Here is a 72,089-nt window from a genome sequence, read left to right as displayed (position 1 = left end):
GCTCAAATGGTATGTCTAGTTCTAGATCCTTGAGGAATCACAACACTGTCTTCCACCATGGTTGAGCTAATTTACACTTCCACCAACAGTGTAAAAATGTTCCTATTTCTCCACATCCTCTCTCACATCTGTTATCTCCTAATTTTTAATGATCGCCATTGTAACTGGTGTGAGATGGTATCTCACTGTGGTTTAAGTTTTTATGGTGCTAGGTCTTATGTTTAAATATTTAATTTATCTGGAGTTAATCTTTGTATAAGGTGTAAGGAAAGGATCCAGTTTCAGCTGCTGCAATAAACATATGTGTGCATGTGTCTTTATAGTAGAATGATTTATAATCCTTTGCTAAAAATAAAAATTTGCAACAATGTTAGGAACAATGTAACAGGTTTCTGGGTCTACACAATGTAATATCAAAAATGTACAAGATAAAAAAGAAAATTATATCAATAAAACAAAACATGAATAAGTATGCATCTAATTGTAGAATATTGAAATAAATCTTAAAAACTTGAGAGAATTAAAAGTGAAAGCAACTCCACAATTACAGAAGTAGGTGTTAATACCCTTCACTCAGCAATTATAGAAACACAACAAAAGCAAAAATACATTGTATTAATATTATTTCATCTCACACTGTTATAAAAAAATACACGAGAATGGGTAATTTATGTATTAAAAAAGAGGTTTAATTGACTCACAGTTCCACAGGCTATATAGGAAGCATGGCTAGGGAGGCCTCAGAAAACTTATGGTCATGGATGACAGGGAAGCAAACACATCTTCACATGTCAGAGCAATAGACAGAGTGAAGGGGTTAATGCGACACACTTTTAATCAACCAGATCTCATGAAACTCTATCACAAGACACACTACAAGGATGGTGCCAGAAAGCATTAGAAACCAGCCCCATGATCCAATCATCTCCCACCAGGCCACTTCTCCAATACCAGAGATCACAATTCAACATGAGATTTGAGTGGGGACAGAGCCAAACCATATCAGACATAGAAGATTTAAAAACCACTTTCAACTAACTTTAAGTTTATTTTTATTTTTATTTTAGATTCAGTTGTGCACATGCAGGTTTTTTACATAGGTTAGGTATATAGCATGATGGTAAGGTTTCAGCTTCCATAGATCCTGTCACCCAAATAGTGAACACAGCACCCAATGAGGTTTTTCAAGCCTTACTTTCTGCCCTCTATTAATTCTTCTGAAGTTCTCAATGATTGTTGTATTTATCTTTATGTTCTTGTGCATCCACAATTTGGCTCCCACTTAAAAGTGAAAATATCCCCTTTATCATTTTTATTGCATCTATTTGTTTATTCTCTCTTTTCTTTTTTATTAATCTGGCTAGTGGTCTGTCTATTTTGTTGATCTTTTTGAAAAACAAGCTCCTGGATTTACTGATTTTTTGAAGGGTTTTTTGTGTCTCTATCTCCTTCAGTTCTGCTCTGATCCTACTTATTTCTTGTCTTCTGCTAGGTTTTGAGTTTTTTTGATCTTGCTCCTCTAGCTCTTTCAATTTTGACAATAGGGTGTCAATTTTGGATCTCTTCTTGCTTCTCATGTAGGCACTTATTGCTATATATTTTTCTCTAGAGACTGCTTTAAATGTTTCCCAGAGATTCTGGTATTTTGTATCTTCATTCCTATTGGTTTCAAAGAACATCTTTATTTCTGCCTTCATTTCATTGTTTATCCAGTCAACATTCAAGAGCCAGTTGTTCAGTTTCCATGAAGCTGTGTGGTTCTGAGTTAATTTCTGTATTCTGAGTTCTAACTTGATTGCACTGTGGTCTGAGAGACTGTTTGTTATGATTTCCGTTCTTTCACATTTGCTGAGGAGTGATTTACTTCCAATTATGTGGTCAATTTTAGAGTAGGTGTGATGTGGTGCTGAGAAGAATGTATATTCTGTGGATTTGGGTTGGAGAGTTCTGTAAATGTCTATTAGGTTTGCTTGTTCCAGGTCTGAGTTGAAGTCCTGGATACCTTTGTTAATTTTCTGTCTGGTTGATCTGTCTAATATTGACAGTGGAGTGTTAAAGTCTCCCACTATTATTGTGTGGGAGTCTAAGTCTCTTTGTAAGTCATTAAGAACTTGCTTTATGTATCTCTGTGCTCCTGTATTGGGTGCGTATATATTTATGATCATTAGCTCTTCTGGTTGCATTGATCCTTTTACCATTTTGTAATGTCCTTCTTTGTCTCTTTTGATCTTTGTTGCTTTAAGTCTATTTTATCAGAGACAAAAATTGCAACCCCTGCTTTTTTTATGCTCTCCATTTGCTTGGTAAATTTTCCTCCATCCCTTTATTTTGAACCTTTGTGTATCCTTGCATGTGAGACATGTTTCCTAGATACAGCACACCAATGGGTTTTGGCTTTTTATCCAATTTGCTAGTCTGTGTTTTTTGATTGGGGCATTTAGTCCATTTACATTTAGGGTTAATATTGTTATGTGTGAATTTGATACTGCCATTTTGATGCTAGCTGGCTGTTTTACCCGTTAGTTGATGCAGATTCTTCATTTTGTTTATGCTCTTTACCATTTGGTATGTTTTTGAAGTGGCTGGTACTGGTTGTTTCTTTCTATGTGTAGTGTCTCTTTCAGGAGCTCTTGTAAAGCAGGCCTGGTGGTGACAAAATCTTTGAGTACTTGCTTGTTCGCAAAGGATTTTATTTTTCCTTCAATTTTACACTGCTGGTGGGAGTTTAAATTCATTCAACCATTGTGGAAGACAGTGTGGCGATTCCTTAAGGACCTAGAAATAGAAATTCCATTTGATCCAGCAGTCCCATTACTGGGTATATATCCAGAGGATTATAAATCATTCTACTATAAGGACACATGCACACAAATGTTCATTGCAGCACTGTTTACAATAGCAAAGACCTGGAACCCACCCAAATGCCCATCAATGATAGACTTGACAGGGAAAATGTGGAATGGAATACACTATGGAATACTATGCAGTCATAAAAAATGATGAGTTCGTGTCCTTTGTAGGGACATGGACAAACCTGGAGACCATCATTCTCAGCAAAGTGACACGAGAACAGAAAATGAAATACCGCATGTTCTCACTCATAGGTGGGTGTTGAACAATGAGAACACATGGACACAGGGAGGGGAGCACTACACACTGGGGTCTGTTGGGGGGAATAGTGGAGGGACAGCGGGGGATGGGGAGTTGGGGAGAGATAGCATGGGAGAAATGCCAGATATAGGTGAAGGGGAGGAAGGCAGCAAATCACACTGCACGTGTGTACCTATGCAACAATATTGCATGTTCTTCACATGTACCCCAAAACCTAAAATACAATTTTAAAAAAGTGAAAATATGCATTATTTGGTTTTCAGTTCCTGCATTAGTTTACTTAGGATAATGGCCTCCAGCTGCATTTTTGTTGCTGCAAAGAACATGATTTCATTCATTTCCATAGCTACATAATACTCCATACGTAAGTACCACATTCTTTATCCAATCCATCATTAATGGGAACTGAGATTGATTCCATGTCTTCTTTATGGTGAATTGTGCTGCAATGAATGTACACATACATGTGTCCTTTTGGTAGAATGATATATTTTCTTATGAGGGTATACCCAGGAATGGGATATCTAAGTCAAATGGTAGTAATGTTTTACATTCTTTAAGAAATCTCCAAACTGCTTTCCAAAGTGGTTGAACTAATTTACATTCCCACTGACAGTGTGTAAGTGTTGCCTTTTCTTCACAACCTCAGCAACCACTCTTATTTTTTAGACTTTTCATAATGGCCATTCTGACTGGTGTGACATGGTATCTCATTGTAGTTTTTATTTGCATTTCACTGATATATTTAAAGTGCTAAAAGAAAAAAAGAACTGTTAACCAATAATTCTATATCCAGCAAGTGCCCTTCAAAATAGATGGGGACACTAAGACATTTCCATAAAAATCAAAGCAGAGGGAGTATATCACCATTTGACCTGACCTACAAGAAATGTTCCAGTCACTCTGCAAGGTGAAATGAAAGGGCACTGGACAGTAACTCAAAGCTGTGTGTAGCAATAAAGACTTCAATAAAGGTAAATAAATAAGCAATTATCAAAGCTAATGTTATTTTAACCAAAGTTTGTAACTATACTTTTCTTTTCTACCTGATTTAAGAGGCTAATGAATTTTAAACAAACAAAATTATTACTCAAAAACACTAGCATTATTGTAACTTTTTTTTTTTTTTTTGAGACGGAGTCTTACTCTGTAGGCCAGGCTGCAGTGCAGTGGCACCATCTTGGCTCACTGCACCCTCTGCCTCCTGAGTCCTGGTTCAAGCAATTCTCCTATCTCAGCCTCCCCAGTAGCTGGGATTACAGACATGCACCACCATCCCAGCTATTTTTTGTATTTTTTGTAGATACGGGGTTTCACCATGTTGGCCAGGCTGGTCTTGAATTCCTGACCTTGTGATCCTCCCAACTTGGCCTCCCAAAATGCTGAGATTACAGGCATGAACCACTGCACCCAGCCATAACATTGATTATTAACTTCATATTTTGTTTTTAAAGTAATTTAAGCAACTAATGAACTTAAAAGAGTTATTAGTGTTTGGGCCACATAATGTACAAAGATGCAATCTGGAGACTCAGACAACCAAAGAGGGTAGATACAGAGCTAGGAAAGAGTAGTTTTTGAGGGCATGGTAGCTCATGCCTGTAATCCCAGCACTTTAGGAGGCCAAGGTGAGGTGGGCAGATCACGAGGTCAGGAGATCGAGACCATCTTGGCTAACATGGTGAAAGCCCTTGTCTAGTAAACAAACAAAAAATATAAAAAGAGCAGTTTTTGAAGCAGTTTTATTGAAGTTAAGCTGTTATAAATTTAAATTCAAGTATTGTAACTTTAGAATGAATGATATGTGTAATCCCTATGATTACCACAGAAAGAAGTAATATGTAATAAACACAAAAGCAAATGAGAAAATAAATGTTTGAGTCCAAATAAAACAATTAAACAGAAATAAAAAGAGTAATGCAAAAGTTAGGGGGAAAAAGAAGCTGTAAGGAATGAAGAAACTAATTAACAATATGACTGAAATAAGCTTCTCTGTATCAGTGATTACCTAAAATATAAATAGATTAAACTCTCCAATTAAGGAGACTGGTGGAGAGGATTTTTTAAAAATGATTATACTATATGATGTCTACAGAAAACTCACTTTGGATTCAAAGGCACAAATACATTCAAGGTAACCAATGGAAAAAGATAGTTAATGGAAACAGAAACAGAAGAAAGTATAGGCAGCTATATTAACATCAGATAAAACAGAGTTTATTTTTATTTTCATTTTTTCATATTAAAAATGGAAAAAGCAAAGCTGAAAGAGTTTATTTTTAATATTTCTATATGAAGTAGGTACAAATAAAACTCCAGGCTGAGATGACCCCACTGGTAAACTCTACCAAATATTTAAGGAGAAAATAATACTAATAACAAACTCTTTCAGAAAACAGAGGAGGTAGGAATACTTCCTAACTTATTCTTTTATGCAACATTACTGTGATGCCAAAATCAAAGTCATCTAAGAAAACAAAATTATAAACCAATATACTTCTTTGAACATAGAACAATCCTTAACAAACTTGAGCTGATTCAATCTAGTATGTATTAAAACAAGCAAACCTTAATACATCATAACAAATAAGAGTTATTCCAGTAATGCAAGGTTAGTTTGTCATTCAAAATGAATCCATTTGATTCACTGTATTAACAAAATAAAGGATAAAACCCATATGATCATCTCAATAGATGCAGAAAAAGCCTTTGGCAAAACTTAACATTCATTTATAATAAATGGCTAAGAAAACTGAGAATAGAAGCAAACTTTTTCAATCTAGAAATGGACTGCTACTAAAACATGGCTAGTAACATATGTAAATCTAAACTGTTGTAAATTTTCCTCTAAGCTTGAGAAAAAGGCAAGAGTGTCTACATTATAACCTCTACATTAAACATTGCTCTTAATGATCCTAGCCATTTGCATTAAGGAAAGAAACATCTGATATGCTGATCAGAAAGGATGTGGTAACATTGAATTTATCAAGGCTGTAGAAGAGGAGTCTAAGATTTAAGAAGTCAGCTGACTTTTTATATAGTAGCAGTAAACATTTGGAAATTAAATTACTAAAATTTCATTTATAATAGAGCCACAAACAAAGTACTTAGGAATAAATTTAACTAACTGAATAAAAGACATGCAAGACCACAATATTGAAAACATTGCTGACTAAAACTACAGACTCAAATAATGCAGAGTTATGCAGTATTATAGATTAGAATACTAAATATGTTTAGATATTTAATTTGTCCACAAATTTATTTTAAGAAACAATGCAATTTCAATCAAAATATTAGTTTTTATGTAAAATTCTGTTTTTTTAATATGCCGATAACTGACAACTAATTCTAAAATTTACATAGAAATGTAAATAACCTGGAATAGCAAGCAATTTTACAACATAATAGAATCCCTCTGCTACCTGAAGTAAAGTCTTCCTAAGAAGCTTCAATAATCAATGGAATGTGGTATAGGTAGACTAATAGACATACAGATCAACAAAATAGAAGAGAGTCTAGGAAGACTTGCAGACACATATGATTAAATGATGGCTGGCAAAAGGGTGCACAAATTTCTGTGGCAAGAAGAAAATCTTTAAGAAATTGTTAAATAACTAGATATCCATAAAGAAAAAAAAGTGAACCTCTAACCTTAGTACATAGCAAACACAATACATAATTCGAAATGATTTTTAAAAATCTAAATTTAAAAGCTAACAAATATAAAAATTCTACAAGAAACTCTTCAAGGCCTTTGACACAACGTAGAAACAAAAAAGATTAAACATAAAATAAAAAGATCAGTTGGTCTTTATCAAAATTTCAAACTGTTTCTATAGGTACTAGTACAAAAACAATAAGGCAAGTCATAGAATGAGAGAAACTATTTGCAAATACATATATCTGATATAGGATTTATATCCAAAATGTGTGAGCAAATTTTACAGTTCTGAATTAAGACAACTGGCCAAATGAAAAATAGACAATACATCCGAAAAGATATCTTACAAAGAATATGTGAATATCCAGTAAGTATCTTTTTAAATAATATTGAACATCATTAGACAATCCAAATGAGGTAGAATGGCTAAAATTAAAAAGATTGATAAAACTAGTGCTAGAAAGAATGTGGAGCAATTAGAATTCTTTTATAATGCTGGTCGGTTGTAAAGCTGTCAGTTCTCTATGAAAGTTAAACAATATAAATACTACTTGATCTATCCATTACCCTTTTAGGTATTGTTCTGAGAGAAATGAAGACATGTGTCCACATAAAATCTTATACATAAATGTACATAGTGTCTTTATTTACTATACCCCCAATTTGAAAACAACCCAAATCTCTATAAATACATGAATGTATAAACATAATTTGATATATCCATATAATGGAAATCTATTCAGCAGCACAAAGGAATAAAGTACTGATATACCCAATAACATGGATGAATCTTAAAATAAGTATGCTTAAGTATGCTGGGTGAAAGAAGCCAGTGTCTACAAAAGAACACAATCTGTTTAATTCCATTTATGTAATATGAAAATTAATTCATATCAATAAGAAGATCAGCTGTGTTGAGCAGGGATGAATGTGGGGAATGAATTTAGAGGGGCAAATAGAATATTTTGACGGTGATGTAAATAATCTTGTATTAGAATTATCACAGATAATAACCTGAAGTAGCAGGATTCTATTATGTTTCAAAATTGCTTGCTCTTCCAGGTCATTTACATATGCTCTCATGAGCATATACATATAAACTTGTTGAATTATATACTTTAAATAGATACAGTCTACTATTCCCCAATAAACTTGAGAGAAAATATGTCAGTAAAAATATTAACAGCCAAAGCAAGTATAGTTCAAGACAATGAAGACAAATCTACAGATAGATAATAACTGAATGATTGCAATGGCCTCAGTCCCCAGAAGAATAGTGTTTATTCAGAGAAAAATTGCTCATCTCACTGGTGAAAGATGCATAACAGGATAAACTGAATTGATGCACGCTTGTGCTTCAGTCCTCAGCATCCTCTACAGCGTTCACCAGTATGGATCCTTTCGCATTCATACAGCAGCCATTTGAGAATGCACCATTTTCTCTAGGGAACTTCTTTCCCCTCTCAGTAAACGTACTTCACTGAGAAAAGTAAGTCTCGTGGGGTATGAACTTCTCTTAAAATCCCTAAAATGGCATTAATGGCCCTCCATGATTTGCTATGGCTTACTCCTCCAGCATTATTTCTTTTGAGCATCACACTCCAGCCTCCTACTGTTGTTCTCTCAGCGCTGTGTTTCTGTGCTTTGACTACACTTTTCCCTTGCCATCCTTTCACGTTCTCTTTGGTGAATATGTGCACATATTTCAAGGCTCAGTCCCAGAGCTTTTTCTATGACTCTTTGTATTTCTAAGCTGAAATTACTTCCTACGATGTGATTCCATTGTAGTATACATACATATGAATTTTGTCATTCGATCTGTACACTTTTGTTTATTCCTGATGCTTCATGAGAGCACAGTATTTATTATTATCTGCTTATGCTGTAACTTGCACAATGCATATTTTAAGGACTAAATATATATTTAAAATAAATGACTTCAGTATTTTAAAGTTTGCAAATAAAATTTATGTTTATAATTCAATTTAATTTCTCATATTTCCATTTAGACTTTTCTCAGTCAACTTGCAACCCTGGGTTTTAGACCCATACCAGGTTCAAGGAGTCCTAGGTACAGAATGGGTGGTATCAGTCTGTGGGTCATAGAGTGTGGCAAAGAGAGTCTAAGAGAGTGGTCAGAAGCAGACATGCTGTTGTGAGTCAGGTGTAACCTCCAATGGCTGAATAAACCAGTGGAAGCCAAATTTTGGTATAACAGAGCTGGTAAAACAGGGAAACTGTAACAGTAGCAATAAATCAGAAACACAACTCAGAGCTAAAACTGATCACTCTCCAAAACTGGAGGGCTTTCCCCTTTGTACCTTCGACAGAGTAAATTGCCTTTGACAACGGCTGGGGTTGAAACTGTAATGTACTCTGTAAAAACTTGGGTGGAAATCCTGTGAGATAGTTGTTACACATGAAGGACTTGTAAAATTGAATTATCCAAACTTTCGTGAATAAAAAGTGACAGAACTGGAACTTGAATTAAGATTTATAATATCAAATTTTTTATTTTCCCTCTAATAGTTTATAATGTCTTGGTTCAAGGACAGAGCCTAATGCATTCCATACATTTGTAAGAAAGAAGAGGAAATGGGCAAGGAATAGATGGAGATCCAGGGTAGCATTATTTTATATGACTTAAGAGACAAGAATATTATTAATATTGTGGAATTAATCTCAAGTGCTCTAAAGAAGACTAAGGATACATATTTGGATTATAACTTCAGCAGAGGGATAAATGATGAACTGTGTTTCTTATATGAAGCTGAAAGCGTGGTACTTCCCCAGATGCAAGTATTGATAATTAAAGTCAAAAATGCATTTTTGTCCGTAATTGGTATACATAACTAATGGAGCCTTGAAGACACACACTCTTCTCTCTCAAGATTCCACTAACATCCATAACATCTAGGATGGGAATCTATTTGCCCCTTGATTCCTGATATTACCCTTTGCCCTTGAATCCTAGTTTTACTTCTATACCCTCTTCCTTCTCAGCATCACTGCTCCCAGTGGTTTCACAGGTTATGACTGTGGTACTTTGGTTAAAGCACATTGTCCTCATGTGGTCTTCACATGCAGAATTTGTATTTCTTAAATAAATTTTGCTTGTGAAAATTGCAAGCTACTTATATATTTCATTTCTCTTTAACTGCTGAGAGATTATAAATTGAGTTATTAGGACTCTTTTCGGATTAGATTCTTAAAATCTTTCTAGGTCTAAAATACCTATGCCATGCTCTGGACATAAAAAGGGTATTGTATATCTCCAAAAGGTGGCATATTCTTTCCTTTATCTGGTCATTCTTTTCTGTTTATTGTGGTGGGGCCTGCCAATGTTACTGATTTTATATTTATTTTAGATGACTGTGTAAGAGTCTTTTAGATGTCATGAAACAAACACATGCGATCTTTTGCCCATTCTCATGGAGAGTTAGAGTACCGTCTTTGACTCTGTCTTAGATAAAAATGCAAGATACAACCCAGTGTCAGGAGTTCTGTTGGTGTCTGGGCAACTCTCGTAACTGATGCTTTTAATCACTACATTGATCCAACCACTTTCTGACTAAAAGCAGGTTTTTTTTTTTTTTTAAGGTTGAGCCATATAAAATTATTGATATTATCTTCCCAAACTGGGATTTCCCTGTATTTTAAACTCCATTACTAGAACTCCTCATGTATTTAAGATCAACAACAAATACTTAATTAGACTTCAAAAGCTTTATCCAGACTGAAGCAGTCCAGAATGTCCCTCATCTTTTCTTGAACACAAACAATAAGTCAAGCTGCTTCCAGTGAACCACATCTAAGTCAGTCTGGCTTTCTCCCTTATTGTTACTGCTTGGCAAGCCAAAGGCCCCAAGGAAAGGTCGAGGCCATGTCTCCCCAATGCATGTTGGAGCCCAAAGTCCAGCCTCTCCACTCTCTTCCAGACTAGGTTATTTATTTATTTATTTTCTTCAGTGTAGCCAGATGGACTTTTTATATCCTGTACACAGGACAAAGTTTGGATTCAGTTTTTCAAAATGAATCCAAGTTTAACCTCTGAGTGTTACAGAATGTTTCCAAGGGAAAATTCTTCCAACCACTCTTGTGCTTAATATGTCTAAATAATTGTATTTTTTAAAAAATCATTATTTCATCCAAAGTTTCTCTTATTATATCTATCTGGTGCACATTAATTTATTACACAAAGGGACAGAATTGTACAGTTTATGCTTAGATTAAATTAAAGAAAAAGTCAATTAGAAGAATATATTTTACATGAGAAACACAAGAAGGCAATTGGGGAAAACAAAACAAGAAAATAAAACAAAATTCTTGGTACTTTCTCTTTTTCTTCTAAGCAAGAAGTGTATAGAGGTCATCCTTTTTCTTCTTCCAGTCTCGCAGACGGGGCACTTGTATGATAGGTTCCATCTGTAAAACAGTTCACTGAAATTGTCTCAGAGGTGTGGTAAGCAACAAGTCGTGTGCGGTTTCAAATGCTAACTGCAATTTAATCCTGTCTTGTTTTACTGCTTGCACATCCAAAGGTTGGAATGGATACTCATTTTATAGGTGAGAAACAGAAAGCTGAAGTGGCTATCGAGGGTATTAGGATAAGGGGTTGGAGGAACTGGATCTGAAATAGAGGCTTTCCAGCACCCTGTGCAATGCTTTCTCCATGTAATTTCATCAACATTGACCCTTGATGAAACCTCATGGCCTGACTCTATTTAGGGCATATAGGAGGGAAAAATTCACTTTTCCTTGCCTGTACCTTCCTTGCCAGATTTGAGCAAATCTCAGGCACATTATATCTAAGAGGAACACCTCATGTTGTTGGTTTAGCATCTTGGTTGTGTATATTACATTCTGAAAGCCCTTTAAAAATGGCGAGATGAAGGAAAGCATTCACGTGGGTTATTTTGGTTATTTGTCATGTCGATTATGTAAACCTAGTAAGTTAATTGCTCCAAGAAGATTTGGATATTAGTCTTTGTTTCTAATGATGGATTGAAGGACGATGATTTCTTAAAAAATTAATTTAATAAGTCAGAAACTAGGAGTAGAAGTATCAGAGGTCAGAGACCTTCCTGCCAAAACATTAAGCCTACTAGGATCTATGCTGTCCAGAATGACAGAACCCTTTCATTTTTGGATTGACACATATTCATTAAAAACAAATTACTGTTCGCATCTGGTCTGACTCATTTTATGGGAACAAGCAGTTCCTCTGGAAGTACAAATAGGGAGGAAAGGAATCGAAAATGAAGGGAGGCATGGGACTGGCCCTATGTAGTTTTTCTAGGTCTGAGAAATACAAATATAATTTTGATGTACAATTAACATACTCTGAGTTAAAAATCAGCAAGCCCACATATGTGTAAAGACATTTATTAGCCTGAACTATCTCACAGATCAATTGAATATTCAGTCTTTAAGCTTTTCCTCAATAAATCTATCGAAATTAGCTTCTGTTCCAGGATCAAGTGCTAAATTTTGAAGAGAGTGTTCTATGTCCATTCTGACTTACTTTTGCCAAAACAGTGATGGGATTCATAAATAACTGTATTAAATTGTAAATCTCTATAGTAGGGCACTTGAAAAAAGTGTCATTGAAGTCTTTCCATCCTCAAAAAGGTTGTTGTGTGTTACAATTTATAATCAGGAACCAGAGAAGGTCATGGAGAAAGAAAAAATATATATGTATATTATATATATATATATATCACCATCACACAAAATACTGTAAATAACATTTTACCTATTATTTTTTTGGCAATGAAGAGATTATCTTAATTATTATAAGTGCAGTAATTATAATTCTCATTCACTTCTCAAGTTCTTAAATTATTTCCTATTTCCATCTTAATCTCTTTGGTCTTTATAGACTGATAAAATATACTTGTCTTGGCAGAATTCATATAATTTGTTTTCTCTGTGTTTTAAGTGCTAATCTAGAAATTAAATTTTCCAAAATATACCTATATATAATTAATTAAACTGATGCATAATTATATTTAACTTTATGCATAAAATTACCTTGATTGTTTATATAGGCAATTTTAATATGGGATATAAAAGTGAGATTTCCATTGAATATATGCTTTTATTTTTCTTCATCCATATATTTCAAGGAAAAAAGTTCATGAATGATAAGAAAAATAGGTCTGCCAATTTTGACAATATACATTTCATAGATGATCTAGGACAGGAACTAATTACTTGCATTATTTATCTTTTGAAACATGATAGTAATTTTTCTAAGAGAGACCATCCAGGAACAATCACTGACATATCTAAGAAAGGGAGTTTGTGTGTGGTATTAAGAGAAAAAAGTGGACGATATGGACAAATTGTCTTCCAAATGCAGTTTTACCGAAATATACCATTTTATTTTAATTTTTTACCCTGTTCTGAACTTGAAAAATAGACTTCCACTTGGTTTGAATTAATATTAATTCTTGGAGGGTGTGATAGTAAGTTGAAAATATCTAATAATTTTTCACTTTGAGGATCAGACATCTTATCACAAGAGATCAGAGCCAAGTTATAATCTGAAAAGAAAATATTCTTATTTAATTTTGGCTCCAGACTATCTTCACATTATACAGCCAATAGTTCTTTCCAAGAGACTTTCTAGGATATAACAGGCCTAATGTTTTATAACATGGCTACATGTCTATATGTACAGTTTACAATTCACGAAACATTATTGTTGCTTTTAAGTCAGATTTTTTGAAATGGACTCAAGGAAAAAAATGTGCTTACAGATGTTTGGCTGGCTTCTTAGGGTTTTCTAGGGGTAATATTTTAATTGAGTAGCACTAACTAAGGTCTAGTCATCTGCTTAAATCATTTAGAAACTCAATATGATTGGTACATTCTGAGATAATCTATCTCAGCACCAGGCTTATGTGAACCCACCTCATAAGAGTTCTATGAGTTATATTTAGTTTCTGTACTCCAGGCACTCTGAACTTTTGCCAAGCATAGCCTCACCTTACAATTTTTATATTAGATCTTTCCTGTGTCTGAAATGTTCTGTCTTAAGATCTGTGCTTCATTTAGTATCAGCTGAAAGACTACTGCCTCAGAGAAGCCTTCCCTACAACTCTATCCAGGCAAACCTCTTGCTTGCTTTATCCACTATTTTTAAATCAATTTACTTTTTCATGAAGCATTTGCTGTTACCTGAAATTATATTTTATATAATATCATGTCCAATAATTTATTTTCCTACAAATATGTGAGCAATTTGAAAATCAGTCAGTGCGATTTACCATATTCACAAATTCAGAAACAAAAAACAAATAAGCATTTCAATAGTTACAGAAAAAATATCTGGCAAAATCCAATATCCATTCCTGATCAAGCTCTCAGCAAACTATGAATAGAAGGAAATTTCCTCAACTTGATACAGGGCATCTATACAAAATCTAGAACTACTATCATATTTAATAGTGAGTAAATGAATATTTTTTCTCCTAAGAACAAGACAAGGCTATCTTTTCTCACCATCTTTATACAAAATAGTCTGGACATGCTCGTCTATGTAGAAAATCTGACACAATCTGTAAAAAAAAAATCTACTAGAACTTCTAAGAATGTTTAGCCAGATTGTAGGACTGGGTGTGTGTGTGTGTGTGTGTGTGTGTGTATACCCATTACATAAAACATTATAAAATAAATGTATTTTAATGTGTTAAATGTATATTAAATATATTATATTATATATTTTTATGTAAGAACTAAACCACAAATTAAACTAAATGAAACTGTAATTTCAAAAGCATCACACATATAAAATACTTAGGAAAAAATCTGTCAAAAGAAGTGCAAGATATTTACATTGAAAACTACACAATACTGATGAGCAGTATTAGGGAAAAATTATGTGAATGGAAAAACATATCTCATTTACAAGTCAAAAACTTGATATTGTTAAAATGTCAATTTTTCACAAATTAATCTATAGATTCAACACAAATGTAATCCATTTCAAATAGGCTTTCTTATAGAAATGAATGGGGGGAGTTTATAGACAGTACAATGCACTTGCTAATATTATTTAGGGTTCAAAATTTTAGTATATCATATATCATCAAGACATGTACCACCAAAACAAATAAAAAATCTTTAATCTTGAATTTGAAAATTGTCTTTTGAAATATCAGTATAAACCCAAGATATGTTTTCTCATAAAAATATCCATTTTCTAGTTCTGAATACCGAAAGTTTCTAGAAGCCATGGATAACCTACTCCCAATAAGCATTTTAAACACCTAGATTTGGAGATCTTAAATCATTCCCTACTAAATATAATAGTATTTATTGGAGAAATTGTGGATTCTAGATTTAAAGGAGGAAATGTATAAGACAAACATAGAATATTTCACCATACTAAAAGGTAAGAACACTGAAACCACCTTGAAAATAGCCAACTGTCCAAGGATGAGGCAACTAGAACATTAGTAAAGATAACTGTAACACACCGAACATATTGCATGTGTGTATATTCATGAGTTCCTAATGATACAAAAGAGAGAAAAAAGAAAAAATTTCTACTGGTAAATTCAAACCACAGAGTCATTATTTTTAATGTGAAATCAACTATGATTGGAAGTTAATCAAGAGGAGTCAAAAATAATTTTGCATTTATTGTACATTTTTATATCATCTATTAGAGTAACTAGTGGACAAAATGATATTCCTGTTTTGTAGAATTTTGTGAGTTACTTAGTAGAAAAGAAATAATAAAATTAGAATATAACCATTTTGCAAACCTTAACAAATTCACAAAATGGATAATTATCGATGATGACTGCTAATATTACAGAGAGAAGACTCATTGTATGTGCATCACGTATCTACTGATGCATATGCAAACACCAATGAACTTGCCTTGCAAAAATCAAACAAGCAAACAAAACCAAAAACTGAAGTTGACTCTTAACAAGTCTTTTACTTCAAGCTTGAGCCGATTATAAGACAGAAACCCAGAGAGTAATTTGGACAAGAGTTTAACATAAAAATTATTAACTCTACCACAGGATTAGTATAATGAAGGATTTAATACTGTGGGGTAAAGTAAATTCTAAAAAACACAGGAGTGACAGGAACAGCTACTGCCCTCAGGGCTGTGACAGGACACCCAAGAAATACATGAATCAGAAAGATAACTTCCAACTGTCATGAGAGCCAGACCTCGTTGAAGAAGGCATGGTCAAGGTACACTGCATGGTAAATTTGCAGAGGTGCTATATTGAGGGATTTGTTGAGAATCTGCCCTCTGGGGTATAGAGGAAACTGTCTAAGAGAAGACTCCACACCAGAGGAACTAACTGGGAAATCACATTCTTGGGTAGCTGAAGAAAGTGCCAAAGGAGAGGTATCTTGCCCTGAAACTTACTGCAAAACTGCCCAAAAGTGTGTCAGGGAAGCAGTTCATAAGATGGTGCCCTGTGCTGCTGGCCACCTTGCATTACAGAAGACTGCCGAAAGAGTACACCATTACTGGGAAGCAAATGCCTTCCTCCTCCAGGATCCCTACTGTATCACCTACTGATAGAGCCTTGCACTGAGTCAACTTGTGAGGGAATAATGTTCAGGATCACAAGTGAGGTCATAAAAGGTGTATTTAGAACTAAGAGACAGAAGATTGACAACTGATAAACTTAAAGCTCTAACTCCCAATACAAGAGAAATACAAGGTGCAGAGAGACATGATCACCCCATGGGGATACAATCGGAGAATTTTAAACAAAAAGAATTGGGTAAAAACCAACATATGCAAATAAGAAAAATCTATTTCATAAATGTGGACTCTTACTGGATATTTAATGTTAATAACAGTTATTTTTTTTCAGATGTGATAATGTTAATAGATGGTGGTTTTTTTAAAGTTCTTATCTTTTGGAGATAAAATCTGAAATATTTATATATAAAGTAATATAATGTCTTGTATTTTCCCCACAAAATTCAGTGTAGAGAAAAGAGAATAGAGATGAATTAAGATTGTTATGAGTTAATAACTTGATATTATGTGACAGGTAAAGAGGTTTATTGCAGTATCTCTTTACTTTTGCCTTAATTTAAATTTTTCATAATAAAAAGTTAAAAATAAATAGCTGAGGAGTGGATAGAAAATGAAAAATATTATTCTTGTCAGCTCTCATATTTTAGGAAAACTTGTAAATTTCTTACAAGTCTACTTGAGGGGAAAATATAAACATACCTAATTATCAATGAAAAACAATTATGCCTGCAAATAAAAGATTAAAAATTGCAAGAGAATACCATGTACAGCTCTAGGTCAGTTCCTCTATAAATATATCTGAAATTGACACATTTTTTAGAAAAATGTAAATTATTAAGATTGTCTTGAGAATTAGAAATTGAATAAACCACTGGAATGGTAAATGTGAAAACAAAATTATCAAATAATTGCCCTCAAAATAAACATCACAACCAGATGGCCTTAAAGGAAAAGGCTTTCAAATCACCAAGGAATAGAATATCTTATACTGTAAAATTTTAGAATTACCATATCAGATTTTTCAATAAAGTCCACAATTTGATACTACCTTCTACACGAAAGCTATTTAAAACAATCTGCAATATTTAAATATAAAAAAATAAAATCAATAATAGTGTTAAGGAAATAAAATAAAGATGCGATCAGCAATTTGAACATTTTGAGAACTTTCTGGAAGACTAAAAGAAGATGACATTGGAATGACAGAGGTTCAAAACAGAGTTGAGGGGCTGCCAGGCTATCGTAGGTTAAGGATGGGTTTTTGAATAATTGAGTCCCTAATAACTACAAATTTAGTAAGAAGAGCTGGTGGTAAAGTAGAGATTAAGACACAAAGGCAGGAAATTAATTTAAGGTGTGTAAGAGCATTGAGTTGGTCCTAGGGGCTGCAACTCATACTGTCTGTGGCAACCATCTTAGAGCCACAGCTGCAACCTAAGTTGCCATAGATGCAAATCAGTAGTGTTCATGGATGGGAGAAAAGCAATTGATGATACCATTGTTCTTAGAATATTTTCAAAAATCACTTTGTAAAACTAAATTAACAGACTGGAAATGCTGTAATTGTGCATTATAATAAAGGCTTGAAGGAGGGGGCTTTCAATTTTCTGCAACAGAATGAACAAGGGTAACCACCATTTCTTTGGTGAGGAAGAACAGTCATGTACTATCTGAATTCTACTTTACAGTAATTAAAAGTTGAGGAATCTATTTGTATTTGTTATTATACAAGCAAAATATATGAATTTCTCATTCACGTATTCTTTTTTATTTTTATTTTTAATTATACTTTAAGTTCTGGGGTACATGTGCAGAATGTACATGTTTGTTATGTAGTTATACATGTGCCATGGGGGCTTGCTGCATCCATCACCTCATCATCTACAATAGGTATTTTTCCTAATGCTATCCTTCCCCAAGCATCTCACCCCCTGACAGGCCCAAGTGTGTGATGTTCCTCTCCCTTTGTCCATGAGTTTTCATTGTTCAACTCCCACTTGTGAGTGAGAAAATGCAGTGTTTGATTTTCTGTTCTTGTGTTAGTTTGCTGAGAATGATGGTTTCCAGTTTCATCCATGTCCCTGCAAAGGACATGAACTCATCCTTTTTATGGCTGCATAGTATTCCATGGTGCATATGCGCTACATTTTCTTTATTTGGTCTATCATTGATGAGTTCCAAGTTTTTGCTATTGCAAACAGTGCCACAATTAACATACATGTGCATGTGTCTTTATAATATAATGATTTGGGTATATATGCACTAATGGGATTGCTGGGTCATCAGAGTGAACAGGCAAGTTACAGAATGGGAGAAAACTTTTGCTATCTACTCATCTGACAAAGAGATAATATACAGAATCTACAAAGAACTTAAACAAATTTACAGGAAAAAAAACTGCATCAAAAAGTGGGTGAAGGATATGAACAGATGCTTCTCTAAAGGAAACACTTATGCAGCTAACAAACATATTGAAAAAAAGCTCATGTAATCATTTTTTAACCCTCTGCCATATTTCTAAATTCTGGCTTACCTAAATTCTCTAGGCACCATCACTGCACATTTGCTCCAATCCATTTAAATTGATCCAACACACCCAGGTAGGCAGGTCCTAGAAACATATGTGAATACACTCTTGAGTTGTAGACTGAATCTATTACCTTGTTTTAAACTATTTTGAATATCTGATCTGAACTTCCTAGTGTTCACTCTGCTTTTCAATACTTTGAAAACTTTATCTCCACCCCTTCTGTCTCAGTTTCCTACTACCAACCACCTTCTGCCTCTTTGAATCTGGGTCACGTTTTGTACTCACTTTCCTCACTTACACGTAGGACTTTCTTTCCGGAAACAAACTTTAAATTTCTTTCCCATTCATGAAACATGGCTGTGAATTAAAGATGCTTCCATTGCCATGCTGTATCCTGTGAAAGAGTCACCACAGCACAGGAGGAAATTGGGAGGAAATACCATAGATATTGCACAGTTGTAATGGTGGTATGTCATGTGAAAAATTCCCAGCATTATCCTCTCTAGAATATTCATGTGTATGTGCTGCACTTATGAAAGTGTCTTACCATTTAAAAAAGACAAATCTCTGAAGGTCAGCTATTGCAGGGTTTTCTTGCTGTTTCAGCCCCATCCAAATAAGTGGATAATCCTATGAGGTTCTCTCTGAACTCAGCACTCAGTTATCAGTATTATGCAAACCAAAGAATCGGTGAAAGTTGATGCCTATTATATAATTGCTTTAACTTTTACTTTTAAAAAAGAATTTAAAAGTTTTACAAAGGAATTTGTATTTTGCATTTCTTTAAGCTGATGTCTGCTTATTTAAAAGCCAAATCTGGCATAATCTTCACCATGTGGACAGCACCTCTTCTTTGATGGTTTTAAGAGTGTGGCATCTGTGAACTAGAGGATTTCTAGTGCCTTTCTAGAAGCTAATAGAAAAGATTATAAAAGAACATAATACTTACTTTAAAAGAGTGACTTTATATCCCACTTTTCCCCATAAAATAAAGATTAAATCTATTACCCAGAATTAATTACTTATAGTGTCTCCTTTTACTCTCAATAGTACCCTATTTGAAGGAAAAATGATACGGTGCCACTACCTGAAATCTATCTCCCACAGATGACGAAAATCTATTTCACCTTCAAACTACATTCAAACAAAGGAGGAATAAACTACAGAAAGCAACGGTGAGATGCCAGTTTCTGAGAACTTGTTAGATTTAGCTTTCAGTCTACTTATTTAGCAAACAATAAGTGAAAAAAATACAATGTGAAAAAAAGTTTTAATATGACAATAAAGTAATTAAATTAAATGTAACCACTTGCTATTAACTAACCTTTATTAAATAATAATAAATCAAAATAGAATACCCAATAAAACATACGTAATGCTTTTAAGAAATTAAGCACAAATGTATCTGTGAAACGTAGTTTAGCAAATAGAAATATTAGCATATTAGAATTAGAGGCACTTAAGGCCAGGAGTTTGAGACTAGTTTTGGCAAAATAATGACATCCCCGGCTCTTCAAATATTTTTTTTTTAATTTTTTATTGGATTATAGGTTTTGGGGTACATGAGCAGAGCATGCAAGACAGTTGCGTAGGTACACACATGGCAGTGTGCTTTGCTTTTCTTCTCCCCTTCACCCACATTTGGCATTTCTCCCCAGGCTATCCCTCCCCACCTCCCCCTCCCACTGGCCCTCCCCTTTTCCCCCCAATAGACCCCACTGTTTAGTACTCCCCTTTCTGTGTCCATGTGTTCTCATTTTTCATCACCCACCTATGAGTGAGAATATGCGGTGTTTCATTTTCTGTTCTTGTGTCAGTTTGCTGAGGATGACGTTCTCCAGATTCATCCATGTCCCTACAAACGACACGAACTCATCATTTCTGATTGCTGCATAATATTCCATGGTGTATATGTGCCACATTTTTCCAATCCAGTCTATTATCAATGGGCATTTGGGTTGATTCCAGGTCTTTGCTATTGTAAACAGTGCTGCAATGAACATTCGTGTACATGTGTCCTTATAGTAGAACGATTTATAGTCTTTTGGATATATACCCAGTAATGGGATTGCTGGGTCAAATGGAATTTCTATTTCTAAGGCCTTGAGGAATCGCCACACTGTCTTCCACAATGGTTGAAATAATTTACACTCCCACCAACAGTGTAAAAGTGTTTCTATTTCTCCACATCCTCTCCAGCATCTGTTGTCTCCAGATTTTTTAATGATCGCCATTCTAACTGGCGTGAGATGGTATCTCAATGTGGTTTTGATTTGCATCTCTCTGATGACCAGTGACGATGAGCATTTTTTCATATGATTGTTGGCCTCATATATGTCTTCTTTCGTAAAGTATCTGTTCATATCCTTTGCCCACTTTTGAATGGGCTTGTTTGTTTTTTTCCTGTAAATCTGCTTGAGTTCTTTGTAAATTCTGGATATCAGCCCTTTGTCAGATGGGTAGACTGCGAAAATTTTTTCCCATTCTGTTGGTTGCCGATCCACTCTAGTGACTGTTTCTTTTGCCGTGCAGAAGCTGTGGAGTTTCATTAGGTCCCATTTGTCTGTTTTGGCTTTTGCTGCCAATGCTTTTGGTGTTTTGTTCATGAAGTCCTTGCCTACTCCTATGTCCTGGATAGTTTTGCCTAGATTTCCTTCTAGGGTTTTTATGGTGCCAGGTCTTATGTAATATTTTTTAAATTACCTGGGCGTAGTGGTGTGCGCCTGTAGTCCCAGCTACTCTGGAGGCTGACTGAGGCGAGATCAGTTGAGCTCAGGATTTCAAGGCTGCAGTAAGCTAGGATATAACCACTCCACTCCAGCCTGGGTGACAGGAAGATCCTGTCTCTAAATAACAATGATGATAATAAGTAACTTATTCATTTATACTTAAAAATTTCCATTTTATTGTTCATTGTGGAAAACAAATCACAGAAAAAAAGGAATAGAGTCTATCAAATAAATATAAAGGAAAAGGACATTAGTATAAGAGAGCAACTGTTAATCAGTTACAACGTGGTATTTCCTCATTTCTCTCATCCACTACACCAAGCACCAGTAAGCTAAAAGTAAGAAATTAATTTTATTTCAGTTACTGTTAAAATTTTTCTACCCTCAATTATTAACTGACATTCACATTGGTTTCTGTCCACTTTGGGATTTCCAATTGCCTCATTCTGCATGAAAATATATTCATTTCATAAGGTTGATATATACCTATTGCCGGTTCATTTTGCAAGTCAATTGCCTTGATGGCTAAAAACAGAAAAATTTGTACTTTATAGGCAAATGTGCCACTGTGAAGGACATTTGGGAAAGCTAGTGGTATCAGATGGCATCTATTGGAAATTTGCACTACATTCTTAAAGCTGAAAAGAACACATACATAAAAAGCAATACTCTGTTACTGAATATGAACTGGATCTGTAAAAGAGAAAAGGACAGAGACTTTAAAAGTAGAGACCTGACTCTGTGTTTCCATCCTGCCATGTAAAAGTGGTATGACTTGGGTAAGACATTCACCACCTAGGGGCAAGTAAGGGACAAAAGTGAGAATAACTTGAAAGTACATAAGTGCAAAATCTATCTATATATATGTATAATATGTGCTATATACAGTATCATATGTAATATATGTGTGTATGTATGCATATATATGATGTGCTTTACAGTCTGTATATATATACACACACACACATATATAATGATGTAGTAAATGTATTGTCTATATTTATATGATGATATACCCTATAGTCAGTATATATAGACAATAGCTATATACATTATATATATGACTATAGAGCACCTCATTATTACAGAAACATTAAAAAGGTAATACAGAATATGATAAGTGTAATAGTATGGAAACACATCTAAAAATAAACAAGAAAAAAGTTGACATGTCATGATAAAAAAAAGAAGAAAAAAGAAAAGAACTGAAATTCCTTCAGAAAATGCTGAAGTTCTCTTTGGAATTGCAGGGCAGGGGAATGCATAATAATTTCAATTAAATGTGCAGGTATAGAAACCCTTAATTCATTCTTCTTTCCCAGTAAATAAGAATAATATGTAGTATAGTAGCAGCAGAATAATTCAGTGCTTTAAAATATTTTGAATTGCCTCAAAAATAAGGTGCTGCCTCATCATTCTAATACTGAAGATTCCAGCAGATTCCACATGGCTAAGGAATATGGTAACTATAAATTGAGAGGAAGAACTTTTGGAAATGACAAAAAGAATTAAAATGACACCATAAGCATTGAACTTAGAAAGAAGGAACTAAAATACTAGGTTACCTAGCCATTGGAATTAGACCCTTATTTAAATAGGACTTGACAGCTTAGATCACTTAATGTTCACTGGTAAAGTTGGCAGGGTGCCTACTATACAAGGTAAAGATGGAAAATTGAATCCTGTGTCGTAATCAGATAAGGTGTAAATCCTTAAGATTTTAGTCAAGTAGAAAATATTTTCAGATACTAACAAAGTCACTTTTAATGTAGTTTATGAAACTTCAAAGTAACTTATTTTTAAATTGGCCTGAAGAAATTAACACTAAAAGTGTAAAATGCTGTAGTTGTCCTCTGTTAATAAAACAGCTCACAACTCAATAGAGTGCAATAAGGGAACTCAATAAATTTCTAGAAAATGTCAAGGTCTCCATTATTCTATTTATCACTTTGAAACTTAGGAGTCATTAGCCCCATAAAAAGGTCAACAAACTGAATGGGCTTTCACCATAACTGACTGCACAACATCAAGCTTCTTTACAGGAGGGATTTTATGAAATCTGTAAAATTAATTCTTGTTCTGGAGTTTATTTGGGTGCCTTAAAAGACTATTTGTGTCTTTGAGTCCTGCTTTTCAACACAGATGAGTTTAATATTTCAGGAGAAGACACTAGGGGAAGCATTGAGCCTGCAATTCAGAAACAGACAACAGCATGTCCTCAGGTCTTACAAAGACCACCTTTGTGGGCTGCATTCTTTTCCCATCAGGCCATGCTGCCCTGATTTGTGTTGTGTTTTTAGTTTCTGAAGAATGCTGATCCTTTCTAAATGGTCTACTGAAAAATGAGTGTTGAAGCACACACGAAAAGTAAAAAGTGCCATTTAGCACACACATAATTATTTCATGGCATACTACAAATTAGCAAAGGCAGATTTCAGCATTTTAATCTTGTATATGTTTTCTGGAAGCTGCTTCATGTCCCCCTTTTCTGGGTGGGAAGCTGCAGAGAAGAAAGGGAGTAGGGTATCAATGATATTTTTATGTGGAATGGCTTCTTAAAGGTGGTGAAATAGAACCTACATTAAAAGTGAACAAACATTGAATTCAATATCTTCAGCAGTCAGATCTTTTTAAAAAGAAATGGCTCAACCTCAGGAAATGGTATAAACATTCATAGCTATTAAATTCACTTTGCACTAAAATTTAATCCAGCAGCATATACCATTTAAGTCAATACCATGTGGACATGTATACACATATACATTTTTAATACTATGTGGTTTTAATCTTACAAATATTCTATATGCTATGCGCTAAGCAGAAGAAATGGTGAGTTTATGTCATCCAATTTTCACCTGGATTCCAACATTAAGTAATCTTTGTGACAGCATATTAGCTAGAAAGGTAGTATGAACTAGTATCTCTGGCCCTAATAATTGATCATTCATAATTTTTAAAAAAGAGAAAACATAAAGAAGTACATCCTATACCAGAAAAATCCTAAGTGCCTGTAGTGAGAGCAACTTTTTGGTATTCTTTAGATAGCTGTTCAGAACGCTAAGGAAAGATTTCCCCTTTGTCTCACTACCATACACCACCATGGTGCAAATAAATTTTAGGATAAAGTAATTTGTTTCTCTACGCAGATATGGGATAATAGAAGAGAAAGCATTCAGTCATTTCCTTACTTTTGACAGGTTAAGAACAATTGCATTATTTAGGGAAATTGTAAAAAAATGATACTTTTCTGATTGCCTGTTTATCTGTCTCTGCAACAACTCTTTGAGAATGAAAACATTATTCTTTTACTGACCACAGAACAGTGTCTCTTGTCTAAAACCTTCTGAATGAATGCTGTTTGAATTAATCAAGGCATTAACAAATTTCCCAATAGCCTTTTAGCTTTTATCACCATGAAGTGTAGAGATGACAATATGGTAGAAAGGGGAGAATGCCTACAGCTTTTCTGCTATGCACCTCAACTCACTCCTGCCCTGTCCCCAGTCCTGTCCCCAGTCCTGTCCCCAGTCCCAGCTCTCTCAGTGTTGTTTTGCTTTTACAATCAGTGCTGGTAGGTTTTGCTATTTACAATCAGTGCATTGGAAAATGATGTTGAATGATATCCAAAAATATGTTTAGTGTATGATTCTTTAGCATATGTCCACCATTTGCCAAGCATTGTATCTGGGAATATTAATAGATATTCAGAAGATAGTATTTTATGGTCTTTGGCGAATTCTTTCTGTTTATAATAGCACCATTAAAATATGGCAAATTCTTTCTGTTTATAATAGCACCATTAAAATATTTGAAGAATTTAAAAAAACTTTCTACCATGTATTGGATATCAATTCTCACAATAACTTTATGAATCAAGTGTTACTGTTATATCCCACTTTCAGATGAGGAAACTAAGGCAACAAAGAATTAATTAACTCACCCAAATGAATACAGCTAGTTCTTCCAGAATGAAGATTTGGACTGAAGTAGTCTGGCTTTAGAGAAGAGCTCTTAACCAATAAGTTATGTACTACAGTTTTTCCGGGTGGCATGAAAAGCTTAGCCATGTTCTGTGGTTTGTGTGAGAAGCATATTTTTAGACTGTAATATTGCTCATTCTGTGACCTGGCCATGAATTTCAAGCAAAACAGTCACACATTTGCCAAACCACCCAAAGAAATATATCAATTTGATAAAAGTTAGAATTATCAGTTGACCATTATTTATTTACAGCCTTCAACAAGTTGTAGCATTCACACAAACATGGTAATTAATTTTAACCCCCCTTTGTGAACCTAAAATAAAAAATGTGGTAACTAATATATGGGTACACAGAATTCTGCTCTACCTAAAAGCATGCTTAGCATTTTTCTTTTTTCTTTTTTTTTTATATATAAGAAATCTTTATTTCAATTTACTTTGTTTTCACAATGAAATAAATGTTATTCAAGGTGTTCCACAGACAAATTGATTGCCAGATTAATTTGGTATCTGTCAGGTTATTTCACTGTACTGTTATTTTTCTTAAGTAACTTAAAAGAGTATTTGAAAATTCATAAAGAATCTAAAGACTTATGACCTTTTGTCTGAAAATTTTGTTTTATAAATTGAATTTCCTCTTACATCTTTTATGAATAAATCCTGTATCTTAGATTTTAATGATGCTTATTTCTATTTGGCCTTAGTCTTTTTGCCCTTGCAAGGAGATTTTAAAATTATGAATATGAAGATCTCTACAGCAGTCTTTCTCTAGAAGTGAAATGATATCTGGCTAAATGGATTCAGTGGTTTAAGAGATGCCTATCAATCATGTACTTTCTTTTGTGTCCTAACTTGGGCTTTGTTCTCAATCAAAATGCTTTATTGTTCTACAGTATATTGCTTTCCTTTTTTATTTTTAGAAGTATTGTGAAGTCTTTTTCTTTTTACTGTAGATATTTAATAGTTCATCCTTTGTTTATCAAATATGTATGAAGAGTCTACTATGTGCTGGTACTGCTTAAGAGTTTGGAATATGAAAGTAAATTATATGTTGCATGATTTTTTAATTTTTTACATGGCATAAAGTATAAATTTATATAAAATAAAGCATGCAGTATATATATACAATACATATATATGTATGTGTGTATATGTGTGTGTGCACACGCATGTATATAGGCTATGAAGTTACATACATACATATATGCATGTATATGCATATATATACACATACATACACATAGCCTATATACATACACATTCATAGAAAATATGTGTGTATACATATATATGTATGTGTATTTGTATAAATGTGTGTGTATGTACATAGGATAGGAAGTTAACAACAAAATAAAAGCTTATAATCCAATCCAAGGAACAGAATACTATCAAAATCATCAAATTTACCTGCCCATTCCCTATTCCATTGTCCCCTGCTTTCCTTCAAAAGATAACCACTATTTAAACTTTTTTTTTTTAATTTTCTTTTTTCTCTGGGTACTTCTTATCTTCCTTCTCTTTCTTTATGAGTTTTAATGTAGGCATATATACCTACTTGCAGTCTTCTGTAATATTTTATTCTGTAAAAGATGCAGTTTTATTTTTCCATCTCCTGTTGAGGGAACTTTGAGATATCTTCAGATTTTACAATTGTGAACAATATTGCAATGAACATTCTTGGGTGGGTTTCTTAATGCATCTTCCAGAATGTCTTGCATATGTTTCACAATAAAATTGCTATAGATAATGGAAAGATCCCCTATTTTAAGAGGGTGACAAATTGCCTCCAATTTGATACCAAAATGTACTGTGATCAACATGGCATAAAAGTATCCACTCGACTTTTAAAACTATCTGATGCCTTAAATTTTGCACAACTTTAGTGTGTACTAAATAATATTATAATATGGATATTTTACAATTTCAGTGGCTTCTGATAATGTTTAATACTGTTTATATATGCATGGGTATTATTTCCTTTTCTATGAAGTGCTAGTTCATTTCATTTGCTCCCTTCTTTTTTATTTACTAATTTAACATAACATTAATGCTTTGAATATATGAAGAAATAATTTTGATGTATGGTGTGAGTTAGGAAGCCCATTTTGCTTATTTTTTAATAGATATACAGTTGGCCTGGAACTGTTTGTTTTCTGGTGGATCCACTCCCAAGTGTTCTTCAAAGTCATCTTTCTTATGCGTCAAATGTGAAACTGTTCCTATATCTCTATTTCATTCCATTTGTACTTCTCTATTCCTGTGCCAATATGTCATGGACTTAATTAGCTCTATAACTTGTTTCTATTTTTTTTTTTCGGGAGTGCTCATATTATCATTAGTCATCAAACAATCTCATTTGAATTACATTAAATTTATTCATCAGTTTGGAGAAAATGACATCTTTATGGTACAAAATCTTGTTAGACATTGAAGACATTACTAATGTCTCAAAGTTTTATATTTTTACATTTTTGAAGGTTTTGCTGTTTTTATTTCTAGGTGTTATGTAATAATTTCTTCTTAAATCAGTTTTGCTAAGTGATATTTTATAAAAATATAACCTCCAATAAATCAAACTTTTATATACATGTTTTAAATATTTTTAAAACTTTGCTAATTTTAATTGTTTGTTGTATTAATAATTTTGAGATGTGTGTTAAAATTTCCCACTGCCGTGTATATTTGCAAAATTTTCTCTAGAATTTATATACATTTTTGCTCCATATATTTTGAGGCTTTATTTAGTACATTCCAGTTATCGTTCTGTAAATTGAAACTTTCAGTGTTTAATAATTGTATTTACTATTTGAGGTTACTTAACAAAGGGGCAGTTAATATATTTATTATGGGCATATTATTTAGCCAATGATACCTGAATATATTGCTTGTTCAGAATTAATGTATGTCTTGGCATAGTTTTTTTATCTTTCACTTAATTGCATTAAATCTTTATATTTAATTTTCCCCAAATGTGGTCATTTGCTCTATCTCATACTAGAAATACTTATCAAATAATAAAAATAAAAACTTTTCCAATCTACAGAACAAACTTTTAAAAACATATTTTAAATTTATTATTTATTTATTTAAGATTTCTAAGTCCAAGCCTCAAGTGATGATATTACTCTGTCCATGCCATAAAGGTGTCATTGGCTGCTGCTTGAATCTGAATATTCCCTCTCATCTCTCAATCCCAGTTTTACCAACCTCCCTCAACAGGTATCAATGTTAGTGAAGTTTGTCCATGTCTCTCGATTATTTGGTTTCATAGTTATGTATTCCAGAAAAAATAATAAATTATTTGTGTCTATGGCGTTTTAATAGCTCATGTAATATTATAGAAATTCTTTTTCACATTTTGAATCAAATTTTTATATTTAGCCACGTTGCTCTTATGCATATAGTTCATTTCTTTTGACTGCTATGCATTTAGTGCATATTGCAGATTCATAATTAATTAAATATAATTCATCTCAGTAATGTTTAGCCCATCTCTAATTCTTTGCTTTCACAAACAGTACTCAGTTTTGAAGAATCTCATGCATGTCTCCTTGAAGACTAGCATGAGCAATTCTCTGGGCTACATTTTCAGAGTAGAATGCTGGACAACAAACATTTAATTTTACTATGTGCTTCCATATTATTTTTCAAATGGCTGCACCAATAATGTTTCAAAATGTGTGTGTATATATATGTGAGACTGTGGGAAAACACAGAGATAGAAAAGAAAGCTTGCTGGCAAAAATATGGGAATATATTTATGTAAAATATGACTGGAACTTTTTTGGAATTACATTGAATTTACAGATAATTTTAAGGAGAATGAATGTCTTTCCATTCATGGAAAACTTTTCCATGATGGAAACTTTTCTGTGATAAAAAACTTTTCCATGATGAAACTCTTCCTATATTCAGATCTTTTATTACATTTTTTAAAATCCAATGACAAGTATCTTTATTAGGGGAAGACAGTGGGAGATTTGAGAGAGAGAAAAGAAGAAAGGAAGCAAGTCACAAGTTCACATAAAAATGAAAGCAGAGATTGGAGTAATGCAGCCACCAGCTATGAAATGCTCACAGCTACCAGAAGCTGCAAGACTTAAGAAAGAGAATTTTTTCCTAGATCCTCTTGGAAGAAGTGTTACCCTGGTTAACATGACTGCTTGATGTTAGACTTACAGCGAGACCAGTGAGGAAATTAATGTCTGTTGTTCTAAGACTGTTAATTTGTGATACTTTCTTAAAACATTACTAGTTAACTAATTTATTTTGTAACTTTCATTTATTCTTCAAAACAGAGCAATTTTTTTTTTATTTGAAAGAAAGAAAGAGAAAGAGAATGGGGGAGAGAGAACAGGAGTCTTGCTCTATTGCCCAGGCTGGAATGCAATCTAAAAATAGGTATTAAAAACCTCCTTGGCCGGGCGCGGTGGCTCACGCCTTTAATCCCAGCACTTTGGGAGGCTGAGGCAGGTGGATCATGAGGTCAAGAGATCCAGACCATCCTGGTCAACATGGTGAAACCCCGTCTCTACTAAAAATACAAAAAATTAGCTGGGCATGGTGGCACATGCCTGTAATCCCAGCTACTGAGGAGGCTGAGGCAGGAGAATTGCCTGAACTCAGGAGGCGGAGGTTGCAGTGAGCCGAGATCGCGCCATTGCACTACAACCTGGGTAATGAGCGAAACGTCTCAAAACAAACAAACAAAAAAACCTCTTTTATGCCGATAATTGTGTTTAACAGCAGAGACAGGAAGGAAGAAGGGAAGAAAATAACAAACAAACAGCCAACCAAAATTTCATTTAAGTCTGTAAAATGCTATGCAAATACTGAAGAGTGATTTACTTCCAATTAAAGTGGTCACTTTCAAAATAGGTGTAATGTGATACTGAGAAAAATGTATGTTCTGTGGACCTGGGTTGAAGAATTCTATAAATATTCACTGAGTTTACTTGTTCCAGGTCTGAGTTCAAATCATAAATGTCCCTCTTAATTTTCTATCTCGTTGATCTGTCTAATATTAACAATGTGGTGTCAAAGTCTCCCGCTATTATTGTGCAATAGTCCAAGTCTCTTTATAAGTCATTAAGAACTTGTCTTATATATCCGGGTGCTCCTATAATGGGTGCATATATATTTATGATCATTGACTCCTGTTGTTGCATTGATTCTTTTACCATTATGTAATGTCCTTCTTTGTTTCTTTTAGTCTTTGTTACTATTAAAGTCTATTTTGTCAGAGATGAAAGTTACAACTCCTGTTTTTTTTTTTTTTTTTCTTGCTCTCTATTTGATTGGTGAGTCTTCCTCCAACACGCTGTTTTGAGTTTTTGTGTTTCCTTGCTTATGAAATGGATCTGGATACAGCATACGGATGGGTTTTGACTTTTTATTCAATTTGCCTGTCTGTGTCTTTGGTTGGGGCATTTCATCCATTTAAATTTAGGATTAATATTGATAGTTGTGAGTTTAATATTGTCATTTAATGCTATCTGGCTGTTTTGCCCATTAGTTGATATAGATTTTTTCATTATGGAGATACTCTTTACCTTTTGGTAAGTTTTTGGGATGACTGATACTAGTTGTTTCTTTCTGTGTGTAGTGCTTCTTTCATAAGCTCTTGTAAAGCAGACCTGGTGGTGATGAAATCTCTGAGTGCTTGCTTGTTCATGAAAAATGAAGCTTAGTTTATGAAGCTTAGTTTGGCTGGATATGAGATTCTGGGTTGAAAATTCTTTTCTTTTCTTTTTTTTTTACATTTTAATACAGTTTTAAAACCCTCTCCATGGCATTGGTGGCATTCTTTGATAATTGCTGAACACGAAATACTTAGTAGACTTATTTTTGGCTCTTGCAATATTTATCTTTTCTTCTGTTGCTTTTCTAGTTGATTATTGCTAATGTAAAAGAAACTTTTTTGGTAAATGTTGGATGTGTTTTTGTCTACTTTATTAATATATAGTTAATTTTAACAGTTTGTTGGTTTTTCTGGGTTGCCAATTTAAATGACCATATCATTTACCAAAAAAAAGATGACATATATAATAGATATAAATAAGGCAATTAGTTGTTTAGACAATTTATAACAGTGAATTGATAATCATCAGCAGCAAGGAAGAATTCTGAAAAAAAAAAGAGCAAAATGCAATGATAAACATAACATCGTAAACATCAGAGTTGAGCTGGAGCTTGGCGTTTCATAATGCCAAAGTTATTCTAACCCCAGGCATTTGTCTTTGTATATTCTTTCTTATTCATGTCATGGCAAAAATAAATCTCTCTCTTCCTCCAGTGAATTTTTGCACTGGTTGTTTACTGATCCAGTTTATGAACAGGCCTTGATAACAAATACATTACTGAACAGTGATGATGAAAAGACTCTTGGGTGAAAATATCCTAACACATGTGCAAAAATTAAACAATAAAATATTGTCATTTTCTAGCAAAGTCGCAAACACTCATAAAGCCTAATTTCATTTAAACAATTCCCACAAAACATATTCAAGTTGTCATTGCCTTCTTAGAACTTGCTTTATGAGCATTGATTGATACATATTTAACATAAAGTCGGACATGGACAAAATGTTCTTAGAAACATCTCTCCCAAAATGAAGTTTTTCTCTTATCTTCAAAAATAAGAGAAGTTATGTAGGTGACATATGCTTGAATTTTCCCATTGAAAAATAAGTTAGTCTAAGAAAATTCTTTATCAAGAAAACATATTTTTAACAAAGGGAAAACTATAATTTTTAATGATTATCGGTTCATGAAAAATAGGCAAATAGCTTCTTTCTTTGCATATGATACTTTTTTAAGGTTATTGGATATATTTGCAGATGTGTTCCATAGGTAAACTGCATGTCGTGGGGCTTTGCTGTAGAGACTTTTGTCACTCAGGTGATAAGCACAGTACCCGATAGTAGTTTTTCAATCCTTACCCTTCTCCCACCTTCTACCCTCAAGTAGGCTCCAGTGTCTGTTGTTCCCTTCTTTGTGTCCATATATACTTAATATTAGCTCCCATTAATGAGTGAGAACATGTGACATTTGATTTTTTTTAATTTGGAATTGTTTTTTATTATTATACCTTAAGTTCTGGGGTACACAGCAGAACATGGGTTTGTTACATAGGTATACATGTGCCATGGTTTGCTGCATCCATCACCTCATCATCTACATCATGTATTTCTCCTAATACTATCCCTCCCCCTTCTCCCCATTCCCTGCTATCCCTTCTCTAGCCCCCCAACTCCTGACGTGCCTCAGTGTGTGATGTTCTCCTCGTCCATGTGTTCTCATTGTTCGACACCCACTTATAAGTGAGAACATGCGGTGTTTGGTTTTCTGTTTTTGTGTCAGTTTGCAAAGAATGATGGTTTCCACCTTTACCTATGTCCCTGCAAAGGACATGAACTCGTCCTTTTTTATAGCTGCATATTATTCCATGGTGTATACGTGCCACATTTTCTTTATCCAGTCTATCACTAATGAGCATTTGGTTTGGTTGTAAGTCTTTGCTTTTGTGAACAATGCCGCAATAAACACACGCGTGCATGTTTCTTTATAATAAAATGATTTATAACTTTTTGGATATATACCCAGTAATGGGATTGCTGGGTTAAATGGTATTTCTAGTTCTGGATTCTTGAGGAATTGCTTCACTGTCTTCTACAATGGGTGAACTAATTTACACTTCCATCAACAATGTAAAAGCATTCCTATTTCTCCGCATTCTCTCCAGCATCTGCTATCTCCAGATTTTTTAATGATCACCATTCTAACTGACATGCATGAGATGGTATCTCAATGTGGTTTTGATTAGCATTTTTCTAATAAGCAGTAATGATAAGCATTTTTTTGTATGTTTGTTGCTTACATAAATCTCTTCTTTTGAGAAGTGTTGGTTCATATCCTTCACCCACTTTTTGCTGGGATTGTTCTTTTTTTCTTGTAAATTAGTGCAAGTTCTTTGTAGATTCTGGATATGAGTCCTGTGTCAGATGGGTAGCTTTCAGAAATTTTTTCCCATTGTGTTGGATGCTGGTTCACTCTAATGATAGTTTCTTTTGCTTTGCAGAAACTTTTTAGTTTATAAGATCCTATTTGTAAATTTTGGCTTTTGTTGCCATTGCTTTTGGTGTTTTAGTCATGATATTCTTGCCCAAGCCTATGTCCTGAATGATATTTGCCTAGGTTTTCTACTAGTTTCTTTTATGGTATTAGGTCTTATGTGTAAATTTTTAATCTATCTTGAGTTAATTTTGGTATAGAGTATAAAGAAAATACCCAGTTTCAGCTTTCTGCATATGGCTAGCCAGTTTTCCCAACACCACTTATTAAATAGGGAATCCTCTCCCCATTTGCTTGTTTTCCTCTGGTTTGTCAAAGATCAGATGTTTGTAGATGTATGGCATTACTTCTGAGGCCTCTGTTCTATTCCATTGATCTATATCTCTATTTTGGTACCAGTACCAAAGGCTGTTTTGAATACTGTAGCCTTGTAGTATTGTTTGAAGTCAGGTAGCATGATGCCTCCAGCTTCATCCTTTTTGCTTAAGATTGTCTTGGCTGTGTGGATTCTTTTTGGTTCCATATGAAGTTTAAAGTGTTTCTTTCCAATTCTGTGAAGAAAGTCAATGGTAGTTTGATGGGGATAGCATTGAATCCATAAATTACTTTCAGCAGTATGGCCATTTTCACAATATTGATTCTTCCTAACCATGATCATGGAATGCTTTTCCATCTGTTTGTGTCCTCTTTCATTTCCTTGAGCAGCGGTTTGTAGTTCTCCTTGAAAAGGTCCTTCACATCCCTTGTTAGTTGTATTCCTAGGTATTTTATTCTCTTTGTAGCCATTGTGAATAGGAGTTCGCTCGTGATTTGGCTCTGTGTTTGTTATTGGTATATAGGAATGCTTATGATTTTTGCATATTGATTTTGTATCCTGAGACTTTGCTGAAGTTGCTTATCATCTTAAGTAGATTTTGGGCTGAGACAATGGGCTCTTCTAAATATACAATCTTGTCATCTGTAAATAGAGACAATTTGACTTCCTCATTTACTAATTGAATACGCTTTATTTCTTTTTCTTGCCTGATTACCTTGGCCAGGACTTCCAATACTATGTTGAATAGGAGTGGTGAGAGAGGGCATCTGTGTCTTGTGCCAGTTTTCAAAGGGAATGCTTCCAGTTTTTCCCCATTTAATATGGTATTGGCTGTGGGTTTTTCATAGATAGCTTTTATTTTTTTGAGATACATTCCACTGATACATAATTTATTGAGAGTTTTTAGCATAAAGGGCTGTTCAGTTTTTTCAAAGGCCTTCTCTGCATCTATTGAGATAATCATATTTTTTTCATCTTTGGTTCTGTTTGTATGTTGGATTACATTATAATTTGCTTATGTTGAACCAGCCTTGAATCCTGGGGATGAAACTGACTTGATCGTAATGGATAAGTTTTCAATATGCTGTTGGATTCAGTTTGCCAGTATTTTATTGAAGATTTTTGCATCAATGTTCATCATGGATATTGGCCTAAAATTTTCTTATTTGGGTTTTGGTATCAGGATGATATTGGTCTCATAAAATGAGTTAGGAAGGATTCCCTCTTTTTATATTTTTTGGGATAATTTCAGAAGTAATGTTACCAGCTCCTCTTTGTGTCTCTTTTTCAGCTGTGAACCCATTTGGTCCTGGACTTTTTGTGGTTGGTATGCTATTCATTGCTGCCTCAATTATAGACTTTGTTATTGGTCTATTCAGGGATTTAACTTCTTCCTGGTTTCATTGTGGGAGGGTGTAAGTGTCCAGAAATTTATCAATTTCTTCTAGATTTACTGGTTTATTTGCATGGAGGTGTTTTTAGTAATCTCTGTGGTAGTTTGTATTTCTGTTGGATCAGTGGTGATATCTCCTGTATCATTTTTTATTGCATTTATTTGGTTCTCTCTTTTCCTCTTTATTAGTCTGGCTAGAGGTCTATTTTGTTGATCTTTTCAAAAAACAAGCTCCTGAATTCACCGATTTTTTGAAAGTTTTTTTCTGTGTCTCATTTTTTTCAGTTCTGCTCTGATCCTAGTTATTTCTCTTCTTCTGCTAGCTTTTGAATTTATTTTATCTTGCTCCTATAGTTCTTTTAATCATGACATCAGGGTATCAGTTTTAGATCTTTTGTCATTTATCTTGCAGGCATTTAGTTCTATAAATTTTCCTCTAGACAGTGCTTTAAATGTGTCCAAGAGATTCTGGTACATTGTGTCTTCCTTCTCATTGGTTTCGAAGAACATCTTTATTTCTGCCTTGATTTCATTCTTTATCCAGTAGTCATTCAGGAGCAGGTTGTTCAGTTTCCATGTAGTTGTGTGGTTTTGAGTGAGTCTCTTAATCCTGAGCTCTAGCTTGATTGCACTGTGGTCTGAGTGACTGTTTGTAATGATTCCAATTCTTCTGCATTTGCTGAGGAGTGCTTTACTATTAATTATGTGGTCAATTTTAGAATAAGTGTGAAGTGGTGCCGAGAAGAATGTATATTCTGTGGATTTGGGGTAGAGATTTCTGATGATGTCTATTACATATGCTTGGTCCAGATCTGAGTTCAAGTCCCAGATATCATTGTTGATTTTTTTTCTCATTGATCTGTCTAATATTGACAGTGGGGTGTGACATTCTCCCACTATTATTGTATGGGAGTCTAAATCTCTTTGTAGGTCATTAATAACTTGCATTATGTATGTGGGTTCTCCTGTATTGGGTGCATATATATTTAGGATAGCTAGTTCTTCTTGTTGCATTAATCTCTTTACCATTATGTAATGCCCTTCTGTGTATGATACTATTAATGGTAAGACTGTGTTGCCTAAATAAAATTGCATATGAAAAGGATGATCATATTTGAAAAACATACAAGACACCCAGAAATATGCCCTAAGTTTAAAAAAAAAATGGAAGAATTATTTCACTATGCTGAACTAATTTTCTCTATTTTATCGTATTTTATTTTTGAGACAGAGTCTCACTCTCTCCCCCAGGCTAGAGTGCAATGACACAGTCTTGGATCATGCAACCTCTTCCTCCCAGCTTGTAGTGATTCTCCTGCCTCAGCCTCCTGAGTAGCTGGGATTACAGGTGCTGGCTACCACATCTGGCTAATTTTTGTATTTTTAGTAGAGATAGGGTTTCACCATGTTGGTCAGGCTGGTCTTGTGCTCCTGATATCAGGTGATCCACCCACCTCAGACTCCCAAAGTGCTGAGATTATAGGCGTAAGCCATCATGCCCAGCTATGAACTAATTTCCAATTTAAAAATTTCAGCTAAATACTAGATATAATCTTTCAATCATAATAACGTGTTGATGCCATAGTTAAATATATTTTCTTGAATAAATTTTAAGTCATTAGACTTTGCTTACAGTAGAGAAAAGATACATAAATAGTTTCTAGCAATCATATTAAACATAATTAACTGATCCTATCAACACTCAAGCCTTAATTTATTCAATAAATATTAACATGAGCACCTATACCTGGTCACTGCCCTGAGCAAAAGAGACACAATTTAAGAAAAGATCAATAAAGTTTCAAATGATGATGACATTCTAATGGTAGAGATCTATAATAAAATAATAATTAACTTTGTAAGTGGCTAAATATTTATTCAGTAAAATATGATGGACAATATGAGAAAAAAATACAGTGTGCAATGGAAGTACATTGAAGGGACTCCTACTCCAATCTAGAAGAGAGGTTTAAGGGGGAGTCATGATAAATCTTATAAGGACATTGACCTAGAAACTAAGACATGCTCAATTTCAAGTTAGGTCAGTGACTGGGTAGAAGGGAGAGGAGAAGGCAAACAATGTTCAAAGCATACATAGACACTGCCTGTTGGAAGTCAAGCAGTGAGACAGAGCCCTCAGGCTCCTGGTCCCAGAAAGGGTAAAATATGATACCACTCCTAAAATTAGGAATTAAAAGAAGGAATTAGAAAAAAGTTGGTTAGGCAGTCACATTTGATGTATGTGGAAGACATTGATGTACAGAATCCCCCTGAAAAGTTGAAGCTAGAACATGGGAGACACAGCTGAGCAGAAAATAGGACTTTCTGAGTTATGCTTTCGACTTTGATAGTTGAAGATGAATAGAAAGTTGAGATATCTCAGAGACTAGGATAAAAATGAGACTAGGGAAAGCTGGAAAGTATTGAAAAGTGTTTAAAATGTAGAAATTTATTAAGAACTCTAGATCCTATCAAGTGGTAACATTTATTAAGAAATAGTAGGTTTTATTAAAATAAACTGTCATTATAAAAAGAAGAAAGTAATTTATGAGCATGGTAGCCAAATATATTTCAACTCTTAAAACCTCTATACCTATTGAAAAGACCATCCAAAGGGTTATATAAGTGACCTATGATTTGACTTTTGTTTCAATATCTTTTAAAAAGTCATTGAAAGTCTTCCAGTTGTGTGTTTTTATTTCCAAGCAAAAACAATTTAACATGCAGAGTCATTTCTTTCAAATTTCTGGTAAATATATATTTGATACGGGGTTGCACTCTGTCACTCAGGCTGCTGGAGTGCAGTGGTTGCCTTCATGGCTCACTGTAGCCTCAACCTCCTGAGCTCAAGCAATCCTTTCATCTCAGCCTCCAAAGTAGCTGGGACTACAGGCTCATGCCACCATACATGGCTAATTTTTTTATTGTAAAGGTGGGGGTCTTGCTAAATTGCCCAGGCTGGTCTTGAACTCCTGGCCTCAAGTTTGCCTAAAACAGCTGTTCTTAGTCCGTTTTCACAGTGTTTTAAATAACTACCTGAGACTGGGTAATTTATGAAGAAAAAAGGTTTAATTGACTCACAATTCTGCATGGCTTGGGAGGCCTCAGAAACCATCATGGTAGAAGGTGAAGGGGAAGCAAGGGCCTTAGAGCAAAAGGGAAGAACCCCCTATAAAACCATCAGATTTCATGAGAACTCACTCACCATCACAAGAACAGCATAGGGAAACCACCCACATGATCTAATCACCTCCCACCAGGTCCCTCCTTTGATATGTGGAGATCACAACTCAAGATGTAGTTTGGCTGGGGGCACAGAGTCAAACCATATGAGTTTTTAAATACAAAAGACCACATTAAAATAGAAGGTTTAGCTTATTCTTTTATAGTTATTAAAATAAGTTATTAAATAATTATAATCAATTTGTAGAAGCTTAGTTAATAAGTGCAAAAATAATTGTAAAATCCCATGGTTTAAAGAAATAAATAATTCAGGCAGATAGTTCTGGGAACAAACTTTAGTTGGCAAACTGACCCCATGAGATATACTTTAACACAAATCTACATGCCTGAAAACAATGTATTTGTTTATAATAAACATTCCTAGCAGTAATCTGACCAATAATCATGAGGGACAAGCTACTTTTGAACATACTAAAGCTTTCTTTACTGCTTGAGAATGGAATCTACCTAATTTGTAAGCAATCTGTAAACCTGTGTATTTTAATCTTTCCTTAAAGCAGGTGGAAACGAAAGTATGCACATATATTGTTGACCAACTTTGAAGAAATTAATATATATAATGGAAAATTAAGGGAGGCCAAGACATAAAGTAACTATGTGCCTGGTAAGACAACTATTATTTATATTATTATTAAATATCTTGAAGAAAGGGTATATTATTTTGTGTAATTTTAATTATGTCATATATTTTTCTCTGTCAATTATGTTTTATTCTACCTTCTAGGAATTTATATGGAGTTAAATAATAGTTAATTTACTGATTCCCCTCCTCAAGAACTTTCTTCATTAATTTAAATGCTTAATATTTTGTCAACATAGAAAAATAGTTGCTCAACAGATGTAAATTTACTCACTCTTTTTCCCTGTTTAATTATGCAAATAATTAAAAGGTATTAAAGACTTAACAGACAAAGCAAGCCTGAAAGTTTAAGTCATGAAATTTTGATTTCTTGTTTTAATAAAAAAGATATACTGCTAAAAGATAAGCTGAATGAAAGAAAGAACACTATGCCTCCAAGAGAGCACTGTGAGCTTTGATGTGAGCCTGAGGACAAAATGTATCTGGTACTTTTCAATCCCAGAGAGCTACTTTCCACCTGTTATTAAGGCTCTCAGAGACAGACCATATTTATATTCCTGATTAATGCCTTTATGATTTCCCCTTAGCTGTCTGTGCAGCAAAACTTTGGGAACTCCTCTGATACTTGTCAGAAAAAAAGGTCAGTGGAAGTCCATCTTGGCATGCTCTGAAAGTAACAGAAAGATTAACTTCATAGGGAACGTTGCCAACTAAGTCAGAAGCTTTAAGGGAAACTTCATCCTGATACTGACTCTAGCAATCCTTTTCCATCGTTTCTATCTCACAAAGTGTGGAGTCTGCACTGCTGGTCTAAATAAAGAGCAGATAAGGGGGAAACTAATAAGACATCCATCCCACAAACTGGGGGATACATTCCGTGTGTATAGTCTTATATAACTTATTAACATGTGCGCTGTCTTCTGTCTACTCAGAAAGGAATTATCAAAGAGATAGTATATATTCCATGCTTAGGGAATATAAATACATTATTAACTTGAAGTTTAAATCATGGTTTTTTTTTTTTTTTTTGAGACGGAGTTTTGCTCTTGTTACCCAGGCTGGAGTGCAATGGCCTGATCTCGGCTCAGTGCAACCTCTGCCTCCTGGGTTCAGGCAAATCTTCTGCCTCAGCCTCCTGTGTAGCTGGGATTACAGGCACGCACCACCATGCCCAGCTAATTTTTTGTATTTTTAGTAGAGATGGGGTTTCACCATGTCAAGCAGGATGGTATCGATCTCTTGACCTCGTGATCCACCCGCCTCGACCTCCCAAAGTGCTGGGATTACAGGCTTGAGCCACCGCACCCTGCCTAAATCATGTTCTTTAATATAGCAGAATTCAGTGGATTCCTTGATTGCTGTCATGCTGTATGTAAAATAGCAAATTTAATGTCATTATGTCAAAACACTGTTAAAGTATTTCCCTGATAGTTATAAGGAAACCTAGAAATACAACATCAAAAAGTGAGAATAAGTGCTTTGTCACTATAATTTGACCATAGTAACTCACATTTTGGGGGATCATGACACCATGCTTCTTCCCTATGTTATATCACCCACTGCTATAACTTCCAAATTTAAGTACTAACAGCTTTTTTCCACTGCTGAAAAATGTAGGAATTAACCTGCTATATTATAAAAATTTTGACCATTTCACATAAAAATAAACTAAAACAAAACCGGAAAAGGTCTGATTGACACCTGTAGGGAGATCTAACATGAAAATAAGTTGTTCCTCACTTTTCGAACCATTTTATTTATTCTGTGTTTCTGCAATAAGTCGATATTGTGTTCAATTAGAAATAGGACTAAGACCTTACTAAACACTCTCAGGGAGCATGATATTGAACCAACATTTCATCTATGCAAATGCAATGTTTCTTCAGCTATGTGATATTTCTTCAACTTTATTTACAGGTGTTTCAGTGTATGACAAAGAGGGATAAAAATTGTCTCCATGTGACAGAAAATGTTTCCCTGAACCTATAAGAGCTGACCTTTAATTTCCAAGTTTGTCTTTGCTTATTTGCAGAAGAAACACTTATGTTGAGGAATGGAAATTGGTTCTTTCACTTAGGACTTGATACCTACAAAGTTCAAAAGGCTTAGAGACTTTTGATCAACAAATAAGATCACTCAGATTCATAAACTGTTCTAACAGTAGTAGAATATAAATTGAAAAAGACACACATCTATAGAATTAAGTATTTTATACATTTTATTAACTATTATCTTTCATATACAAAAACTCAGAGGCACAAACAAAAATATAAAAATTTAGGATAATTATAAATTGGCTATTAATGGATTTCAGATCAAACAGACATATTCAAATTTTAATATATATTAAAAACTTAATGTTTTACTTATAGAAATGGTAGTTGACAAATAACTATTTCTTTCCTTCCCCTCTCTTTATTTTCTAAATTTGGCTATTTTAACAAATTCATAGTTATTTCTAATTTTACATTTAGAAGAATTAAATATTTTTATATTCTGTGCTCATTGAGTAACAGTATTTGTTCTGAGTTACTCTGGTTGTTACAGATTTTGTTCCCAGTGATGTATTAGTAAACCTTAGTCCTTTATAATAAAATGGATTAATTAATGCTTCTAATTTAAATTTTTTAAAGTAGGTTTATCTGAATGATCAGTTCCCTCTATGCTTTGAACACTGTGCTTTGTATTTTTAAAGCCCTTCCTCAGAAATCCATGGGAATTATATATGCTAAATCATTACTTATAGCAATTTACAGAATTTCAAAAATATAAAAATTTAAAATAGAAAACTGAAGATATAATTCCAGCCCTGTTACTTAATAGTTAAATGCCATCAAAAAATTCTGCTTACTTCTTTAAAGTAAGCCCCGGTTTTCTCATTTATAAAGGGGGTGTAGAAGATAAAGAGGTAATGAGTCTGTCTTCCCAGTATTAACTGTCCTGGTTACTAAGTATATCCAACATGCTCTTGGAGATGAGGTGGACTCAGCTATCAGTTTGAAGGATGATATTAGTAATTCCAGTTAGACTTACTGCTTCTGATAACCTCATCCTACACTAATCTGCTGTGACTCTCTTCTCACATAGAGAGTGGTTCAGGTTCTTCAAGCCAGGCCAAACAGACAAAAGGGGAATTTTTCTGGAAGCTCTGACCCAAACAACAAAAGATAACAACGAAAGATAAGAACCAGCTTGTTTCTCTTCCAATTTTTCTTTCTTCATCAGCATTGTTGATTGTTGTAGCATGCTGCAGATGCAAAACCTGGAAGTACTGCAGTCATTTTGTCACCATGAGGTACCAGCTTTAGGGTAACATTGATATAACAGGCAGAGAAGAGAGACAAAAAGAAACTGAGTCTTTGAAGTCATAACTGAGTCAAAATCAAACCAATTCCAAAGACTGTCTTAACTCTAGACTTTCTGGTAACATAGATCAATAAATCCCCAATATTTTAAAACTGCACTTAAAGTGTTTTTTTTGTTTGCTTTTTTCTGTTATTGTTTTTTTGACTATTATTTTTCTACTTTAATCAGCAGAGTAATAACAGCCAAAAAGATACAGTTTAAACCAACAATGCATTTTATTCATTTTCCAAATTTTATACAGCAAACATGTTTTATTTTCTCTAATAAAAAGAGAAACATCATTTTGTAAAAAATCATATGCTTCTCATTGTATATGCCCTTCCAAATGTTCACTTCCCTCTCCTCCACCTGGTTCTATACCTTCAAAGATGTACTTTTGTGGATTATATAAAAATATGTCCCATACCCACTGGCTTCTCTTGATATCTGGAAGGCCAGCAGGAGATTAAAAGAGGGAGGAGAGTGAGGCTATGTTTGCCTTTGGCATCCTGCCTAAGCACTGGCATTGAGCTGGATGTGTCTGTCTATGGACCACCACTGCATCTCCCAAGGCTGCTCAGCTTCTATGACTGTCTTCTTCAGGGTCCCAAAAGCTTCACCCTTGCTTTTCCTCTTTGACCTAAGAGTGGTAAGAGAGCCTACATGACATTGCACTGGGTTACTGTGCTGCTTATGTTTTATAAACTTTACATATTTCTGAATAAATCCTTTGCAGATATTCTTCAAATTATCCTAGTGTGAGTGTACTACCTACTTCAGGTTGGAACTCTAACTGAGAGAATGTATGACTCAAATCAGACAAAATCGTTTTAACTGAAATATTCTGTGGCCTGTTCTACATAAGTGATCAGTGTTATCTAGAGTAGAGGTTATTTGTCCATCATGTAATTGATAAACCTTTCAAAGCACATGCACCAGGTTGGGAAATGTCAATTGAGTGGCTTCAGAGAGAGTTTTCACTAGCTTTTATTAAAAAGATTGTTCAAAAAATTTAGTAAACTCTTATTAAGAAATTTGGTAACATGCTTTGTATAATAATGAAGTTCTCTTTCATTAAAGGCATAAGCTGTTATGATGCACAACAAACTATTATCAGATTAGGCTTATTTTATGTCTCTTTATTAAGTTATTAAATTTTAAGATTTTACTCAGCTGTTCTCATGTCTAGTATTTACCAAAATTGGTCATTTAGTTAGTAAGTGTTCAATAACAATGGAACATTTTCCTGTGCTACATATAATTTGAAAAACTATGTCATTGTGGAATAGTCCTTGGGCATAAGCAGCTCTATACCAAGGCACTCAAAGATGCAAAGGAGTTATCTCATGCTATGAAGATTTAGATAATGACTGTAAATTATAGCAGGTATGTACAATCCTAATGCATTATGAGCAGAAGACCTAAACTGCATTCTGCCTTCTAAATAGGGCAATTACATTCAGTCCCCTAAGCTTCTTGGTAAGTAAGCTTATTTTGAATGTGCATAATATGGTGTGGCAGTCCAGAAATTATGTAAATGCCTAATTCTACTATGGTTTATCGAGATGTAGGTAGACAAAGAAGATTGGTTTTAAATTTTTATTGTTGTAAGTTTAAAATGACTACTTACCACCACTGATCTAAATACACAGTGACTCCCTGACTACATCGCAGTAAAGGGTTTCTTTTGAGTATCTTTTGAATAATCACAAGATACAGTTAGATATTTCTGTTTCTGATTTAATAGATTTGATACCTTGCACACACAACTGTTATGCCATTAGAAGGGAGATTATCACTTGTCCAAAAATGTACAAACTTCAGATAGTTAATAAGTCACTAGAAATGTAGTTTTTATTTATATCTAGTAAGCATCAAAGTTGTAACTCTGATTCTTATCCAAAATATTTCTTTTTTTTAAATTGTAACTAAAGCACAATAATAAAAACAGTGAGTATGTGATGACAAATGTGAGAAAAGGGAGAGGAAAGAGGAAAGGATAGGGAAAATACCTAATTGCTTATAATCTGCACTATTGGAGGAAATTTATAAATGAAAAACTATGAGAAAAACATAGTCTACTTTTCATAATACCTGAAAAACCTTCACTCCTATCCCTGCAACAATTTATTTCATTTTTTTCTCTATATACCCTCTACCTCATTAGATTTGTCAAGGATTCCAAAACTGAGACAGTATGATATAATAGTGGTAATATCTGTCAGGGGTCAAAAACAGTGGCAAGAGATCTGGCTCCTCCTTTGTGTGCACAGTTAAAAATAAGTTATATTTTTTGTGTAATTGAATTTTCCTTAAATATTAGTTATGAATGAACTCAGATGTCTTAAGGTACTTAGTAAAGGGTTAACCCTAATATGAAAGCTCAAAAAATATTAGTTTCGTTAATTCTATAAAGGTACTTTAAAGATCACTGAGTGGAATGACCTAATTTTTACAAAGCAAATGGGGATAGGGTGTTAAGAAATTGTGTTTGTTCTTTTTTCTCAAATTCTGCATATGATGTATTTCAATCGATTTTTTTTTAAAAAGTAAGGTTTTAATCATACAAAAGAGTTAGTCTTTTAATAACTAATGTGATTTATGTTTATCAAGTCTATAATTAAATTAGATTAGCATCTTTACATTCTCCAAGAAAAAACTATTCACTCAATGGTGTTATATTATGCATGCTTCTAAAAAGAATTTTAATAAGAGAAATGTAAAAGATGTATGATATAATAATTTAGACATATTTATAAATATTCTCACTTTTATTTGGTAGAAACAAGTTATAAATCTAAGTGTCAGTTTTAAGAACTTACTGTATGTACTTTTCCGTATTTGTATCAAGATGATATCTTGGTCCATGAAAATATCAGTGATTGACATTCTTTATAGTTTAAATTAAAATTGCTCACATTACAAAAAGATTAAAATCAGATGTTTGTCAAATTCAATTTTATGAGCTTTTATAAATATCATTGTCTTTTTAAACACATCTGGAGGTCACACATTTAGTAATTATATATTTTGCTATATATCACACATTTTGCTTAATAGTAGCTTCTTCCTAAGAAACTTGCAAAATGGGTTATAAAAGCTTCATCACAGTAACTAAAAATATATGCAGAGGCTAGGCACAGTGGCTCAGTCTGTAATCCCAGCACTCTGGGAGACTGAGGCAGGTAGATCACAAGGTTAAGAGGTCAAGACCATCCTGGCCAACATGGTGAAACATGGTATCTACTAAAAATACATAAATTAGCTGGGCATGGTGGTCTGTGCCTGTAGTACCAGCTACTTGTAAGGCTGAGGCAGGAGAATTGCTTGAATCCAGGAGATGGAGATTGCAGTGAGCCAAGATTGCATTACTGAGCTCCAGCATTATACATATTATACATATAAATATATATATTTATACGTATATATATATGCAGAAATGTTAAAATGTATTAATAATCACAAATATAATACGTTGGAATCTTAATTCTTGATTTAAGCTTTGGGTTTCTGGTTGTAATCCTAACTGACAGAATGTGTGATTTAAATTGTATAAAATAGTCTTAACTGAAGTTTTTTTGTGGCCTGCCCTGAATTTCCTATCTGAATTTATTTTTAATTTTCAACTATTTTAGTGGAGTCCTTAAAACCTTACAAAGCAAGAATCTAAAAATGTCACTATTTTTTATTTAATTCATGACATTTTCTAAGCTTGGAATTATTTCCCCTTTATTAATCGTTGGGATGAAGGCAGAGGAAATGTTTTTCTCTACCTTGTCTTACTTGCTCACTATAAGGTGCCTTACATTCAAGGTGAAATCAGTGGATACTTTATTTAAATGTTTGGTTCTGAATAAATAATTAAATATTATTGATAGAAACAAAAGACAACCAAGGGTCCACAGCAAAACCCTGTCTTTAAGCCTAAAATGGCCTGAAGCCTGAAAAACTGGACAGCTGGTCCTGGATGAAGCCTGCCCTTTGCCAGCTGGTTCTCTCTGAATAATGCCCACCTGCACATTGGGATGATGGGATGGAGCCTCAGGAGGTTCCTGCCATTTGCATGAGGGAGGAGCCTGGCCTCTTCATTTCCTGGGTGGTGACCTGGGGTTTAATCTGTGAGGTGGAAGACCTACTAACACAACTCTCTTTAGCTTTGCTGAGAGTTCCTCTTTCCTTTTTTCTGTTTTACTCAATAAATCCTACCTAGATACCCTTCAGTGCATCCATGTGCCTAAATTTTCCTGGTCATGAGACAAGAACCTAGTTTTGTCTACAACATTTTTGGTACCCAATATAAGGCCTTAGAGAGGGTGAGTGAAATGTGAACCCAAAACCTCTCACTTTAATTTCTGATGGCATTTTTCTTCTTTCTTGGGAGGACAGTAATGGCAGTAAAGATAGAATCTTCTTTAAAAAATATGGGAGGTGGTCAAAACCTACCCAAATGGCCACAGGTATGTGTGCAGGACACTGGGCAAGCATCAGCTCGCTGTCCCTCTTGCTTCCTGGTAAGAGAACATGGTTGTGTCTGCTGCTTGTGTGTATGGTTTCCAACAGCCATGCAGGACAGCCAGTGCACAGGCCAAGGCAGCCCTGGGGGCCCAGGCCCTGTGCAGCTGGCTGGCCAGACTCCCATCAGGTCTGAGCCAGGGGGAGAGGAACCCATTTGTATAAGAATAAGAACTTCCTTCCCAGGCATCTTTCCAATACTGCATTGTAGCCTTTTTCTTTTTTTTCTTTTCTCTACCTTGTCAGCAGTTAACTCTTATGCAAGAGATTTTTTTTTTTTTTACTTTTAGAAGACATATTATAAGACAGGAAAGATAAGTTTCACTGATTTTATTCTCTGTAAAGTTTTAATTAAGAAAAAAGATTTGTGAGGTTGCTCTCAAGCTGTAGCCAATCTGGTGTGCTTTGTATGACCTTGTGTATGGTCAGCAGCAAATTTTGCTGCAAGCTTCTATCTTGTGTTTTGCCCGTAGGAGCATGTCCTGCAGCCATGTGCCAATGTTTTATTCAAGGCTTCACCCCTTTACAATAGCACCTGGGTTCAATCCTGACTTAGAGAATGAGTACTTTTGAGTTGACATCTGTGTGACTTTTGCCATTTGCTGAGTCTCTTCCCCTCCATGAACAATTTCTATCCTTTTTCTTAAATCTTCCTTTCTCTGGGTTACCTTTAAAGATACCAAATTTTGTAAGAACTGCTTACCCCCTTAGAAAATACCTCATAAACTGGTAGTTAAATCATAAACTTAATTGAGGTTTGTTGGTTTCACTAGTGAGGTTCCTTTTAGTAAGGTTTGAAAGCTGGAAATCTTGGCCACTGGGCATAGCTAAAGTCAGGTAATAACAAATTTATAAGAATTTTCTTAAAGAGTGTTCAGCTTGACTAAAAGCGGATATCCAAGTTATAGGTATATTTAAAAAGACTTTATGCTTTTCTCTTCTGCAATCTTGTTTTCCTGGAAAAAGTTTTTTTTTTCTCAGTCAACGAATTCTTTTTCTCCATTTTGTTTTGCCATTCTTAATGCATACATGAGAGGTCAATAATCAAATTAGGAAATTAGCAAATGAAAAGTCGTATGACTGCTGGGTTTTCTTCTGCTTGTCTGTGTAGTTATATATGTGTCGTGTGTGATGTCTATAAAAAAGAGCTCTAGAATTGACTTGGTTATGCGGGCTCTCTTTTGGTTCCATATGAAGTTCATGGTGGTTTTTTCCAGTTCTGTGAAGAAAGTCATTGGTAGCTTGATGTGGATAGCGTTGATTCTGTAAATTACTTTGGGCAGTATAGCCATTACTGGGTATATATGCAAAGGAATATAAATCGTTCTACTATAAGGACACATGCACACAAATGTTTATTGCAGCACTGTTTACAATAGTAAAGACCTGTAACCAACCCAAATGCCCATCGATGATAGACTGGACTGGGAAAATGTGGCACATATACACCATGGAATATTATGCAGCAATCAAAAATGATGAGTTCATGTCCTTTGTAGGGACATGGATGAATCTGGAGAACATCATTCTCAGCAAACTGACACAAGAAAAGAAAATGAAATACCACATATTCTCACTCATAGGTGGGTGATGAAAAATGAGAACACATGGACACAGGGAAGGGAGTACTACACACTGGGATCTATTGGGGGGAATAGCGGAGGGACAGTGGTGGGGAGAACTGGGGAGGGATAGATGGAGAGAAATGCCAAATGTGGGTGAAGGGGAGGAAGGCAGCAAAACACACTGCCATGTGTGTACCTATGCAACTATCTTGCATGTTCTGCACATGTATCCCCAAACCTAAAATGCAATTAAAAAAAATAGCTCTAGGCTGGCTGTGGTGACTCATGCCTGTCATCCCAGCACTTTGGAAGGACAAGGCAGGCAGGTAACTTGAGGTCAGGAGTTCAAGACCGCCTTGGGCAACATGATGAAACCCTGTCTCTACTAAAAAATACAAAAATTAGCTGGGCATGGTGACAAGCACCTGTAATCCCAGCTTCTCAGGAGGCTGAGGGAGGAGAATTGCTTGAACTTGGGAAGTGGAGGTTGCAGTGAGTTGAAATCATGCTACTACACTTTAGCCTAGGAAACAGAGTGAGACTCCATCTAAAAATAATAATAATAATAATTGGCCTAAAGAAAAACAACCACTTGGATCAAATGTTTTGAAAGGAATAATGAATGCTGTGATACCTTTTAGTTCATGTGACTTTAACCTTTGAGAAATAAAAGCAGCCTTTAAGATTATTGGCAAAATGCAGATATCATCAAAATGTAAAGTTTTACCTAGGGTTAACTGATTGTCTTGAATTTAATAACATGAAGCTAAAGGTCTAAATAAAGAGTGGAAGTTTTGTAAAAATCAGTCTTGTAAAAATTCCATGTGTGAACATATTAACTAAAATCAAAAGGGTATTACATGGTTTTCTCTCAATTGAACATTGAAATAAAAGTTCAACGTTTTTTCAAGGTATTCTTAAGGCACTATTCTGCTCTTTAGCAAAATTTCTAAAAGGTTATAAAAGGGTTTAGCTTTTTAAAATTTCTCTGTCATCATTTTGGAAAAATAAATAACTTAGGGTAATCTGGAATTCTATTTCATAACATCAAGTGCTATAAACCTCTAACATTTGACAGGATTCCCAATATCAAACTTCAGTTTCAAAATTGTCTTTCTTGATGCCTCACTTTTGGATAGTACAAAAGGCTCCTAGAGTATCCAAAAGAGAGGTAAACAAGATTATTTGACATGTTTGGTTACGTGAGATTGCCAACATAGTGTTCAATCTTCTTTAGGTTATATTTTGGTAAACAATACTAATATATGTTCCAAAATTGTATGGTATTTCTAAAATTCTAATGTCTGAAATGTATGCTATCAATCATAATTAAAGTTGTTGTGTTACATTATTAATTTATTATAAACCACAGAGATAACCATTTTGGGCAATTTTGTTTCTAACTGTAACTATCCTGGACATTTTGTTCATCACATGCAATTGTCTTGTTTTGATCCTTTTCATAATATGGTTTATAATCTGCTATAGAATTCTGACAGGTGGTCTCAAATACAAGTTTCTAATAACTTTGGAGATGGTGATGTTGGAATGAAGAAAAAATGTATGGAACTTATGAAGAGCTAAAGTGTTCACAAGTATCAAGCAAAATAAGAGTTAACTAAATGGATTAAACTCATAGAAAACTGAAGCAATCTTTTTGACTCTTGCTTCAAATATTGCTGATCCTAGTTTTATTTTTCAGAGTCAAGGAAACTTATTCTAAATTATTTATGAACTTTAATAATTGAGTAACTTATACACCTGTGAACAAAATTTGGAGCATATGTGTCTCGCTTGCTCTCTGTTTGGCTTCCGCAGAATTTTGAAACTATTTGTGAGTATTCTTAACTTATGGCAGTATAGTTGTTTGTATCAGTGCAATAAGAATCCATTTTCTTTTGCAACAGAGTGCAATTGGAGAAACTGGTTGTTTTACCAAGGCTTTGACTGAAAGGGTGTGCTTTCTTTTAAGGATTCATACTTGACTTGCAGAGCTGATAAAAGCCCTTTAGGAAAACTGGCCACATATGCTTGCCTAAGCAGTCCCTAAACAGGGTACCTGACATGTGGTAAGTCCACAGGCACTTCAGGTTTATCTTGAGACCTTAAGAGAAGAGGATTACCTAACTCACAGTTATTTGAGGGTACTTCCTTATGGATCAGAGTTCCATAAAAGACAATTCAAAAGACCTAGGTAGAAATCACTATTCTTGCTGTACTTTATGCAAATAACCAGACAAAGTATAAGAATAGAGTCTATTTTGCAAACAACCCAGTCTTATTATCATTTGTTTTGTAACAAAAATGAGGACTGGAGTGAGAGAAATTATGTTTCAGAACTTATCATACATTCATCATTAAATTCTACACTCATTTGTTGCTTTCAAGTTTTTGCCTACATTTTAGACTAACCCTGCTTGTTTCTGTGAACCAACCAGCAATCTCTGACTGCAGCTCAGAAAGAACAAGAGGGTTGAGTGATATAAAAACATAGATTGATATTCTAGTTCTAAGCAATTATTCTGCAAATCCTGTCAGGTAATGGGAATAAATAGGGTGCCCATTACCCAGAGGTTTCTTTTTTTGGAAAGTAAAACCAAGGGAGCTAATCAAAGCCAAGCTCTAGATACTCAAATCTTAGCAAGCATAACTATAACCACCAGTTATCTGGGGATGTCACAAGACATCTTTTCTCTCCCTTGTTGGAGAGCGACTTAATTCCACAGCTTCATCTTCACATTCGGTTTATGATAAGGAGTCCATATAAACTGCCCAAGACAAATATGTGTCTAAAACTCAATTCCAAGCCTCAGGTCAAAGCCCTAGGAAAGATAACTAGATCCGAGGGATCCAGAGGCTGATGAATACTAAAGTTAAAAGACACAGTACAGGTAAGCATGATTGATTCCTGCTAATTAAGCCAAGCTTTTATTTCATGGATAGCCATGCCATAAATGAGATCTAGGGGAGCATTGGAGATAGAGCATACAGTCTAGGGAAGCAGGGAGCTGTCTACTGACAGCAGAGGAGATAGAGCACCCATGGGTCAGAATGGATACTGCCACCCTCTAGGCTCCCTTGTTAACTTGGGTGAAAGTTGCTTTGACACTCATGGGTGGTATCTTGTAGTTACTGGGACTCAGGGATACAAGGATGGAGGAGAAAAAGAGAAACACCTTACTTTCCCTTTTCACTCACCTCAGGTATTTGCTAGGAAGAGAAAGGAATCAGGGATGCCTGCTCCCCTCTTTCTAGATGAGTAGCCATTCATCTTCTGTCTGTATCCTTTTTGGGTCATCCCAAACCTCTAGGACTCATTTGAAAAAGTACCTTCTTTTGTTCTTTTTCCTCCTTGGTCCCCTTGTATTGGTGTGTTTTGACACAGCTGATAAAGACATACCCAAGACTGGGCAATTTAAAAAGGAAAGAGGTTTAATCGACTCACAGTTCCACGTGTCTGGGGAGGCCTCACAATTATGGCAGAAGGTGAAAGCCATATCTCACATGGTGGCAGAAAGAGAGGAGAACTTTTGCAGGGCAATTCCCCATTATAAAACTATCAGATTTCATGAGACTTGTTCACTATCATGAGAATAACATGAAAAAACTTGCCCCAACTGTCCCATCACCTCCCACTGGCTCCCTCTCACAACATGTGGGAATTGTGCGAGCTATAATTCAAGATGAGATTTGGATGGGGACACAGCGAAACCATAACAGCTGTCTTCACTGATAAGTAATTGTGTCTTCATACAATGGGACACTTCTCTCGGATGCATTTTTCAAACTTGGAAAAGTTAATTCCCCAAACCTTAAACTGATTGGCTTAGGATTGGGCTTGGGGCGAGGGAACCCAAAAGCCTGACATGTTGGCAAATGGTAAAAGGTTGGTTTTGCCAGCCAAACTGGAGAAAGGCCTTGGGGTTTTCTAGCTGTCCTTACTTGCCCCACTCCTCCCTCCCCACCACCTTGTTTTGTCTTAATTCATGTTTTCTAATAACCTGGATTGTCTCTTCTCAGCTTCAGGCCATCAAGCTCCAAATGGTCATGCAACCAGAGCCTCAAAGAATGGTCCCTTTTCCCAGGAACCCTTAGATAGGCTCCGAAGTAGATCTGACTGCTGTTTTCCCAAAACAGTGCCCCCAGTCAGCAGGATGCCATTAAAATCAGTCTTCATCCTTGTTCTAACCTTATTCTTATTCTAAAGGCAGTTAGATGTTATTTCAGAGCAAAGAATGATAAGAGACCGGAGACAGCCAATGGTCCCTGGTGAAACTCTGCCTTCAAGCCTAAAACCTACTGAAGGGTGAAAAACCAGACTGCTGGTCATAGATGAAACTGGCCCTTACCCTGCTGAAATAATGCCTACCTATGCACTGGGAGGACAAAGTGAAGCCTTGGGAAGTTTGTACTCTTTGCAGCGGGGAGGAGCTTGGCCTCTTCAGTTCCTCAGTGGTGACCTGGGATGCAATCTGTGAGGCAAGGGACCTGCTAGCATGACTTTCTCTAGTTTTGCTGAGAGTTGCTTTTTCCTTTTCTCTTTTTTACTCCAGAAACCCTGCCCTAGTCACCCTACAATATATGACGTGCCTAAATTTTCCTGGTTGTGTGATAGAAACCCAGTTTTTCCTACGAAACTATAAACTCGTACAAATTGAATAAAATAAATATATTCAATGAATCATATAAAGTTTTTAAAATGAACTTTGAGACTATGATCACAGAGTATCTGATGTCAAGGTTCTGAGGGTTTAGATACTGGTGTTGATGCTACTTGAAACCAAGCATTATGCTTGAGCATTTGAGGAAAGAACGGTATTGAAGTTTTCCCATGCAGGCTATAATGCAGCATCTTTCGGAAAATCTTTGAGCAATCTATAGTTACCTTTCCCACACTCTCTCAAAATGTCTTCTAAAAATATTCTTTCTCTCTAAGGTATTTCAACATACACTAAAACTACATGCAGCTGCATGAGGCTTTCATTATTAGACACACTTCTTTGTCTTTACCACTTTGAAATTGTGGTTCATTGATTATTTCTCAGCACTCTGGAAATTAGATAGAACAAGAAATTATTCTTTCTCTGTATTTTTAAATAACAACTTTCAACCTCCTTCAACATATTTCAAATTATACTCTTCTGAGTCCCTGGATCATTCCAGATTACCTATTTTGGAAAAGAGTCTTATGTCAGCCTTTGGTTTAAAATATGCTACCCCAAAGCTTATACAGGCATGACCTGACCTGACCAGAGTGTGATCATCACTTTGTTCTGGAAAACATTTGCTTATGTACAACAAACTTTATTACAGGCTGAAAAGTGGAAAGTTCTAAATGAGGCATTGCGGGAAGGAAAATAGAGTTTGTAAATTACAAATTACTTTTAAAAAGCAGAATGATACAAATGATTGGCACAAATAACATGCATTATCACAGCAGAGAGAGCTAGCTTTTGTGTTTGGCCTTGAGAAATATTTTAAAGTAAAGAAGAGAAAAAAACTCTTTTAGCTGAGGGACTAGCAAATGGAATGGGAATAAAATGAAAAGGCCTAACCTATTCTGGGATTGAGTAGTGGTGGTGTCAATTTAGGATGGCTGGTGATACATGGAAGACAAGGAGGCTGTAAAGGCAATTAGAATCAAATTATGAAGAACCCTGAGTACCATAATGAAAAGAATATTGCGTTTAAGGAGTGGGAGAGAAATTTTTAAGAAGGATAATCTTGGTGTCAGCCAGTACAATATGCAATTCTCTGACATTGAATTTACTGTTAACGCAACTTTTAATTAAATGGTGTTTTCCAATTTCTTATTTGCATGGTTGCATATAGCACCTAGATCAGGAAAGCAACACAATCCTGATGGGCTCCATCTTTTTAAGGAAACCCATTGTTACAATCTGGCAGGAACTGTGAGTATCCTAACACTGACATTCCAGCTCTCCTCCCCATATTTGAAACCAGACATGAATTTGGCAAGCAACTATTCTAATAATGTACATAATTATTTTATCATATTTCTTCTAAATTAAAAATTAAAACAGTGACATTATGCTTCTTAGCAGGTCATATACCAGAAGAACTACTGCTGCTCTCAGCAGAAGGAAACAACATGGACTGAAGCCACTTCCTGCTCCTGACTAACTGTATGGACATGGGCAAGCTGTGTGATCTCTGTGAACCTCCTAGTCTTCATTTCTAAAATGGGTGAGGATAACGACACCAAAATGATAGGATTACGTTGAGAATTACAAACAATAATATATATTTTGTTAGCTGATAGTGACTTAAGTTGAGCATTCAACTTATGATTTATGTATTGTTATGTCTATTAATAATATTAGTAACAAGTTTATTTTCTTATAAAAGAATTTTATAGAACAGTGTAAGCTTGCCCTGAAAGGTGCAACAGTTGAAATATTACTTTTATTTTAAGTAATGTATTCAGTCCTCTCAATACATTGTTGAAAAGGTAGGATATTAACTATCATTTATCCTAGAAGGAAACTTTTGTTAATGAATGTGTCAATCTTGATTTGGAGTCTTAAGATTCCAAATTATACTGCTTATTAAGAGAGGCCCCTGCTGCTGAGAATTTACTTCTCTTAGGGACTTGTTTGATTTGAAATAATATAATCCCACCACCATATTTGCATGCTCTGGGCTTACCATAGTATTTTCCTTTTAGGATCCCTTCTCAGTAATCAGTTACTTGAAGGTCATAGGAATAGTACTCACCCCTGGAACTAGAAGCCCATACCTATTAGATGTATTCAACATCTTCACTATTCTTTAGAAAATTCTTAAGCTTCTTTCAATACAAAGTATATTTGAATGCAAAATTGATGAGCATGAAGTTTGTTTGGTTTTTCTAGTGATATGAATTATTTATCAACTTTTAAAGGTCAAAGATGTTTGTTTTCTGTTTCTTCCAAAAATGGCAATGTTCTCTACAGGAAAAGGAAGAAGACATATTTAGAAATGTCTCTGTATATTATTGGTTATATATATATATTACGTAGCCTTAGTAACAGATCAGTTAAGTTCTGTTACAGTCACAAGTTTAAAAAAACACAATTGTGTTCAATATTATAATTAATCCTGCATTGATGCTAAGCAAGAAATCAAAACTAGCTTCTAGTAATGATATAGCCTTTTTATTTAGTCACTTTTCCAGGGTTCCCTTATATCTAGTGATTCTAAATCTGAGTAATTAAATAAAAATGAGCCATATTCTCTCCTTTGGGGATAATGCTTTAGCTATATTTTCAGTCAGTACTTCAAGTTTTCATCAACAATATGACAAAAGTAAAATATAGGATTTCTCCTTTAATCTTTCATGCACATACAATCCAATTGAATCTTCCAGAGACCCACTCCTTTGTTGAGAGTTGTTTTCCCATTTTATTGAAAAACCTTCACTGAGTACATATTTCCCACAAAATATACGTGAAATGCCTTAGTCTCACATACAAGGCTTTGACTATCAGTATAAAAACTGCTTTCCTATTTTTATTTCTAACCATGAACCATACCTTTTGGGCACACTGTGTTGGGCTTCATTTTCCAAAAGTACTTTTTACTTTCATCTACTCTTTAGTTTGCGTCATTTCTTCTAGGGGAAATGGAATCTCTCCCTTTTCTCTTTCAGTTAATATACCTTGACCTTGCTCGGAATGCTACCATGGATCTTGAAGTGTGTGGTGATGTTTGAAAAGTTGGTAAGTACATCACTTGGAGAAATTCTGAGTTATTGAGTTCTTGTGTTTCAGATTGGCAACAAATATGAATTTTCTAGTTGTGTCTGGTTGCACAATAACAATAAAGTAAGTTTCCTCCTATCTCTTAAAGAATACAAAGTTTGTATGTGTTGCAACCCAACTATAATTTAGTTTTTTTTTTTTTACTTCTGTTTCTTTGATCATTCTGTCTAAGTTCAAAGTTCTCTCGTTTTAAAAGTGACACATTTTCATTTGAAACAAGAGCTCACTAGAGGTAAAATCTAGTGGAAAAATCATGCCTCATTCTGAGCCTGATTTGTCACCATCACATCATCTGTCTCTAATATCTTGCTGGATTGATTAGCAGATGAAATTTGTCACAAATTTGCTGAAATATTCTACTTTTGCTTTTGAAAAATCCAACGTTGAATAGTTCCAGTGAGAACTGACACTCCTCATTTCAGATCTGGGACAATCTTTCTTTAATCTTGCCACTCAGCATTATTACTTCTGTATTTATTTAGAGCATTCTTGCTAAGGGAATCATTTCATTTTCATTTTAGTTTAACTTATTAGGTTATACTTTAAAAATAAAAGTCTGAGTTAAGAATGAACCATCTAACAAACAGTGAATAGAAGGCCAGATGCCTGGAGGCTCCTTCAGTCACCAGAATGTTAAGGAATTTGTTTCATGGGATGCATTTTTACTACAGTACTCTAAATTCCATAAAGTATTGAAAGCAAAGAATTTTGTGTTTTTAATGTAATGGTTTTAAGATATAGATTGATCTATAAATAAAAGAATAAAGGTGAAAAATTAAGTTACCTCACAAGACCCCCACAGCTACAAAAAAAAATAGCAGTTGGGCTACAATGTTGCTTCTTTAATCCTCAACATCTGCAGATACTTATCAGTACAACTGGCATGTTGCTATGTCCTAAATACCACACTAATGCCATATAATTATATTGTGACATATAATATTATAGTGTTACAAAAGAAGACAAGTTAGAGGACTTCCATTTTTTCTCAATTACCTTGGGATATGGTTTAGCAACATTAAATTGATTTTAAATTTTCTTGAGCTTATGAATATTCCATAAACCATCTGTTATGTACAATAACCATTCACATATTTAGAGCCATAAAGTCAATTTATAAGTGATATGCAGAGTGAACTAACTTTGTAATAAAAAATATATTCCAGGGACATAAATGTAGTTTATTATGTTTTATAAATCTTCAGAAGCCACTAACATTGTATGTTGATAAGAAAAAGCTTATGTGTATTCTAGCATTGTGTATATTGAAATGAGATTACCATTTAACTTTATAATTAAAATGATGCAAGCAGCTTGGAAATGTCTTTTTTTTTTTTTTTAGCTTAAAACATTTTACATGTGTCAAAGGCTACTTCTTTAAACTTGACTACCACAGATTTTCTATAGAGCCTGGCAAATTCTTGCAATATAACAATAGTCTTCTGTGGTATGGCTTTTTTTCTTATTTAATATAATAATTGTCTTCCTGGAGCATTTTTGTAACTGTGTAATAACAGTGTTGTCAGCAGAAGTAATATATAAAGTATCTAATAAATAGATAAGTCATGGAACCTAAGCAATCACCCTGGATTCATTGCCTAGTCTTTAAGATGCCATGGTTAATCAGAACAATTGCTAACACAAAAAAACCAATGTGTTAAATAAGGTGTGTTCTGGTTGCATGTTATCCCTGCCCTGAAGTGATTGCTCTCTACTGTAATTTGGGTCCTAGAAGCACAATAACAATAAAATAAGTTTCCTCCTATCTCTTAAAGAGTACAAAGTTTGTATGTGTTGGAACCCAACTATAATTTAGTTTTTTTTTTTTTACTTCTGTTTCTTTGATTCATTCTGTCTATATTCAGGGCAGCTCTTGACTAATTTTCAGGTCTTTTCACATTAAGCGACTGTGATTTATAGTCTAGAAAACAACATTTTTCATCAGCTTGCACTGTATTTGTGGTCTTCTGTTGCCTGGGCTATGAAGATATTGTCATGTAGGATATCATAAAATCAAGGCCCCTGACCCAGCTCTGCTGCTAGAAAATGTGCTCTCAGATTAATTTTGGACTTCAGTTTGTTTGCAAAATGTATAATTTCAAATTGTTCTGTAAATATTCATGTGACAAAATTCATTGATTGAAAATAGGTTTGAATAAAGATAGCTATTTCTAGATGTTATAGTCAGACTTTCAGTATGAAAAAAAGCACTTATTTTTGTGCTATTCTAAGGTCAATCATATAGAATTTTTAGTCATGGGCTGGAAATTCTCTGAGGGTGTTAACTAACTTCAAACTTACACTCATCAAATTCCACCCTCCCTGGAGATTAGTGGGCCTTGTCTCACCATTTAGATATTAACTTTTCAATTCCATCAGCCAGTAAAAGGTGGTTGAATAGTCAAAGACGCATGATATGGTTTGGCTTTGTGTCCCCACCTGAATCTCATCTTGAATTGTAATTGTGGAGGGAAGGAACTGATGGGAGGTGAATGGAAACAGGTGGTTTCCCCCATGCTGTTCTCGTGATAGTGAGTGAGTTCTCACAAGATCTGATGGTTTTTTAAGGGGCTCTTCCCACTTTGCTCACTCTTGCTTGCTCCTGCCATCTCGTGGAGAGCGTGCCTACTTTCCCTTCCTCCATGACTGTCAGTTTCCTGAGACCTTCTGAGCCAAGCAGAACTGTGAGTCAATTAAATTTTTTTTTAAATAAATTATGCTATCTTAGGACAGTTCTTTACAGCAGCATGAAAACGAATTAATACAGCACAGTAAGCAATTAAAAACATCTGTCATGTGTCACAATACAATCTTCCCTTTTTTTAATTGTGATAATTTCTCATGTTAATTTGAAATGCATTTTTGTACTACCAACAGAAGGTGTTATTATATAAGTATTTTAATGATATTAATATGATTTCAGAAGACTATCCTGAGGAAACAACTATTTGAAAATAATCTAGTGTACTAGTTATACAAAAACAATAATGCAAACTACAAATGAGTTTTGTCTGCCCATTTAATTGTAACTGGTAATTCCAGTAGGCTTTAAGGATTAATGAACATTTAGCTACCAATTAAGGCAGTGGCTTTTAAATGCAGTTTTGAAAAAATTAACTTGGGAAAGTAAAAAAATACTGATTTTTTTTTTTTTGCTATAATGAAAACAAATCATTCAGAATTTTTTGAAACAATTAATTCACAACAAAAACAAAAATATTCAGAATTTTTTGAAACAATTTATTCATAATTTCTTGAAACATTTAGAGTGCTATGCATACCTAAAATAAAGTTGCATTTATTCGAACTATTGTGTGATTACACATATTACAGCAGTGATTACCAAAGCTTACTGCACATTTCAATCACCTGGGCAACGTTTAAAAACTACTCATACTTGGGTTGCCTCCCACACATTTTTATTTAATTAATTTCAGGCACAATATGGGTATTGGGCTTTTTAAAGTTCCCCAGGTGATACTAATGTCAATCTGGAATCCATTACATTAAAGAATGCCTCTCTTATATTAATATATGTTGCTGTTTTATAATAATTGCATATTTAAAAAAATGAAAGTTTAAATAATAGCTATTCTGAGATCATTGAAAAGAAACCGAAATATAAGATGTTCAGAATTCAGTATTCTGGCTTTATTGACCTCAAATATTGCTCCAGGTATGATGCATAAAGTACTGTGTTTTCAGAAACCTATTTTTTTCTATGTATAAGGCATTTTTATTTTAAAGAGCTTTTTAGCACATTTGTGATATAAATTATGCAGAAATATGGGAATATTGGTTGTTGTCAATGTTAAAAACAGATATACTGCCTAATTTTTATTGCCAGTTCATCTGGATTATTATTTTCACTTGCTTGATTTTCAATTTCAAGAGTAGATTCAGATTTTCTAATGCCAGTGGATGTTCCTTTTCAAAAAGCGTTTTGGCTTTATTTTTTTTAACAACTCCAATTCTGTTCAGAAATGGAAAAAACAGTTTTTCAATTGTTTTCTCTGTCGGCGACTTTGATCAGTAGGTAGTACAATGCATTGCCGCATATTTTGGGATGTTTTTGGAAGGTGATTTATACTTTCAGAGGTTTCGCTTTGGTTTGCTTTGTTTGAGTAAACCTGTGCTGGGCATGTGAAAGAATGGAGTGATTCAGGTAAACTACTCTTTTCGTTGTGAAAATAGATTTCTGTTCTTGACACCAAAGCTAACTTTCCAGTGATGGAACACAATGGATAAAATTGAAAAAGCTGTAATAATTAGATTATTATTGTATTTTACAGGTGGTATATTATATTTACTATCTGTGTAATTACAATAGCAAAGGAGGGGCTTTGATGTCATTGGCAATAAATGTGGCTGAGAATACATAGCAATAAAGTGCACATATGTTGTCAGCATAACAGGTACTTGCCAGGGCCTGCATCTTTAATACTATCGGTATTTTCAGAATAAGAATTTCTCCTCATATTTGGTAAAATGTGATTCCCAATGTTTTAGAATACTTGAATAATTTGGATTTGGTATAGTTTCTAGATGAGAAAACAGATTGGGAGTTATTAATTTGTAAGCCCTGGAAAAATAGCCTCAGCAAGAGCCTGATATCCTGTCACTTACTGCTTCCTGCTACTAATCCAATAATGGCTGGTTGTTGGATCCTGAAGGAAAGCTTGCATATACTGTAGCTGAGATTTTTTAAATTGAAATGCCTTAGTAGATAGAAGCTAGGGAAAAAAAGATATTTGGGAAAAAAGTCTTGTACTGCTAGTGGAATCTGAGACAAAGCTTATAGACAAATCCATTGTATCAATGTAACAAGGAGGAATCAACTGGTGTGTGTAAAAATATGTTTGGAACATGAGTGAGGCAATACTCCTGTAGCTTTATGGAGGCCAGCTGTTAGAGTCAAAAGCCCTCGAGGGTAATTATAACACCCAACTAAGAACAACTTATATGTCTTGCAACATATATGTCTCAAGTCATGTTGAGACTATATTTGCCTCAACATGACTTGCTAAACTGATTACCCTTGCACATTTTTGTTTAATTTCTCTTACTTTTCAGTCCAACTCTTGCCAAGAAACACAGACACTAACATGAGTCACCATAAGATCTGTTAAATGAAAGCTCTTCTTAGTTCATTTCCACTGCCTTAAACTGTTCCATTGTCTGACATACAATTGTAATTTACATTCTGTTTATACATTTTGTCATTTTGTACTTACGCTTGTTTTTCTTTATTTTTATTTTTTATTTTTTGCTATTGCAAAAACTGTTCTTTAACATTCTCATATAAAATTCCTTGTATTCCTGTGGAAGAGTTTCTTTAAGGTGCCATATATATATATGCATTTTGAAGTAATTGTACTAATTTGAACTTCAACTCTCAGTTTATTTACATTGCTTTATATTCTTCCCAGCATTTTATTGCCAGCCCTTTTAACGTTTTTCCTTATATGATTGTGGTTTTAATTTTCTTAATTGCCAAAGCAACTGAGCTTTCTTTTAGCAAGTTTGATTGCCTCTGATGTGGTTTTGTCTCTCCATTTTCCCAAAATATTTATACTTTTTCCTGAAAATATTCTTGTATACTTTACCTAAATAAAAAAATTATACAATTTTTATACAACTTCTGGTTGCCTTCCAATTTCCACTCTTTCTACTTCTTTAATAATAGAACTGTATTTCAGCTGATTACATTATCAAGGACATACATCCCAGCCTCCTTTGTAAGTAGGTATAGTCATGAATTTAAGTTCTTGCCAATTAGATATAAGCAGACCTACTGAATGGAACTTCTAGAATGTCTGCTTAAATGTCCATGGTCTCTCTCTTCACTTCTAGTCGATATGGAATAACTCAAAGAAGACTAGCTTTCGCTATATAAACAACTATAAAACTGAGTTAAATGAGTGCCTGCTTTTAGACATTTTACAACATAATTAGGACCCTCAAAGAGAAGGAAAACAAATGAGGCAAACCCAATAGTTGCCCCAGTTTTGTATCTGAATATTTCTAGATATTGGTGAATATATCTAGATATCGGTGAAGATATTCTAGCTATTGCAGAAGAAGGGAACATGTAGAGGCGAGCTGTGTCATTGAGCTGAAGAAATAGAGATTGCTGGTCATCTGGAATTTGTAAGGCATAGTTCAGAAGAGAAGTGAGATATGAATGAAAAGAACTTTAGAAATTTGTACGAGCAATTTCCTTGAATACTTGTATAGGGTGATAAGTCATAAGAGCAGGCAAAGAGAAATTACTGAGAACTTTATATAGAACAACTCATAAATGCTATGCAGCAATAAAAAGGGACATTCTACCAACACACACAAAAATCACTGATAAATCTCAAAAACATGATTTAAGAAAGAAACCAGGGCCGGGCGTGGTGGCTCATACCTGTAATCCCAGCACTTTGGGAGGCCAAGGCGGGTGGATCATGAGGTCAAGAGATCGAGACCATCTTGGTCAACATGGTGAGACCCCGTCTCTACTAAAGATAGAAAAATTAGCTGGGCATGGTGGCACGTGCCTGTAATCCCAGCTAGGAGAATTGCCTGAACCCAGGAGGCGGACGTTGCAGTGAGCCGAGATTGCGCCATTGCACTCCAGCCTGGGTAACAAGAGCGAAACTCCGTCTCAAAAAAAAAAAAAAGAAAAAGAAAAGAAAAGAAACCCGACACAAAGATTAAATCCTGTATGATCCCATTTATGGGAAATTTCAAAAACAGCAATACTAATCTATATCAGTAGAAAACACATCAGTTTTTGTTTAGAACTGAGGGAGTTAAGTGATGGAGATATGAGAAAACTTCTGGGAATAATGGAAATGTTCTAAATCTTGCTTTTGGTTATCATAACACAAATACGTACATATGTCAAAATTCACTGACCTAAAAACAATAGGTGCATTTTATCACATGAAATTTATATCTTAATAAAATTGTTTTTAGAAGGTGCATTTGCTTCTCCTTTTCCCATTCCTTGCTTAGAATTAGAATATGTTCATTGGAACTCAAGCAGATACACCAGACGATGCAGACAAGAGCTATGTCCTAAGAGATACTGGAGACGTAAAGAACCTCCAGTCTCTGACAATTATATGGACTTTTCAAAGCCATACTAAATTCTTCATCTCTGGTCTTTTTTACATGAGAGAAAAATGAAAATCTACATGGTTTAAGCTATTTTTTAGTATTGGGCACCTTGAAGCTGAACCTAATTATGAATAATACATACCCTTTTAGGCAGAAATAATACTTTAATTAAGGACATTAAATCAGTGTTTTTATTTATAATCTGCAACATTAGAATAAAAAAGACCAAAGCTGATGGACCTCAATGTAGAAAAATAATGCCATACAAGTATTAGTCTGATGTAACTAAATATATTTTTTAACATAGAAGGATTCTGAGTAATCTGTATGAAGAAATTGTTTAGGAAACTACTCTAATTAAATTAAAAATAAACTGCAACAAATTTCCAAGATAAGAGAAAACTATTATAATAGTGGTAATAAATATTTTAATAATAGATTAATATATAAATATAATGATACAACTAGAAATTGATTTAAAATGTATTAAATAAAGATTACACACATGCACACAGGTAAGAGAAGAAACAATAACTTATAACATTCTAGTTTTGTATAATTAAACATCAATGGAAAATTAAAATGTAAAAGTTTTATTTCAGTAATGAAGAGATGAGAAGCAGATTTTAAAAACATATGAAGGAATATATATTCTTTAATTTTAATATCACAGTAGATAAATATAGATCTAATATCCCTTTAAAGACAGACCGATAGTAGTAGACAAATGGGGGTTCATGACGAAACTTCCAAATTAGTGGGAATGTGAGTAATAAAAAGAAACTTGATTAATTGAACAAAATGAGAAAATAGTCAAATAGAAAATAAGAAATGTGTAATAGAAAATATTAAGTTATATAATTATAATAAATGTGAGTAAATTTATTTTCCAAAGGAATAAAAGACTTTAAATGTTCTAATGTTTGTAAAAGAGTGGTGACCAAATTTTACTCTTTAGAGATGAGATACATTTAAAGATTCAGTTATATGTTGATTAGAGAGTTTTTTAACTTTCTCACTCATATTCATAAACAAAAATATTTATAATTTTCATTTTCAATTTAAATATGACTAATAGCTTGAATTCCTACTTGTATATCTTCCCCCTTCTCTCTCCTTCTCATATTAATGTGTTTTATTTCTATTATAATGTTTTCCTTTTGTAGATGAGAGACATTTCCATCTTTAGATTATGACCTTCTGAGAGAAGGCATTGCATATTATAATAGTGTAATCAATGTTCTGTTATAAAGAAAGCCTGTATCTCATTCTTATTATAAAACCTTGGTGTAATTGCCTTTGTCACATTTCCATTATTCATAGGAACTTACAAATTGTTTTCCCAAAAAAAGAGTTTGACCTAAGTAATTGTTGAATAAAGTTTAATTTTTATATATTTTCAAGTATAGAAAATACTGTTGAGTAACATAAATGAGAAAATGAGACATGAGAAGAGTCAAGAAAAATGGCATGTGCATCAAGTTCTAATATTCACCTTCTTTGTTTATAGGCAGCCTTTGTTTTTAATCAATGTGTATTTTATTTGACCATTTATCTAGCAAAATCTTTTCCAGCTGATGGAAGATTAGAAGGATATTAAAAAGGTGCTAATGGATGAGAAGATTATAAAAGTGGGTACCAGTAAAATATGTAGCAATGAGAGAGACTATGAAGTATACAAATGCAAAAAAATAGGAAATGATTATACAAGCAGATTTTTAAATTATAGGGACGAGATGTTCTTAAAGCTTAATCACCCTTTAGGACATCGCTGTATGGAAGCAGAAACAATAAAAACATGTTTATAATGATATCACTAATACTTAAAACTGTGCAAAGTGTCCTATAATTCATTTATTGTTGAGAGAATGCTTTGCAGCTTTAAAACGTTTATCAAAATAGAAAATAAAATGTGTTTATTGTAACATTCTCTTATAACAACACTTCATTTCATGTCAATGTCCTCATTTACTTTATTTTGATTAGCTTATATTATTTTAAATATGTTATGATCCATGTATATTTCTTCTAGTTGCTTGAACATCACTGAAAAACAGCTAAAGTGCGGGGGTAATTTCTATTGCATAATGGAAGATATAAATTTGAAAACAACACAGGTTCCTCCTACACAACAGCCAATCTGGATAATAATTTTGAATAAATTAAAATTTTAAGGTTTTGTTCTCATCGATTTAAAAACTTTGATCTATTTTTCATGTGCTTCACAATTTGGAAAATTCCTGCAAAAGTATACTTGCTTGTTTGCTTTTATCCTTTTAATAATTTTTCATTTAATTTACTCTTTGATTAGAGATGCAGAATTACATTACTTCACTGATGTCTACAAGTCCATTCAGTGCAGCAATTTTTTCAGAGAATGTGCTATTTGAGCTGTAATACTTGTTAGGACATCTTTATATCTTTCTTATGAGGGAAAGAATGAGTGGTCAGTGGGAGTAAAGAATATACCCAGGTGGACAGATTTTGGCTATGTTTTGCAATGGTTGAATGTTTTGCACTTAGTTCAACACTTTCTAAGGTATTATTTCCTCCATGAAATGATATTCTCAAAACAGATTCTTCAGTTATCAGAAGGGTAGAGGGATCTGGTAGCCTAAAGCTTACAAAAGCAAATAAAGCTTTTTTTTTAATGTTGTTCAACAATTATTATTATTATTTATTATTCTTTAAGTTCTGGGATACATGCAGGTTACATTGGTATACATGTGCCATGGTAGTGGTTTGCTGCTTACATCACCCCGTCATCTACATTAGGTATTTCTCCTAATGCTATTCCTTCCCAATCTCCCCCACCCGCTGCTATTTTACAAGCAAAGTAAATAAAATGTTCAATTAAATGGAGTTCTACTATAGGGACTCAATTTGTTAGACTGAGTACTTTTTCATGATAATCTATGTACATAAGGTTTTGTTCAGAGACCTCTAAAAGGAGCTGTGCTTTTTATTATGATACTTTAAGTTTTGGGGTACATGTGCAGAATGTGCAGGTTTGTTACATAGTTATACATGTGCCATGGTGGTTTCCTGCATCCATCACCCCGTCATCTACGTTAGGTATTTCTCCTAATGCTGTCTCTCCCCTAGCCCTCCACCCCCCAAACAGACCCCGGTGTGTGATATTCCCCTCCCTGTGTCCATGTGTTCTCATTGTTCAACTCCCATTTATGAGTGAGAACATGCCGTGTTTGGTTTTCTGTTCTTGTGTCAGTTTACTAGGAATGATGAGATAAAACATTTTAAAAGTAAGCCTGCTTGAAATGCACTTTGATTGCATTTACTGGTATCTTAGTAAAATATAATGATGAAGTTTTTTTTTTCCTCATGTGAAACATTGTTTGGAACTTATGTGCAAAAAAAGTATGACAAAGTTTAAACATCAATAATGGCTTTAGAGACACTGTTAACAACAGTGTGGCTTTAAATATTTTTTATTTTAGTTCATCACTGCCAAAAGTTGAAAACACACACTGAAACTAGTCTCATTAGATTGAAAGTTATCAAATATCAAGATACATTAGAGGATTCTTTCTTTTGAAATGTGTTTATTCCTTTCTCCTTATGCTAAATGCCTTTTGGATAAATGTGAAATACAAACTAGAACTCAGAAAGTTGTTTATATAGATGGATTAATTTGATTTTACCATAATTTCCTTATGTTATGACAACTCTTGTGGATATTACATATACATAAATACTATATGAAAGTAAGCATCAACATAATTAAGAGTCTACATCAACTAACAAGCAAAACATCAAGCTAGCATCAAAATGGCAGGATCAAATTCACACATAACAATATTAACCCTAAATGTAAATGGACTAAATGCACCAATCAAAAGACACAGACTGGCAAATTGGATAAAAAACCAAAAGCCATCAGTGTGCTGTATCCAGGAAACCCATCTCACATGCAAGGATACACAAAGGCTCAAAATAAAGGGATGGAGGAAGATTTACCAAGCAAATGGAGAGCCAAAAAAACCAGGAGTTTCAATTCTCATCTCTGATAAAATAGATGTTAAAGCAACAAAGTTCAAAAGAGACAAAGAAGGTCATTACATAATGGTAAAAGGAATGATACAAAAAGAAGGGCTAATGATCCTAAACATATACAGACCCAATACAGGAGCATCCAGATACATAAGGCAAGTTCTTAATAACTTACAAAGAGACTTAGACTCCCACACAGTAATAGTGGGAGACTTTAATGCTCCACTGGCAATATTAGACAGATCAACCAGACAAAAAAATCAACAAGGATATCCAGGGCTTGAATTCAAACTGGAATAAGCAAACCTGATAGACATCTACAGAACTCTCCACCCCAAATCCACAGAATATACATTGTTCTCAGCACCACATCACAACTACTCTAAATTTGACCAGATAATTGGGAGTGAAGCACTCCTCAGCAAATGCAAAACAACTGAAATCATAACAAACAGTCTCTCAGACCATAGTGATATTAAGTTAAAACTCAGAATTCAGAAACCAACCCAGAACCGCACAGCTTCATGGAAACGGAACAACTGGCTCTTGAATGTTGACTGGATAAACAATGAAATGAAGGCAGAAATAAAGAAGTTTTTCGAAACCAATGAGAACGAAGACACAACATGCCAGAATCTCTGGGACACATTTAAAGCAGTCTCTAGAGGAAAATTAATAGCAATAAGTGCCCATATGAGGAGAATGGAAAAATCCAAAATTGACACCTTATCGTCGAAATTGAAAGAGCTAGAGGAGCAAGATCAAAAAAACTCAAAACCTAGCAGAAGACAAAAAATAACTAAGATCAGAGCTGAACTGAAGGAGATAGAGACACGAAAAACCCTTCAAAAAATCAATAAATCCAAGAGCTGTTTTTTTTTAAAAGATCAACAAAATAGACAAATCACTAGCCAGATTGATAAAAAAGAAAAGAGAGAACAACCAAATAGATGCAATAAAAAATGATAAAGGGGAAATCACCACAGATTCCACAGAAATTCAAACGATTATCAGAGAATATTACAAACAACTCTATGCACATAAACTAGCAAACCTGGAAGAAATGGATAAATTCCTGGACTCCTGTGTCCTCCCAAGCCTAAACCAGGAGGAAGCTGAAACTATGAATAGACCAATAACAAGGGCAGAAGTCGAGGCAGCAATTAAGAGCCTACCACACAAAAAAAGCCCAGGTCCAGATGGGTTCACAGCCAAATTCTACCAGACACACAAAGAGGAGTTGGTACCATTCCTTCTGAAACTATTCCAAATAATCCAAAAAGAGGGAATCCTTCCCAAAACATTTTATGAGACCAACATCATCCTGATACCAAAATCCGGCAGAGACACAACAAGAAAAGAAAACTTCAGGCCAATATCCATGATGAACATAGATGCAAAAATCTTCAATAAAATATTGGCAAGCCGATTGCAACAGCACATCAAAAAGCTTATCCATCATGATCAAGTAGGCTTCATCCCGGGGATGCAAGGCTGGTTCAACATACGCAAGTCTATAAACGTAATTCACCACATAAACAGAACCAAAAACAAAAACCACATGATTATCTCAATTGACGCAGAGAAGGCATTCGACAAAATTCAACAGCCCTTTATGCTAAAAATCCTCAATAAACTCGGTATCGATGGAACGTATCTCAAAGTAATAAAAGCTATTTATGACAAACCAACAGCCAATATCATACTGAATTGGCAAAAACGGGAAGCATTCCCTTTGAAATCCGGCACTAGACAAGGATGCCCTCTTTCACCACTCCTATTCAATATAGTACTGGAAGTTCTAGCCAGAGCAATCAGGCAAGAAAAAGAAATAAAGGGTATTCAAATAGGAAAGGAGGAAGCCAAATTGTCTCTATTTGCAGATGACATGATAGTATTCCTAGAAGCACCCCATCGCCACAGCCCAAAAACTCCTGAAACTGATAAGCAACTTCAGCAAAGTCTCAGGATATAAAATCAATGTGCAAAAATCACAAGCATTTCACTACAACAATAACAGACTTAAAGAAAGCCAAAGCAAGAACAAACTGCCATTCACAATTGCTTCAAAAAGAATAAAATACCTAGGAATACAACTCCCAAAAAAAGTGAGGGACCTCTTCAAGGAAAACTACAAACCACTGCTCAACAAAATAAGAGAGAACACAAACAGATGGAGACATATTCCATATTCATGGTTAGGAAGAATTAATATCATGAAAATGGCTATATTGCCCAAAGTAATTTACAGAATCAACGCTATCCCCATCAACCTACCATTGACTTTCTTCGCAGAACTGGAAAAAAACCACCATGAACTTCATATGGAACCAAAAGGGAGCCCGCATAGCCAAGGCAATTCTAAGCAAAAAGAACACAGCAGGGGGCATCACACTACCGGATTTCAAACTATACTACAAGGTTACAGTAATCAAAATAGCATGGTACTGGTACCAAAACAGAGATATAGACCAATGGAACAAAAAAGAGGCATTGGAGGCAACACAGCATATCTACAACCATACAATCTTTGATAAACCTGACAAAAACAAGCAATGGGGAAAGGATTTCCTGTTTAATACATGGTGTTGGGAAAACTGGCTAGCCATGTGCAGAAAGCAGAAACTGGACACCTTCCTGACACCTTACACTAAAATTAACTCCAGATAGATTAAAGACTTAAACATAAAACCTGGCACGATAAAAACCCTAGAAGGAAATCTAAGCAAAACCATCCAGGACATAGGAGTAGGCAAGGACTTCATGAACAAAACACCAAAAGCATTGGCAACAAAAGCCAAAATAGACAAATGGGGTCTAATCAAACTCCACAGCTTCTGCATGGCAAAAGAAACAGTCACTAGAGTGAATTGGCAACCAAGAGAATGGGAAACAATTTTTGCAGTTTACTCATCTGACAAAGGGCTAATATCCAGAATTTACAAAGAACTCAAACAGATTTACAGGAAAAAAACTAACAAGCCCATTCAACTATGGGCAAAGGATATGAACAGACACTTTACAAAAGAAGACATATATGAGGCCAACAATCATATGAAAAAATGCTCATCATCACTGGTCACCAGAGAGATGCAAATCAAAACCACATTGAGATACCATCTCACGCCAGTTAGAACGGCGATCATTAAAACGTCTGGAGACAACAGATGCTGGAGAGACTGTGGAGAAAAAGGAACACTTTTACACTGTTGGTGGGAGTGTAAATTATTTCAACCATTGTGGAAGACAGTGTGGCGATTCCCCAAGGCCTTAGAAAAAGAAATTCCATTTGACCCAGCAATCCCATTACTGGGTATATATCCAAAGGACTATAAATCGTTCTACTATAAGGACACATGCACACGAATGTTCATTGCAGCACTGTTTACAATAGCAAAGACCTGGAACGAACCCAAATGCCCATCGATGATAGACTGGATTGGGAAAATGTGGCACATATACACCATGGAATATTATGCAGCGATCAGAAATGATGAGTTCGTGTCATTTTTAGGTACATGGATGAATCTGGAGAACATCATTCTCAGCAAACTGACACAAGAACAGAAAATGAAATACTGTATATTCTCACTCATAGGCGGGTGATGGAAAATGAGAACTCATGGACACAGGGAGGGGAGTACTAAACACTGGGGTCTATTGGGGGAAAGAGGGAGGGCCAGCATGGGGTGGGGGAGCTGGGGAGGGATAGCCTGGGGAGAAATGCCCAATGTGGGTGAAGGGAAGAAAGGAAGCAAAACACACTGCCATGTGTGTACCTATGCAACTGTCTTGCATGTTCTGCACATGTACCCCTAAACCTAAAATGCAATAAAAGATTTTTTTAAAAAAAGAAAGAAAGAAAAGGTGTATAGAAGCTTCTGTTCCCCATTAGGAGACTGGTGTAAACACTGTTTGATTCCCTCACACACATGTTAATAAATTTGTATACTTTTTCTATTAAAAAAAAATAAGAAGACTATGTTAAAGATTGTGGGACTTTGCAGATGTAATTAAAGTCCCAAATCAGTTGACATCAAAATCAGAGAGACTATTGCAGTGGGTCTGAGTTTATCAGGTAAAAGGACTTTTAAAGGATATTGGGCCCTCATTTAAGCAAAAGACTTCCTTTCCCAGCTTGATGAGACAAGCATTGCATTGAAAAAGAACACAGGGCAATGCAGAATGCCTCTAGAAACTGTGATGTTAGGACCTGACATCCTCCAGCTGACAGCCAGCAAAAAGCCACATGGGAAGTATTTCTACCAACAACCCAAATGAACTTAGATAAAAGTGGGTTTTCCCCAGCTAAGCCTCCAGATGAGAATGCAGCCTATGCCTAGACTGAACCCTGGCAAGACTCTGAGTATTGCATCCAGCTCACCTGTGCCTATACTCAGACTCGTGGAAACTGAAAAGTCCTATGTATAGTTTATTTTAAACCCTGAATGTTGCAGTAATTTGTTACACAGCAGAGAAAAATAATACATAATGTTTTTTGAAATGTAACTCTGAAATAAAATGAAGAAAAATGTGAAAAAAAAGAAAGTTATGAATGAGGGTTTAATGAGATCAGTTTTTATGGTTTTTATAACTGACATATAAAAGTTACACATATTTATGGTGTACAGTGT

General features: G+C 34.5%; 2 long non-coding RNA genes across 3 annotated transcripts; both read left to right on the top strand.

The window, feature by feature from the left end:
- The first annotated feature begins 15,886 nt into the window (after positions 1-15,886).
- Positions 15,887-41,464, top strand: LOC118152895 (uncharacterized). 2 transcript variants are annotated; one of them, XR_004741888.3, is made up of 3 exons: positions 15,887-16,542; positions 19,885-20,009; positions 39,070-41,464. It is a non-coding gene; the product is annotated as an uncharacterized LOC118152895 (long non-coding RNA). The 2 variants fall into 2 exon arrangements; XR_013534849.1 differs by having other exon boundaries at positions 39,067-41,464.
- A 3,800-nt stretch (positions 41,465-45,264) lies between these two features.
- On the top strand, positions 45,265-60,592 carry LOC144582340 (uncharacterized). Its single transcript, XR_013534848.1, has 2 exons — positions 45,265-54,778; positions 56,223-60,592. It is a non-coding gene; the product is annotated as an uncharacterized LOC144582340 (long non-coding RNA).
- Positions 60,593-72,089: the final 11,497 nt, after the last annotated feature.

Source organism: Callithrix jacchus, chromosome 4 (genome assembly GCF_049354715.1).
Source record: "Callithrix jacchus isolate 240 chromosome 4, calJac240_pri, whole genome shotgun sequence".
NCBI lineage: Eukaryota > Metazoa > Chordata > Mammalia > Primates > Cebidae > Callithrix > Callithrix jacchus.
This window is presented reverse-complemented; position numbering and strand designations above follow the sequence as displayed.